Below are 72,089 nucleotides of genomic sequence, written 5' to 3' on the forward strand. Positions count from 1 at the left end.
GGATTCCCTTAAAGTTTAGGCAAGAAAGACAATATAATGTAAAGAGAGTGATTATCACCAAGAAATATTTGACATTTAAATTTGGCTAACATGGATCATAATAAATAAATAAACTAATGAGTAATTAAGAGAAGTAATAATTGAAACCAAGCACAATTATTAGTTTAATGTTAAAAGTTTAGTGTCATGCATTGCACAAAATAAACCAGGTAGCTTCAACAACAAGAAGCATCTAGATCCATAGTTTACGCCTTGATTCCCTTAAAAGTTTAGTGTAATGTGAGTTTTTCTACAAAAAATGAACAAGGTAGCTTTAGTGAGAAGCATCTAGATCCATAGTTTACTCCTTGATTCCTTAAATAATATGTTAATCACATCTCCTACATTCTCATGATTGCATCATATGCCCATGATATCATCAATGGTCGATTGAATCTCTACTCTTTTTTATAACTTACATTCACTATTTTATGACCAAAAAACCTTTGAATTTATGCCTTTAGACCTTCACATTCATGAATCAAATATCAAGGATTATGCCTCCCCTCTAGCACACATTATCCCAATCACATTAATTTCAACACAAATGTGAGAGACAAACTATATGACACATCTTTAGATTTCAAGCTATAGAAATATGGAATCACCAGTTGAATGCCATGGTTTGTTCATAAACCACTAGGGCCATAATCATGAAAATAACTAACCAAAGGAATTACCAAATGGCTACGGCCTTTTAATCTATATGCAGTTAGATGACAATACAAACACTAACTTCTCTAATTTGTGGACTCCTTCCAAGGAAACTTATTGGCTTTTGTAAGATTCCTCCCTTCGGCTTTTGAGGTGTGAAAGTGTAAAAACCTCCCCTTCTAATCTTATAATTATTCCCCTCTCTGAAATAAAAGAAAGATCCTGTTTTACCCTGTTTTGGCCTAGAGAGAGAAAATGTCTAGAGGATGGTAATTCAAAATTGAGATATTTTCGGATATAAAAATCCTCCTAGTGTCTAAAATGGTTTCCCCTAAAACAGATATTCAAAAAGAAATTTCCAATATGTAATTAGAATAAATTGAAATTAGGTAAAAAGGACCTTAGCCTAAGGGTCCAAATTTTCTAAAATTGTTGAATTAAGGTTCCTATGGACCAATTAGATTAATCCAAATGTAGGGAGGAGTTAAATTGAAGAATAAAAGGAAATCCCCCCATAAATGAGTAAATACTCACATAAGTTGAAGAGTTGACTAAGGACAAGGTTATTAGTTAAAAAGAAGGGATATTTAGAAGAAATGATGCATTTTTAATGTGGGGGAATTCCCCTCATGAAGGAGGCACCTATTTCACATGTGTGGTTGAGTTTTAAACTCACAAATAATGAGATATTTTCATCTCTCTCTCTTCTTTTTTAACTTGCATTGACATGCTTCACATATTCTATGCACACCACCATTAATCTTAAACTTTGGCAAACCTGTATTTTGGACATACATAGACTTCAGCCCCACTATATATTCATATGACCAATGTGCTTGTGCCCATATGTCAATATCTGTAAATAATAGTTGTCTCGTCATGCGCAAACATGATTACCTTCACCTCAGGCATGTTCACATCCAAAGTAGCAACCTTCCATTTCTATTACCCTTTACAACTAAGCAACACTAACTTTTGACGGCTTCTACAAAACATCCTTGAGGAATAAACACTTGAACACCTTGCTCAACCATTTGTCTAACACAAACTAGGTTCTTTGTAATATTTAAAATATAAAGTATATATGTTAAGTGCTTCATTTTTCCATCCTATGTAGACAATGGTACTTTACTAACATGCACAATGGGATGCACATTACTATTACCTATTTCTACATATCTTGGTTTTTATATTTTCTACATATATCTAAATCACTCACCAATCATGACTAGTTATGTGGTTAGAGGCACCAAAATCCACATCATCTCATGATCTTGATACATTTCCTATTGTGGAGCTGCATGGGCTCCATCATAAAACAAGTGCTTACTTTTGTCTCCAGCTTGTTTACTTGATGAGTGATATATATTTGCCTTGCTGTAACTTTTTACTTTTGGTATCATTCTTCTTTTTATAGGAGTCCTTTGCCATGTGTCCTAGTTTTCCATAGTAATAGCACTCTATGCTATTTGTACTTTGATTTCTTTACCAACTACCTGAGTTCCTCTGGCTCTCTCTACCTCTAGAGTGTCCTTTCCACATGTCTATATATTCAATTCATGTTGTTATTGCTACCCATGAGTTTCTATTTCCAAAATTACCTCCACCTCTACCTCTAGATGATTATTTGCCTATGACTCTACTTGTATCTGAGTAGAAGTCCTACTTATCTGAATTTCTAGATGATTATTTGCCTATGACTCTACTTGTATCTGAGTTGAAGTCCTACTTATCTGAATTTCTAGGGAATGAAAATTCTCCAATATTTATCTCCTCATGGATGAAAAGAGCAATAAATTCTTGAAAATCAACAGAGTTCTCTGGAAGTCCAATGGAGGTCTGAAACTGGTCATATTCCTTGCTAAGGCCATTGAAGGGAATTGACACTATATCATATTGGTCAGATTATGCAGCACTTGCTTTAGCTGCATCTTATGAGCTTGGGTCTTTGTGTTGTTGTACATCTTCATGAAGGTGTCCCAAGCCTCGTTAGGTATTTGTATATGAAAGTATGCCACACTGGCAAAAACCAATACATCTTTCTGGCTCTTTCATGCCATGCTTTATAGGCTTGCACTGGTTATGGGAGGGTGGGAATTTCTTCACCAATCTCTGGCTCCTTTTCATCAAGCATGATAAAATTCCCACTGACCTTTTCCCATAAGGAAATTAGTCCTTCTAAACTTCCATCCTTGAAAGTTATTCTTGTATAGCATTTCACTCAGAATTTGGAATAAACGATAAGTCATGATTACCTACAACAACTTACCAAATGGTGCTTTCCAAAAATCTTCTACACTTGCATTAATATAATGCCACCGTATGTGAACCACTCACATAAACATAAATCCACCAACACTTGTAAAACTTAAATTGTCTACACAAATTGTCCTATAACCAAATTTTTGTTGTAACTTTGCACCGAACTAGAAATTGGGCATACAAAGTCAAAATCGACACTTTGCACAGTTCTTTGCAGAAACCTGTTATATAATGCCACCGTATGTCAGCCAATCACATACACATACACCCGCCAACACTTGCAAAACTTCAATTTTCTACAAAAACTTGTCAAAATGGAAACTTTGCACAATTCTTTGGAGAAACCTTGTAGAGCCAAAATGGGGCCTTAAATGCATGTGAATTGTGCCAAAATGTGCAAAGCTCTCATACCATAAAGATAATGTGGGGGGGAGGGAGAGCTTGAATTCCTTGAAAGAAGCAAACACACACACACACACACACAAGAGAGAGACCAAGACACAAGAGAGAGAGATGGATGGTTGAATTCTCTTCTATCTTCTTCTCTTCTCTACAACCATTAACATAAAGAGATAAGAGTACATACTATGAGGGAAAGTACTCTCCTACTATAACATATAATGGTCGATCCATAGTGTGAACCTAAGTACATAGGGTGGCATTATAACTATGCCATAACTCTCGTACTCCAAAGTAGTTATCATGCAGCATGTCATCCATCAATTGGTGGCCATAATCTGACAACCATGCTAGTTGCATAAGTGTGGAAGCTATTACCCAGGAAGGTCATCAATGTTGTAGTACTAATTGAGCTTGATATCTCAACACTTCTCACCTTCGTCCACAATGGAATGGAATAAGAGGCTTTGGGGGGATGGGCCAAGGGGTGGAAGATCTAGACTATCTCGGGTGAGGGATTTGGGGAGTAAACTAGGGAGAAAATGTAGAAAACAAGACAGAAGAGAGGAGCCAGTGGACCACAAATGGGGCCTAAGGGCAAAGAGAAAGGAAGAGCACAAGGTATAATTTCCCAATGCCCACTATGGATGATGTAGGTGGTTTATGGATACACGAAGAAAAGTGATAGGCCGAGGACCAGGAGGCAATTATGTGCAGGGTGAAAGCTTAAAGACATTGATGGTTGGACTCTAGAGCATCAAGCTTGAAGGTGAAAGAAATAGTCTTGAAGGTGTTGGAGCGTTGACCTTGGAGCCTTGAAGGCATTGGAGTCTTGGACAACTCAATTAGAACTTGGAGGCTTCAAGCTAAGATGTAGGAATGACTCCTAAGGCCCAAGGGTCCTAGGGTGCATTCCAGAGTGGCCACAATGAAGGAGAAGAACAACTCACAGTCACTACTAGATACTACAAAGTTGAAATGCAGGTATTGCATGTATGCTTGGGCATGGGCTACCACAATTCCAAACATAATTGTCGGAGCTACATTGGGTTTCATTTCAAGTGTGAGAAGCCATTTCAAGTGTGAGAAGCCATTTCCAAATATACTTGGAGGAGCTGCATAGGGTTCCAAATATAATTGGAGAAGCTACATAGGGTTCCATTTCAAGTGACTCATCACCTAGTTTTAAATGGTCACAATAGCTCATGAGTCAGAATTGGATGTTATCATGTTTATGTTTAAACTTGGCATCATCATATGTGTTATGAATTATCATAAAGTATATGTATTATTTAAGTTTTAATTTTAAAAATTTAAAATTTGAACGATGGCATGTGCCATGAATTATTGTAAAATATATGTATTATTTAAGTTTAAACTTTTAAGTTTTTAAAATTTGGATGATGGCATGTTCCATGAATGATGAGCCAAGACTCATGAGTCATTAAAACTATATATATTACAGATTACATGAGTCTAGATACATATTACATGAGACTATACGTACTATATATTGCATGGGTCTATAGTACATACTATATACTGCATCCCACAAGGTATACATATAGTACATATTACATTGCTTAAGCTATATTGCCATGCATTTAATTAGAGGCTAAAAATGGTAACAATTATTAAATTAAAAATGAAGAAGACAATGGCTCCCACAAAGGGGAACATATACCTACAAGCACCAAAATCAAATCTAAAGCAAGTTTGAGGAAGATGTAGTCTATAATGGAGTCCAAGTCAAATTAAACATGGTTTTCATGATGTAAATGGTTGCACCTGACATCAATCAAATCTAAAATTATGAATCTCACATTCAAGGAACTTGTGTGAAAATGAAGATGTCAAAGATGAAGCCGGTTACAACGTGTACAATAAAAATATCCACTCTCTTTTTAGGAGAGGGTGAATGCGAGAATGCATACATACACCTTTAGATAATGCATGTTTAACCCACTATACAACTGCTTGTACCATGAAATCTTCCATATATGGATGTTACCACCTTCGCTTATATGAATTAACCACCCTATTAGCATATTATCTCTATCATCCCCAAGTCTCTCTTAAAAAATCAATTTAGGCCTCCATTTTTTGTTTCTATTGGTGGTTTCTTCTCTTTTAATATTATACATGTAAAGAGAAGATGGACATAACCACCTTCATTTATATGAATTAACCAACCCTATTAGCATATTATCGCTAACCTCCTCAAGAGTATGTTAATCAATCTATTGAGGCATGTGGTTTCTTCTATTTTTGCATAATATATATAAACAAATTTTAACAACAATTTGTATCGAACATCTGACAAGGCCTTTATTGGTGGTTTCTTAAGTTTTTTGTTTTTGGGAATAAATATGTGTGTGCGCGCATCCATCAGCACATACACCTGGGATGATTACAACATAATCTAATCAGTATATCTGTTACATCGTCTAAAGAGACAAAGCCAGCCAACTATGTGGAGCTCAACAATCCGCAGACATCATCCCATGTTTCATCCTCCCACGTAAGATGATCACCTAGGTCGAGGCCATCCTTCAGTTATGCTTCTGGAGTAGAGCTTTTAGGAGTGTACTCCTGCAACATCTCATCCTTTACACACATTGGGACATCAGGCCTACAGGATATTCCATTTGTAGTAGAAGCTTAATTTTTAGAATAGTATAAGATAAGACGGATGGTGTAGGAGTTTGAGTGGGGACACCAAGGACATCATTGAGCATGAATCATTCCAACCTAGTTGGCAAGCTAAGGATGGATCCATATAGGCAACATACATACTTAAGGCTAAAACAAGCACAAGTGAGCACATAATATCATAGGTAAAGAGAGCAATATATGTGGACATGTAAAAGGTGGTGAGAGAAGTGTGAAGTGGTGGTGGGCACATAATATCATACATAGGGCGTCCATAAGGTAAGGTAAGCTCTCTAACGGGGGCGTACTTCTGAGATGGGCTCCCCATTATTGGAGTTGGCGATTTGGGAAGGGTGAGAGTGCCATGCAGTCGAGCTTGATATGAGGGAGTGTTGGACAGAATAGTCGGTGCCCACGATGATTGGCTTTGTGGGCAACTCTAAGATATCCGATTGGCCACACAGCATTGCATACACTTGGGACATAGCAGGCCTTGCTTGTGCACTGGCTTGAGTGCACAGCAGCGCCACATGCACCAGCCGGATCACCTCCCCTGCACTCACCATGCCCAATTTCCCATCCACAATCTGCACCTGTTGCTGCCTTTCGTACAGTGCCCATGTCTACCAAAACATTTCAACACTCAGGAAAAACAAAGGATCAAGTACACAAATTCATGGGAAACAATCAACCAAACTTATCCTCACCCATTCCAAAAGATGTTGCTTCTCTGGTTCCAGCCTCTGCTCGATGACCTTCCTCCCACTCACTATCTCAAGAACTACCAATCCAAAACTATAGACATCTGCCTTCTCTGTTAGCCGGCCATTGATGGCATACTCTGGCGCAAGGTACCCCCTACAAATCAAGGAAAATTCTAGATAATTAGACATTAATACTTGCTATATTCATTTTTTTTCAGGTTTGAAAGCAGGGCTTACAAGGTTCCTGCCACTCTTGTGGTGAGATGGGTGACATTATCCGCAAAAAACCTTGCTAGACCAAAATCTGCAATCTTTGGGCTCAAGTCATTGTTCAAAAGAATATTGCTTGTTTTGATATCTCTATGCACAATCCGCACATGGGAGTCTTCATGAAGATAGCATAATCCCCTTGCTATGCCAACTATTATGTCGACTCGAGTACGCCAATCCAAGGTGATTCGATGATCATTTTGCCCACTATCTGCATATTTCACACCATCTCTATATATTATATAAAGGAAGAGTTTCACAAGCTACCACGTGGCAAGAATTTGGAGGCTCAAGAAGAGGAGGAAGAGGTTCGAAGACGTTGGGGTAGAATTTGAATTTGGAGGTTTGAAGAGACGTGCAAAGCACGACTCAGCCCACTAGTTATATTTAAGAAAATAGAAGCGGGTTTTCATTTTACAATAGGTTTTTATTGATAGACTTCCCTTGATGACTTTCAGAAGAAAGCATTTTGATTGCCACTTCCCTTCCAATCTTCAATGTCCCCTAAAAGAAGTAAGCTTTTAAAATTATAGTTAGTGTCATCAAGTGGTAATGTAAATATAATAAAGTTTAATTTAATCAACTAAGTAATAAAGTTTAATTTAATCAACTAAGAATAATTTATTTTTCGAAAATCACCTTATAATTTTTTGAGAATAATAGTGAGTTTGAGTTGTGGCTATACAGAGTGTGTAACACAAATGCATCAATCAAAAATCAAGCAAGATTTATTCAAAAACAAAATACACATGACATGAAACTTTGCCAACAATGAATTGAGTGGTGTGTACCTAAAGTAAAAGAATAGTTTCTCATGTCGATTTTAAACTAAGGTTGTAAAAATTTATAGAAAACATGTGACCACCTTTTGTTATCTTGGTGCTAGTGTAAGTAACCATATCCTCAATGTGTGGAGGTCATGATTTCATTTAATGACATAGGCTAGGCAACTCACCTCGCCTAGTACTTCAATACAAAAGAACACAAATTTTTCATTTATAAGAATCACAACATGAAAACCAATCATGTAAAAAAAACTAAGTGCCATTACAATTATGGTAATCATCTCTTCTTGATATTGGTGATAATGACATCATTATCTTCACCTACTACTCTCTTCCCTTCTTGCCTGTTATAGTCCATGTTGCTCAAGCTACCTCCTTTAATTAAGTCAATTTCAATGGATTAAACCCCACACACACCCATTGCAATTTCAATATACAGAAGTAATATATCCATTGAAGAGTCTCTCTCTCTCTCTGTCTCTGTCTCTCTCTCTCTTTCTCTCTCACAAATAAGGTACACACCCATATGCATTGTGGCGGAAAAGAAAGATGAATTTCAAAGCACTAGACTTGCTCATTATCAAGAACAATTACATTCTTTACTATCTCTTCCTGAATTCCTTTAAGTCTCTAGAGACATCTCTCTCTCTCTCTCTCTCTCTCTCTCTCTCTCTCTCTCTCTCTCTCTCTCTCTCTCTCTCCTATTCCCTATGTAGATTGTCTTGCTTTCTATCTCTTCCTCTTTTCTAAAAAGTCCCTCTCTCCCTTAAGAAATGATATGCCCCTTAGACTCTTATTTTCCTATTATAAAAGGCTCTACACACTTAGCCATTCTTATTGTCCACTCCTTACTCCTTGCATGGGTGTGTTGTTATGCTCTCATGATCACAGCCCCTTCCTTGCACTCCTATGCTCCCCCAACCTATAATCATCATCACACTCACAACCCTAGCCCTCCCACCCCCTGGTTGCCTTTCCCTGCACAACACCCTCCCCCTCCCCTCATCTCAAACCAAGAAATCGCTTCACAACAACATTTTTTAAACATTCCTATGCTCCCCCAACAAGAGATTCATCACACTCATAACTTAAACACCCCCCAACCCCCCACTGCCCTATTGTGCATAACACCCTCCCCTTATCCTCCTCTCAAACCAAGAAATCCCTTTACAACAATGTTTTGTAAACCTTTGCCCTCCCCTCCCTCCCTCCTTGCACATCATTTTGAAAGTTTCCTTCTACTGGAAGTGGTTAATGTTCTTTTAATCACACCTTATGGTGTGTGAGAGAGAGAGGGAGGGTGTGGCTCGAGAGAGGTGTGTTGAGAGGGAGGGAGGGTGTGGCTCGAGAGAGGTGTGTTGAGAGGGAGGGAGGGTGTGGCTTGAGAGAGGTGTGTTGAGAGGCAGGGAGGAAGGGTGTGTCTCAAGAGAGGTGTTTTAGGTTAAATGGAACTCATGCCCATCTTTAGAACTAGGTTACTTCCCACCCTCGTTTCCTTGAAAGTTAAAAACCAATTTTGGCGCTTAAAGAAACAAAAAGTAGTGTTTTGTTGATATCCTTAGAATGACCAATAATAATGAGTCCTTGGTTGATGTTTGCTCCATATATGATGCTTGCTATGTTTTAAGTGCTTGTTGTCAAATGGATTTCTTTGAAATTGGCTCCCCTATATCCCTATACAAAGTTGTCCATAGGCACCCATAAACCCATCACCATACAAAATACCACTAGCCCCAAAACCATCTATAATTACCACCTACCCAAAAACCATATGTCGCCATTTACCATTCCCCACTTTGGTTTTCTACAAACCCATGGTTTTACCCCTGCCATTAAACCTTACTTCCTTTAATTAACTATTCCATGGGCACCCCTTAGTCTAGCTAAGTTTAATTTATTTCCTTGAGGTGCTAGTAATATTCTTTGGCCAAGCACATGACCCTAGAGTATATCCTATATTTTGAGTTTCATTATGGAATTCTTTTTCTCAAATTATTTTAAGGTCAAGGTGCTTTCACACATGCACGTGTGCACATGGGCAGCATCAATGCTGGTCATTTTTTATTTTTCTAAGCAGTGTACCTTAGACAAACAAATCAACTTAAGTTGGGCATTAACTCTAATTTTTTAACTTTTTAAGTTTTCTCTAAACCTTCCAAAACATTTGAATCTATTAAGGAGTGTGCACACATGTGCTTATGCCTAGTTTGTGCAATTTTATCTTTCATGCACAATTTTACCCATTCAAACAACCTTTTTCTAATAATTTAATTTATAAAAAGGACAAGGAGGGATCTTACAAGTGATGGGCCAATGCCTAGGACCATGTCATGGTCTATGTGTCTTGAATAGCCTCAAATTCTATAGTCTACACCCATACACTACTAGGGAGAGAGAATGGGAGTGATACCCTTTGTTATTCATATATAGATCTCTGATTGGATAAAACTACTTACATTTTGTAGCTATGTATAAAACACAAGTCTTTCATTCTATGATGCTAGTTTCTGGGTTTTATTTCACAAGATGTTAGTTTCTAGTACATAATAGATGTAGTGATGAATACAAAGCTTTCAAATCACACAGAGGCCATCTCATGGGCCAACTCTTTGATAAACGTTGGGCCAAAGAGAAAATGAAACTTCATCTTTCCAATAAGAGGTCGACCACGCACACCAAGATTTAATCATGGTCTCCCCTACACAGGAGTGGAGAATTATAGAGAAGAAATTCAAAGAGGACCCACAAGGCCATGCATAACAAAGGGTAGTAGCTCAATGCAAATTGGTTACAATGGGGCCCTCACACTATGGTTCGAGTGGGAAAGCCACCTTTCATGTAAAAGTTATGACAAAGATTATCATTTTTTCCCACAAGGCCATGCATAACAAAGGGTAGTAGCTCAATGAAAATTGGTTACAATGGGGCTCTCACACTACCGTTCGAGTGGGAAAGCCACCTTTCATGAAAAAGTTATAATAAAGATTATCATTTTTTTCCATCCAACTTTTCTATGTATAGAATTATTCAAGATGACTATTTTTTTCTTCTAGAAATAATAAGCTAATCTATTATAGATATATATTTTATCATATTTTTGATGAATTAATAATTATAAAAAAATATGTTTAATTTAATTTGTGCAGGATTCAACTTATTGAAATGTACAAGTGAGCACAAGATTAATATATGTGCAAATGTGCAATAAAAGTGTTATTTTTGTTGAATTTAATTTCTATGCATAGATACATATTAAAACTTTTTTTATTTTATAAAAGTGTTATTTTCATTAGATTTAATTTCTATGCATGAAAGATGCATAATAGATTTTTTTAATTATAAAAGTGTTACTTTCATTAGATTTAATTTCTATGCATGGAAAGATGCATAATAGATTTTTTATTATAAAAGTGTTATTTTCATTGAATTTAATTTCTATGCATAGAAAGATGCATATTGAAAAAAATCTTATTATAAAAGTGTTATTTTCATTAGATTTAATTTCTATGCATGGAAAGATGCATAATAGAACTTTTTTTTATTATAAAAGTGTTATTTTCATTAGATTTTTTCTATGCATGCAAAGATGCATAATAGAAACTTTTTTATTATAAAAGTGTTATTTTCATTGAATTTAATTTCTATGTATGGAAAGATGCATAATAGAAACTGTCATTGAATTTAATTTCTATGCATGGAAAGATGCATAATAGAAATTATAAAAGTGTTATTTTCATTGATTTTAATTTCTATGCATGGAAAGATGCATAATAGAAATTTTTTTATTATAAAAGTGTTATTTTCATTAGATTTAATTTCTATGCATGGAAAGATGCATAATAGAAATTGTTTTATTATAAAAATGTTATTTTCATTGAATTTATTTTCTATGCATAGAAAGATGCATATTGGAATTTTTTTATTATAAAAGTGTTATTTTCATTAGATTTAATTTCTAAGATGCATAGTAAAAAAAAAATTAATTATAAAAGTGTTATTTTCATTAGATTTAATTTCTATGCATATGGAAAGATGCATAATAGAATATTTTTTTTATTATAAAAGTGTTATTTTCATTGAGTTATTTCACATGCTATTTCCATTTAGTAGCTTTTTTTAGTTTGATTCCGATAATGGGACTTTTTTTAAATTTCTACCAATTGCTTGGCCTAATTAAAGGTTCCTTTTCTCGAACGACTATTTCTATATTCCTTCTCAATTCCTCAATTGAATTATATTCAATATTCCTCTTTTGAATAAAAGAATTCAAGGGATTTACAGAAAACAATTCTACCCATATTTCCACTTTTGATAAATAATCATAAATTGAATTATACTAAAAATTCCTCTTCTTTCCATTTAATTTCTTGGATCTCAAATACCATGGGCATTCCTCTTTTTTGCATTTAATTATTTTCATTCCAATGTCATGGGAATTTCTCTTTTATCATCAATATTTCTCATAATAAAATATCCATTAATTTCAATATGCTAGGAATTTCCCTTTTCTAATCTAAATGATGGAATTCCAAATGTCATAGGAGTTCCTCTTTTACCATTTAAATATTTCTCATAGATAAAATAAATTTATCTAAAATTCATCTTTGAATTTAAATAAAATACCCATTAATTTCAATATACTAGGAATTTATCTTTTCCCATCTAAATGATGGAATTCCAAATGTCATAGGAATTCCTCTTTTACCATGTAAATATTTCTCATAGATAAAATAAATTTATCTAAAATTTATCTTTGAATTTAAATAAAATTCCCATTAGTTTCAATATGCTAAAAATTACACTTTCCTCATTTAAATATTTGAATTCCAATATGGTGGGAATTCCTCTTTCATCATTTAAATTTATCTATGTAAAAAGATAAATTTAACTAAAATCCTTCTTTAATTTTTAAATAAGATATACATTATTTTAGCATCCCAATTTTTCTCTTACTTCATGTAAATACATGGATTTCCATTGTCATGGGGATTACTCTTTTAACATAAAAAATAATTACTATAAATTCCTCTTTTTCCTAATTAACTGTTTATACATAAACATAAAAATTAAATTTTTCATGATTATAATGAGAATCATTCAATTATTCTAGGATGATTAATCCTAGAATATGGTAGGAAGTCCTCTTTTCATATCATGAATGAAAATTATTTATGTGTTAGGTGGCGATGGTTTTTTAGTTATAACGTAATCATGAATGGCATGCAGGTCTTCTTCCTTAGGGAAGGAGTGATATTCTATGTGCACTTGTTCAAAATCATAGACTAATGATGTCAATAATAATGTGTACTCGAGATGTGCACAAATAATATCAAAAAGTTTTGGTATGCCATAATGATGATAAGTTTTAGCGTTATGGAGGAGAAGGTGCTGATGAGTATCCAAGGCTTCTACCCACCCATGTTGAAGTATCCAATCAAGGCTTTGTTATAGTTTAGGGAGGGGATAAATAAATGAATTAATGTTAGTGGGTTTCATTAGATCTAGGAGCTCTTCACTCTCATTAGCTCTAGGAGCTCTTCACTTTCATTAAAGTTAGTTGAGTGAATGAGCAACCTACACAAATATCTAAAGTTAGTTGAGTGAATGCACAACCTACACCAAGATCTAAAGTTAAGTACAATTATGTGTAGGGCATAAATATACATAGCTTCACCCTCGCTTAGCTCAAAAGTCATCGTAAAAATAGCCATTCAGACAGTGGGGTCGGCATAGCGTGTAGTATTCAGATGTATTAGTGCCAGATCTCCTTGTGTTAGTTACTAATTGAGATTAACGTTGTATTGACATAAAGCTTGAGTGTTGGTGAAAAACAAACACATAAAGCCTAAGTGTTGGTGAAAAACAAACACGTAAAATATTTGTGTAGGGGCCCAACGGACCACTGGAAGGTCAACCAAAGGAGTTTCCCTTTCCACTAACTCACTGTGATGAGTATCTTCATCTTTTGCAATGGGTGGGTTCCTTATGCTGGTAGAGTTGCTGTTGGTGGGCAGTAGTGACTTGAGCTTTGTGGTTGGATAAGGTCTGGGCCACTTCTAGTTCTCTGTGTTGGTGGTGGGCTGCATGGAGCTTTAGATTTTGTATGACAAGAGCATCTCTTTCTTATGTAAGCACATCCACTTAAGTCTGTAGTCATGTTGTTACTATATGTGCATCCAAAATTTGTTCGTTCAAGTGTGAGATGACTTGTTGTTGTCTTTGTAGCATTGTCACCTTTTCTATCTACTATAATCCCTACATGGATTCCTTGAGGTCCTTTGCCTTGATTTTATAGTTCTTGTAGCTTCTCTTGTATATTTACTTGGCTTCCACTAGCTGTCCTTCCAAGGCTATGATTTGTGTTTTTAAGCCTATTTTGGTGGCCTTTAGTTCCTTCTCCTTCTCTTCTAGTCTTTTTTCTAGGGCATGGCAGCTATCCACCTCATTTGTGAGCGTTGCTTGTAAATCTAGCATCTGAGTGCATGCCTTTACCTAGAACTCTATGACCTCTAGCTTGTGTTGTTTGGTGAGGCTCTCCTGGAATCTACAGCTACATATTGTGGGATCTTTCATCTTGCTTTTAGGACTCTAGCTTCTCAAGGAGTGCTTGGATCTATGTGGTGAGGGCATGGTTAGCATCTGATAATTCTTTGTGGTTCAGCTTAGCCTCCCTAATGACTTGATCCATCTTTTCTATTACTTGGGCATTGAGCCATGTGAGGGTGCTAGTATATCGTGTGAGCTCGCAGTTGGTGAAAGCTTGCATATGTAAATTGCACTCCATCATTTGGGTCGAGAGGATGCTGAGATCTAAGAAATATGCCTCCACTTTGTTATCCTCACTCTCGCCCTGCTTCAAGTAATCTTTGACTTTGTTGTACTTTTTGGATGTAGGTTGTGTAGAATTCTTTTGTTTAGATCATGGATAACCACCCTCCAAGCTGTTGTGTCCATGTCTTATACTGGAGGAGGTGCGGCTTGAAGGACTTCTTCTTTTTACTCTTCTTCCTACTTTTACCTTTTTGCTGTTGTGTCCACCTCCTCGTCGTGCTGAAACTTACTTGTATACTCTCTATCTATGCATGCTTTTTAGATGATGAGATTTGGGCAGAGTCTTGGGTTTGGACGCGGGCAATCAGGTCTTCCAACTTGAACAGGTCAGCGGAATCCCAAGGAGGTATCATTTGGGGTGGTTGTTGTGGTATAGATGTGGATCTAAATGAATATAAATGGATGTGATGTAATTTGAATGGATGGATGAGATGTAAGGTGGACGAATGTGATGTGATGTGGATCTAGGTAGATGGGAATGGATGAGATGTGATGTGAATGGATATGATGTGGATCGAGGTAGATATTAATGGATGAGATGTGATGTGAATGGATGAGATGTGATGTGAATGGATGTGATGTGATGTGATTGCGATATGGGTAGATGTGAATGGATGAGATGTGATGAGGATGGATGTGACGTTATGTGATGAGGATGGATGTGACGTTATGTGATGAGGATCCGAATAGATGTAAATGGATGTGATGAGATGTGATGAGGATAGATGTGATCTAAATAGATGTAAATGGATGTGATGAGATGTGATGTGGATGGATGTGATGAGATGAGATGTAATATGACGTGATTGGATGAAGGATGATGGATGATGGAAATAGATATGACTGGATGTGGAATAAGCAAAGTGAATTGAGTTGGAACAATGTGGGAAGACAAGAGTTTGTTAGAAACTGTATTTATGGATAGATGTGATAGTAAAGAGCTGCAGATACACCCATGATATATACAGGTAGTCACGGTCCTTGGAGTTATAAGGTAAATACCATCATATCTAGGCCTCAAGCAAGTCAAGGATTCCACACAATTGCGGTACTTCCATCTGAAGACCCAATTTCTAATTTATGAATCTTCATTCTAAATATCAATTTGTATGAATTTCATCACACAATTACAATCTTTTACTGGTATTTCATAAATTTTTGACATAAATTGGGGTGCTAGCAGCGGAAGTAGCACTTCTTGCACAGGGCAAAGCCTCTCACTCGGGGCCTTACCCACCACCACAGATATCCGGACAAGAGACTAATCCCTCTGTTCTTCCAAAACCGAACCCAAAAAAACCTTCCCTCGCCCAGCAAACATAGGCGATTCCTCCAGGATATTTTATTCTAACGTAGTCAAGGTCATCATTAACCAAACTGATCTGACCAAGCCCGTAAGTCTCATGGTCAGATCAAGGAAGAGACTTGCACTTGGATCATAGAGTGCAATGCTTTTTTCCTCATCAAGAGGCACAGCCATTAATTCTTTTCCATAGAACAAGGGTTATCAGGGATTTACTTCAACTATCGTAACTTAACAGAATTGAGTCTCATTTTAGGGATCCATCAGTCCAGCCTAACCCCATCCCATGGGTTAGCCAACCGCTTGACCACTGTAGTGATAGGATCCATTTAGGAATTTGGTTATGTTTTGCCCCGGGTACCAGGGAAAAGGGTTCCCAGGCCCCCTAGCCAACGCTTCAAGCAAACTTCAATATAGTCACACCACTTACACACCCAATATGAGTGCCTATTTCACAGATTGAGCTATCTTTAAAACAATATTTTGATGAAACCATAGTATCACTGATCATAATCCTCCAAAATATCTAGCTTAATTTCCAATTTACAATCATTCCTTCATCGGTGTACCTATGGCATCATTGGCAACCAAAATGCTCACCACCTGTTCACTCAGGGGTCTTTTCAATAGTTCCTAGCTCATAGTACCCAAAAATAAAATCACATAAGAGAATCCAGATGGACTCTCCATTGAAGATCAGCAAGATCAACCAACAAATCCATATAAAGAGCCATGGACTCATCCGTTGAGGACCAGCAAGGCCAATCAATTAGATCCATGCCCGAGTTTAGAAAACAACTCTAACTACTTATTCCATTTTCTTCCCCGATGCACGCGTGGGTATCTTCGGCAACCCAGAGCTCGAGCACCATATAGTCAGCACCCTTTAGGCTCGTTTTTGCAGGTCACCTAGTACTTCACTCATAGATCGCTTTCTTGGTCCCTCATCCACCGTATCGGAAGCTCACCATTTAAATTAAATCGAGGCTGGTCAAGACCTCGACTGACCTTGCTACGCTAGACCTCCTCCGTTGACTCTCCATCAGCTATTGCAACTTTGTCACTTAGGTCTCCACGACCTCATTCACAAGATGGTCAAAATGCTTTCCCAACATTCTTGATATAAAACAGCCATTTAAAAACAGGTCCTCTCTCCTGCTTCAACTAGATCCAAAAAGTAAGCTAAACTGACCTAAAAATGGTCAAAAATTGACCAAACTGATCTGGAAAATTCTAGAATCTGTTTGCTTGGTTAGAGACTCACTTTTTCCTATAAATGAAGCCTCCCCCTTTGTAAATTGTTAATAGTGTTTTATGCACTGTTACTCTACTCCTCCTTAGAGCCAAAAATAGTGAATTTATGAAAGATGATCAATTTTAGAGTCATTGGAAGCCTTGATTTTGTTGTTTTCAAGGTTATACATTCTAATTTTGTTGGTGATTTGCATTACATTTAAGCCCAAGAGGCTTAGATTAGGTTGCACAGAGCTAACATGTGTCTTAGCATTTGTGACTATGAGTGATTATCACTCTAAAAATATAAACTTTAAGCTCTAATTGAGTGGATTAGGGTGTGGATGTTAATTTATTTGATTTTATTCATGAATTATTTTATTAGAGCATCTAAAATCAATAAAATAAATAGAGACAATAAATCACTTGCATAATTATTCATAATTAGGATTAAGAACCTTAAAACATCCCATACATGTCCAAGAACCCTTGAAAAACCATGCCAAAGCATCTTTTGGTTTAGGAGATGAATCCATAATCACACATAAAATATGTCATATGAGCTATAACCATCGTGATGTGAGCTATAATCGACATGGTGCGAGCTATAATAGGTAAGATGTGATCCTGCTGTGCTGCAAGATGTGAGCATGAGTCTAAGGGTAGCTACACCTAATATTGTATGGACCAATTAAGACTTCCTTGAAGACTTGTAAGGTCACACCTACCCATGTCCTTAAAATATTTTCTTATACCAATTTGAATTATTCTTGTCCTTCTTAATTATGAGCATTGAAGCTCAATTATTGCTCATTGATTGCTCACATATCTTGACTTAGGCATAGGGCCTAACAACGTACCACTTAGAATCTATGTCTAAGTGTGCCTATTTCATAAAATAAAAAATTTGTGAACCTATTTCATAAAAAATCCATGAGCGAAGCTAGCCATGAGACATGAGCCCAAGAAAGTCCCCATGGTGAGAGCCTAGGAGAGTCCACAAGGTGTGAGTCCACAAAATGTGAAGTCGTGGGCTATGAGTCCAGCTCACTAGACCCAAGTAAGCCATATGGGCATAGCTAGTCTCGTGAGGTGTGAGCCAACTAATCGTGATACGCGATCCCACTAGAGATGAGTCTACAAGACATGAGTTGTGAGACTTGAGTCTATCAAGTCACATTTTTACATGATGTGAGTTATCAATCATGTCGTGTCACTAGGTGTGATGTGAGTTAGCTAATTGTGACGTGAGCACACAACTTTGTGTGAGCTAAGTTGCTCCAAATTTACAAGAGGCTACCAGACATGAGCCTACTCTATGTGAGTCGAACTAGATATGGCGTAGCTAGCTAGTTGCAAAGCCATTAAGCATAGGCATAGCATAAGCAAAGCAAAGCGCTCAAGCACAACATTGCAAGTAAGCAAGGCCACACACGTACAAACAACAAGCAAGAGGAGCACAACTCAAAGCGCATGTAAAAAACAAAAAGAAAAGGCATAGAAGAAATAAAAAGGAAAACAAATGCAAGAATAGGGAGGTAGCGAAGGAGAAAAAGGAGTAGAGGAAGAAAAAGAAAAGGTGGAAGAAACAAAGAGAAAAGGAAGAGGAAAAGAAGAACAAGAAAAACATAACGAAGAAGAGGGAGGGAGAGAAAGAAGGGGAGTTAAGGAAGAAGAAGGAGTAGTGGAGAAAATAAGGAAAAAAGTAAGAGAAGAAGAAGAGAATAATAAAGAGGAAAGAAAGAAGGAGAGGTAAGGAAGAAGAAGTAGAAGTGGAGAAAAGAAGGAAAAAAGTAGGAGAAAAAGAAGAGAAAAAGAAAGAGGAAAGAGAGAAGGAAGAAAGAAGGGAAGAAAAGAGAAAAGAAAGAGGAAAGAAGAAGAGAAAATGAAAGAGAAAAGAGAAAAGAAAGAGGAAAGAAGAAGAGAAAATGAAAGAGAAAAGAGAGAAGGAAGAAAGAAGGAAAGAAAAGAGAAAACAAAGTAGTAAAAAAGAAGGAAGGAAGGAAGAGAGTGATAAAATAAAAGAGAGAACGAGACCTGAAAAAAGAGAGAACGAGACCTGAAAAAAGTAAGAGAAGAAAAGAAGGGAGAGAAGGAGGAAGTAGAAAGAAGAAATGAGAGAGGAAAAAATGGGGTAGAAGCAAGAAAAAAATGGGTGAGAAGAAGAATAAATTAGAAAGAAGAATTGAGAGAGGGAAAAATGGGGTAGAGGCAAGCAAAAAATGGGGTAGAAGCAAGAAAAAATGGGGGAGAAGAAGAAGAAAGTAGGACTAAAAAACAAAGACGAAGACGAAGAAAGTAAAAAAGAAAGAAGAAGAAGGGAGAGAAGCAACCAAAAAAAGAAAGGAAATAAAAAGAGTAACTACATTTCTCAGGTAACCTTACCCTTTCCAAGCGTTGTTCAACATACTCGGAAACGGTGCTAGAGGCACATCCACTATCAATGAACTACAAACCTATGCTTATGATCGATAGAGCTCTTCAAGTATCTCACAAAAAGGAGAATTACAAATTGGTTAGCACATCTGAATTTGAGCTACACGTTGTTGTTCAAGTCATACAAATTTTGTGCTTGTTTGTGCGAGTTAAAAAGAAACCATACATAAAGTATGGTAGGGAGTTGGCACAGTCCTTCCCAAAATTTTATAAACATAAGGGAACGTGCTATTCCCTTATTTTTCAAACAACACTCTCGGTATCAAAAGTGGACCAAAGATATACCTTCATGGTTGAAAGTTGCCATTATTTTGTTTGAATATAAAAGAGATAAAAATAGGAATACCTTTTTCAACCCTACGATATTGAAGTTGATGATGCGGCGAGTCTTGTGTGATATTATTTCATGATCATTGATAAATGTACAGCTATAACCACTATCGGTGTGCATCAGTTATCTTTGACCTCTTAACCAAAGCCATAGTCTACAAAAAAACTTTCAAATTAGTAACAAAATTAAGATGCAGGCAAAGGGCATGCTTGAGGAGATTCTTTCTCAGGATGTTGTCTCTTGGAGTGCACTAATTGCAACATATGTATAACATCGCCAAGTGTGCTACTTTGGCAAGAGTACCACACTTGGCATACATATTAAGCATAGTCCTCTAAAGTACCATTTGTCAGTCCTCTAAAATGATTATACCTTGTCCAAGAAGGGTACAAAGGATTTCTTTGACTAGAGCTAGATCTTCCCATATACAACTTCTTAGGAAGGCCTGGTGGAAGCATGGGTAGATTGATACGACAGATTACCGTACTACATTTTTGGCAAATTACATAGGGTGCAAAGGATTTCTTTGACTAGATCTGGATCTTCCCATATACAACCTCTTGGGAAGGGTTGGTGGAAGCACGGGTAGATTGATACCATATATTACCGTACTACATTTCTGATAGGAGCCTCAAACCAGCCAAGTGACTTCTAAATAGACTTGACAATCTGCCAGACAAGCAAAGAAGTTCCTTGATGTCAACGCAAGGGTGTCCCTCAATGTAATTGTGCAATGCCTCTCTGACTTGCCGCGGATTTGGGGGTTGAACCACAAAATCAATTTATCTTGTGGCACCGTCATTGTTGCCTCTAAAGCCTCTTCAGATTTTAACTTGTGAATATGATCAATGATGACAATCAACTTGTCCATATAGAAGTTTCATGATCACCCAAGATAATAAGTTAAAGGTTTCAATTCCTAAGCTAGCCTTTCTGAAGATTATGTGCCTCAGAAGAAGTTCCTCAATGTTAATGCAAGGGTGTCCCTCAGCGTAACTATGCAGTGCCTCTCTGACTTACTAAGGCTTTGGGGGTTGAACCACAAAATTAGTTTCCCTTATGGTACTATCAATGTTGCCTATAAAGCCTCTTCAAGTTGTAACTTGTGAACATGACGGTTGTCCATACAGAAGTTTCATGATCACCCAAGACAACAAGTTAAGGATTTCGAGTCCTAAGCTAGCCTTTTTGAAGATTACATGAAAGATCCCAGCCCCCTCCCTGCAACCAATTTGGGGGTGCTAGCAGTGGAAGTAGCACTTCTTGTGCAAGACAAATATCTAGACAAGAGACTAATCTCTTGGTTCTTGCAAAACCGAACCTGGAAAAACTTCCCTCACCCAGAAGACATAGGCGATTCCTCCAAGAAAAATTATTTTAACGTAGTCAAGAGCTTTAAATTACCCTTTTTCATTCCGACTGAACCTGTAAGTCACATGGCCGGGTCATGGGAGGAACTTGCACTTGGATCATAGAGACCAATGATTTTTTCCCCGTTAAGAGGCACAGCCATTGATTCTTTTCCATAGAACAAGGTTTATCCGTGATTTACTTCAACTATCATGACTTAAACAGAAATGAGGCCTCGTAGCATGCTCATCTTCTAGCATGTTGTCATCTAAACGTATTGCTTCTTTACAACATTGATCGAATGTTTTTGGATTGGATACAATGATCAAGTTGTGTAAGCTGTTATTCTTCAAACCCATCATGAACCATCTCCTCAATTGAACATCGTTTAATTTTTCCCATGACTCACAACGTGAGTCCAAGAGCTTTATTCGAAGGATAAAATCTCTAATGGATTCATTTGGTTAACGCTCAATTGAATAGAGTTCTGTTAACTGCACTCCATTGTTGATCACCTTGTCTAGAAAAGCCATGTATAAAGGTTGATTTTAAGGTTTTGAAGTTGGTCTTAATCGCCGGCATCAATGCGATAAACCATCGACTAGATTTTCCCTCTAAGCATAAGTTCAACTCATGTACCTTAGTAGTTTAGTTGGGATTTCCAAAGGCTTCACATCTCTGTTCAAACATTTGAACGAATTGAATAGGGTTTGTTGTTCCGTCATATTTGCTCATAATTTTGGAAATTTGAACGGTTGTATTTTTGTATGAATCATTGAGGCCGTTTGTGAGTGCTCTTGTTGGAAGAGACTCAGTGAGTCCTTGGGCCACCCCCCTTCCTAGACTAGTCAATATGTCCAAGGTGTGGGCATCCAAGAAAGGGTTGGTACTTATAGGATTTGTGAGAATGTTAGGCAAGGGACCAAAGCCCGATGGGATCGAAGTCATACAGAGTGTAAAACCTGATGACACGCTTGTTATAGACATGGCCAATTGCATTGGGAGGTGAATTTGCGGCATAGATCTCAATGGCTCGAAAATGTCAGCCATTGGGTTGAGTCCTTGTGTGATCCCTGGCAATCCCTCTATTGTAGCCATGTCAGAGTGCCTAAATGCTCCTTAATGTGAGCAATCATTGTTTTTTTTTTTTTGCTTTTTATACTTTCTCACATAGCCCATTACAGCCTCAAGAGACTTGGTGTACTCTTTGGTTGGATCAAACAATTGTTCGTTTTTCCTAATTAGCTTAGGCGCTATACGCACGTGAACGACCAAATATTTTTCTGGAAAAAGTGTATGCTAGGAGCTTCCTAGATGGAAGAGGAGGTCCTAAAACCTATTTTCCATCACTGTCTCAAGATGAAAAAAAATTGAGAATTTTTTCTTTGTTTCGTAGTACGTTTTTGAGGGTGTTCCAAAAGGAACTTTGAAAAACTCTGGATGAGGGAGTTGTATTTTTGGAGTACTACAACTTTGTTTTCCTCAGTCGTCCGTGATTTTGTCGTTTAGACTCTCAAAACGTAGCCTGAATATGGCTGTCGTTTTCGCACTGTTTTTTGTAATTTTTTATAGTTTGGGGTTGTTTTTTACCTCGATTTTCGAGTCAAATTTTGAGGCTACTGGTCGGAGGCCAAAATGGTCGATTTTGACTTCGGATAACCATCGAAAGTCGAAGAGCTCAATGTTAGCTTTTCGATGAGCCTTAGAGCGCCTTCATCGGATATATGGTTTAGGAGAGATACAGGCCTCCAAATAGGGGTGTTTTCCAGAGTTTTTTTTGGCTGAAGGACCCCTTTACGCCATGAACTGGACTCCACGAAATATTAAATTTGATTTTTTTTTTTGTCAAACCTTAAGCTTTCATGCCGTGAAACACCAGGAAAATGGTTCATGCCGTGAACCGGACTCCACGAAATATTAAATTCGATTTTTTTTTTGGCGGACCTTTTCATAGGCTAAGCCTTTCACGTCCCACGCTGTTCACATGCCAAGCCATTCACGTGCCAAGCCATACGGGTCAAGCCTTTCCCGTCCCAAGCCGTTCATGTGCCAAGCTGTTCACGTACCAAGCCGTTCATGTCCTCCCAAGCTGTTCACGGGTCAAGCCTTTCAACGGCCTCCACTTTCACGTCGGACCTTTTCACGGCCTGGTCTTTCACGCCCTTTTTTTTTAGTCTAGTCGAAAATACGAATTTTCCTTTTTAGGGGGGAATATTTTTTAATTTAAAAAATGAAAAGGGTATGGGCATTTTCCCAAAAAGGTATGTGAGAGTAAAAAAAGGCAACCTCTTAATGACACACCTTACACCCTTAGTAAAAAAAGGCAACCTTTTAATGACACACCTTACACCCTTCATAAAAAAAGGCAACCTTTTAATGACACACCTTACACCCTTCATAAATGACCCCCAAAATGGACAATTTTGACAACTCATGAGCATCTACTCATTGAATGCTCATTAGCCTTAATGAGTTATGTAAAAAAGTAATTAAGTTTGAGATTAATTCTTTCACTAATCTTTCTCTCTTTTACACTAATCAAAGACTCTAATCAATCATTAATCCTTAATTAATTTACACAATTGAGCACATCATTGGATAGAGCAAGGAGATGCTACTTGTGCATCAATAATCGTGTAAATTAATCTAAATTAGGAGATTAATTAGACTCTTAATTATAGTCTTCTCTTTTAAGGCAAAATTAAGTAAAGAGTGTCAAATTTCTCCAATTGATCAAAAAATTGATGTGATTAGGTGTTTTGATGCATCTAGATGCTCTCAAAACACTCAAAAACCTCAATTTAGACTACTCATATGATCAATTTAGACCCCAATTAACACATTTTCTAAATTTTTGGCCTCTTGGATAAGATTAATCACCCTTAATGACAAAAACCAGTCCATTAAGAGAAATTAGTCAAATTCAAGGGTTTTTTTATGGTTTTAAGAAATTTTTTGAAAGATTAAGCTACTCCTAATGCTTTCTAACAATCTAACCCAAACAATCTCAACAAAAAACACACAATTAAACTAGAATTAATAATCTTAGATCTATGTTTAAACTAAAAAGAGCTAACATTCACTAAAAATTGCATTCTATTGCATTGTTTGCAATGGATGGATACTAAGCCTAATACAAACTATGTGCAAGCCCTAAGAACATGAAAAACCACCAAAACAATAACAAAAACAACAAATTAATCTTAAAATTAAGCAAGAAGTATTCTTTTCAAAAACAAAAAAGAGAGCTATTCTACACCAAATCTCACACAAATCACCATCAAATCCATATCTTTTTCATGGAAAACCATTAATCAAGATAATGGGCAATGGGTTATGCGTACATTAGAGGCAAAATGATGGAAAAAGCCAAGGGATGGCTCCCCAGCAGAGCGACGCCAAAAATGTTATGGCTCATCCTAACCCTCCTTGAAACACATCCAAAAAGAGATTACCTGGTGAATTGCAACTGTCGTGTGAGGATCTTTCCAATGGCCGAGCCCGTAACCCTTGAGGTCTTCAAGCTCTACAACTCCTTGAGAAGCAATTCCATCCTGTCTCTGGCGAGCGTTGTCACACCGCCGCGTTGCACTACGAGTCCTCCTCTCACCTCACTTCACTCACATACACTCACTAGCATGAACTAGGGAGAGAGATTAGCAAGTGGATTAGCAAGATTAAGACTCAATTGCACAATGGGAGAGTATGTTGTATTATAAGATAAATTCACTTATATACATGGCCATAAGTGTTCACACTCACTTAAACTGTGGCCAGCCGGGCACTTTAGTCTCATAAGAGGTCTAATGCTATTACAATGACTACTCTCATAATATATCCATGACGTACATCACTTAGGACTTCATCCTAACTTGCTACCACATGCTCTTGAAGCGTGAATCACCATAAATACTCCGTCACACCATTACGGGTGCCTGTCCAAGTTGTAGCTTTGGACACTGTTGCTTCATATCTTGAATGTGTGACCCTTTGGTGGTGTATCTACCATGACTCCTTGATGTAAGATAATTGTGGTAGCTCTTGTTAATCCTAGAATTGGATTAACAAGTTCATTGTGTATCTGCTCTACTTGACTAGGGTTGCATCTTCTTTTAGGTTAATTTTATGCTGGTTGAAACTAGGATCAGTCCCCTTCATGTCGAAATAGTTCCAAGAAAAAACATCTTTGTAGGAATTACGCAATTCCAAGAGCCTCCCTCTAAATTCATGATTTAGTTTGCACTAATCCTAACTATCTTGATTTCCTAATCATCCCCTAGGTTCACCTCCTCGATCTCATCTTCTTGAACTCTAATATTCCTTTTACTGAGCTCGGTTTCCTCTTGTTTTAGAGCCACCATGGCCTTTTCCTATTCTATTTGTAGCTCTTCCATATTATCTTGAGTGTCCTCTTCCTCTTTACAAGTGCTTTCCTCATTCAGTATCACTTCAAGATGAGCTACTAGGACCTCTAGATCATACCTCTGCAAAATCCTCTCTATGTCTACTTCAAACAAGGATAGTAGATATGGATTCTCCTTCAAGTCCCGATCTTCTTCATCATCTTCTACCCATTCTAGGTAGTTTAGGCATTCTAGATACATTGGTCGACTTGCCGGTTTTAGCTTGTTCTTCCTGCCCACCACTGGATGCAAACTTTCTTTTTGTCTCTTCTGATTGTGATCTTGTCCGTCTCCTAGTTATGTTTTATTCTTCCACTTCTGAGAGCCACCACCTTCCTATGAGCATGGGATTTACACCTGAAATCTAGGTCATCTTAATAACAATGAACACAGCCGTGAAGCTACAACATGCCACTTCTATTGATTTTCTCATGATTATCCGGACAAGTTGGACCCTTCTCTAGTCAACCATGCGAATATAGAACGGAGCAGGCTGCAAGTTAGTAATCCCTAGCTTTTTAGCCAGGCTATCTAATATCCTATTTACCCCTGACCCTTCGTCCCAGAAGACTTTTGTCACTATGTAACCTCGGATCGTGATGGTTACTTCTAGAACAGACATATCACAGTCCTGAACCGTTTCCACATTTTTGCATTTTGGCTATCGAGTTTTTTGGTTCTTGCAAAGGCATTTGTGCCAATTTTTCATTTGGTATTATGGCCTGCAAAACAACTTCTGGGAACTAAGTTCAACATTTGATCTGGTCACAAACTCTCTGTTGTCCTGCCCTGTTGAGAGATGTAATCATGGTGTTGTGTGTATGTGGGAAATCACCCTAGAGGTGCAAGATATTGTGGTAAGATAAGAATGCCACATATGATATTGTATGTTGTGTGAGTGTTGACCAAAAGAGTAGAAAAGGGAGTGCCACATGGATGATGATGTATAAAGTGGGATAAGGCTAGAAGGCCTATATCATTGTATGGCTCATTGTGAATGCAATAGAGATCTTGTGTTGAGTGTGCAATCTCTCTCTCTCTCTCTCTCTCTCTCTCTCTCTCTCTCTCTCTCGTGATGGAGTTTTTAGTGTGGTATAGCTCACCTTAATCTTGTGTCTATCACCATGATCAATCCCATATTAGGATTGTGAACATGGTATCGAGCTTGGATGGGCTCTTGATAATGGTTAATATTTATGTATAGTTTTCTTATTTATGAGTTTATTTGATTAAGCACTATTTTCATTTTATTGTGAAAAAATATTAGCACACTCATTATCATTAGTATTGCATTTGGAGAGAGATTATGTTTTGGTGATTGGAGAGAGTCTTGAAGCTACCATGGAAGCTAAAAATAGAGATTTCAGCAAGTATGAAGGCTATGGAGTCTTCGATGTCAACAAGGAAACTTCCAAGAAAATATTTGTGAAGGTATTTTGAATTTTGCCTCATTATTTTTTTGGTTTGAGTATGAGAGATTTCTCATGTTGAGAAGGGTTGCTATATTAGGATTTGTGAATCCTATGGTTCTTTGCTTGTAGGCAAAGATAGTGGAGGAGGTTCATGCTTGTCCATTTCAATGGCAACTGGTGATGGGCTGGTTGCAATACATATTGGAGCATGTCATTTGAGGCATGGCTCATGATATGTTCATGAAGGTGAGCATGAAGTGGTGGAAGTGATATGCGACTTTCACAAGATATTCACACCTCAAATTTCTTGGGAGAAATCCATGATGAAAGCACCCTTGAGTGGTGCATGCAAGGGGGAAGCATGAAATTTTTTGAACTCAATGAGAAGCTTATTGTAGCCATATGGATGGCTATGTAAACCTCATGGAGGAGGTTCATTCATGTAAAAAGTTGAGGCAAGTTGAGGGCATCTACAATGCACAGATGCCAATATAGCAGAGGCATCAAAGGAGGAGAAGAAGTGAGTAGTGTAGGTGACTATAATACACATCTACAAAAGAAGTTGGCATAGCCATTTGATTGTTTCATAAGTTTGAAAGGTAACCTATGGAGGCTCCCATAGCAAAAACATAGCAGCATTGCCAATGCAAGGCGACAACAGTTGTTGGCGGGAATGTTAGCTGGAGAAAATGTGTGAAAAGACCTACAAAGGAGAATATCAACTCTTCAACTTACAAGGTATGCAATATGCATTGGGAGCACACAGAGAAGAAGTTTGTGACTGTCCCTAATGAGCAACAGCAGATGACAAGATGCTTTTTAAGTGAACAGAAAAAGAAAGTAGGAACAACAGCAAACAACACATCAAATCATTGACGTTGTAGAAGCAGCGAGTAGCACAATGAATGGCAAAAAAGCTCAAGAAGAGTTGGCTATGGCGGTGGTTGCAAAGAGAGCAACCACTGACTCGAAAGAGGAAGACGACCTCGTGATACGGGTCCCTTGTGTAGGTTGTCCCCAAAAAGAACGTTGATGCGCGTGCAAAGAAAGAGGTGGCCGCATTCTTTTCTTGGCGAGTACAATTTGGAGGAGAATCTATGAAACGTCAAGTTGGATGCTTTTGGAAAACCTAATGAATCAAGGGTTTGTTCACACACTCCATTTATAAAACCTTGGTCACATGCTTGAAAATTATGCCTTTTGTAATCATCTTCCAAGCCTATTCCACACACACAAGAATGTGTCACCCTAATGACAAATATCGGCTTGAAACATAAAGCCATGGAGATTTGTTTTTTGTGACAACTTGAATTTTGATGGGTGCCCTACCCTTGCCTTGGTGCATAAACTGGATATGTATTTTTGTGACAACTTGAATTTTGATGGGTGCCCTACCCTTGCCTTGGTGCATAAACTGGATATGTATTTTTTGTTGTCACACACATCTTATAAGGCTAACCATCTTCGAGCTTGTGTGCTCAAAATGAGATGTGTATTCACCCATTGGTATGAGGGTTGCTCTGCCCGAGATCACCGAGAAGCTCAAAATGGTTGTCGTGATGTGTGCATAAACGATGCACATGTGAGGTGCATGCACATGGGTTGAGTCCCACCCAAAATTCTATGTTCAAATAGGACTAAGTGGTTCCACTATGAGCGAGTTCGCTCAAAATGGATTCGGTGTCTAAGATGGTAGACACGCGCACGCATGTTTGTTAGCTAACCATTAAGGGAAGGTTGAGGTCTATAGGAGCCCTTTAAGATGCCATGTGATTAAAAGGTTATTAAGGAAAAGAGCCAATCGTGTGATGCCAAGTATATAAAAATGTTGGGTGATTAAAGGTGGCCAAAAGATTCTCTAGAAGATGCCTTTTTGTACTTTTCATTTCCAAAAAGTGGAGGGGAAAGTTTTTAAAATTTCGGACGTCCATAACTTCTACATATGAGCTCAAAATTTGTCGGAGATTATAGATCTAGAATCTACTCATCGAGCTCTTTCCAGAGATATGTCACATGATATAGTTTTGCTCGTTTGATTTCAAATTCAATTTTGGCGGGAAACTTTGAAATTCAAACTTCTAGCCGTTTGAAGAACAAGAAGGTATCTAAAGACAAAGAAACTTCTAGCCGTTTGAAGAACAAGAATGTATCTAAAGACAAAGAAACTTAACGTTTTAACAAAAAGTCATTAAAATCATAATATGACAGCTTAAAGGGCCCCTATAGACCTCAACCTTCCCCTACTAATGACTCCAATTTCACATTAAGGGGGAGTGTTGAGAGATGGGTTGCATTTGGCATGCTACACATCGATGATGATATGTAAAGTGGGATAAGGCTAGAAGGCCTATATCATTGTATGGTTCATTGGTTGTGAATACAATAGAGATCTTGTGTTGAGTGTGCAATATCTCTCTCTCTCTCTAGTCATGGAGTTTTTAGTGTGGTATAACCCACCTTAATCTTATGCTTAATCTTGTGTCTATCATAATGATCAATCCCATATTAGGATTGTTAACATGTCCACTACTCTTGCTTCTATCTCTGCTCTGGTTCGGCATTCATGCCTGTTCCGCATTCATGCCTGTCGGCATCTTGAGAAGTCCTTGTGATCTTGTCATGGTGGCAACCACTTCTAGTGGATTTTGCTTTCCTACCCCATGGTCTATTTTCACCATATTCACAGCCGCATCATTTCCTTTCGTGTTTGCCTCCCTTGTTGGCCTCATCTTCTACAATTCTTGTTGTTGGGGGTGGTGAAATATGAGGAAATAATTACGTCTTTGCCCTAGACCATTGCAATAGAAGCATGCTCCTCTTGGACCGAATATTCCACCTCCCCCAAATCTTCCACCTCCTCTTCAATATGGTCTATTGATTCGAGGTCATGTGGTGACCTGGTTAACAAATGGGGGCTTGTTGCTCTGCTGCCTTTCCACCACCCTTGTGTTCATGTTTTGTATCTTATAGTAACACACCTGTGTAGAGTGATTGTCCCTTCCACTGATGGTGCACACTTTGATGTGTGCCTCTTAACTGTCACTCCTCTTTCGTGTGCCCTTGATTGTTGTACCTCGTGCACCAAACATCTGGTTAGATCATGCATGTCCTCTGACAATCTTGGCTAGGGCGGCCCTTAGTTCTTCTTGAACTTTCTGTGCCTACTTCCTCTCTTTCTTTTTTTGGGGATTTCGCTCTTTGGCATCCAACTCTTGATTGGATTCTGACTCCGATGTATCTTCTCCGGAATTAGATTATTCTGAAGTTTCTTCTTCTTTCTTCTTCCTCTTGTCGTTCTTCTTCTTGGAGACTTTGTTTGTTTTCCTCAAGACTCCTTCAACTCTGGCAGCTCCTGCCACCACTTGTTCGAAGGTTAGGACTTCCATGTCACATGAGGCTACTGCTATCTGAAGTTTTTCCCTCAATCCTCTCATAAACCACTGGCTCGAGGCACATCAACATTGCTTTGGATTCAGTTGTGTAGTCTTTTGTTGCCCTCTTTTTTTATGTCATCCTTTGCATCTTATCTAGCATCTTCATTATGGTTTTGTCTTACCTGAGTCATTTCAAGAAAGCCTTCTTCAGTTCTCCAAATGTTTGGAATTGTTCTAGACCTTATTGGGTGTACCAGTTGTGGTGGCTTTACCACCCAATGTTGTGGACAAATACTTCGTCTTTTGCCCCAACGGAGCTCTCTTTTCTTGGAACGTGGTTTCAAAGGAAACAATGTGTGCATCTACATCCTCCTCACTCTTTCCTTTGAATTTTGGGTACTTGAGGGGGGACATCCTTTCCATAGCTGGTGCCAGTTCTTCCCCTTTCTGAGCGTCCTACCTCCTGTTTGGTAGTTCCTACTGATGGTCTTCTTCTTGATTCCTCAATGGTTCCAGAATCAGTCTCTCCTACTGCTGTGGAATCCTGTCTAGTTCATGATGATCTTCTTTCTGATTCCTTAGTTATTATGGAATCAGTCTTTCTAGCTGTTGTGGAATCCCGTTTGCTAATCTTCTTGGTTTGGCATGGTGGACGGTGGTGTAGTGGTGGTTCTTGTTCTACAGCTTCAACCTGTTATGGCAACGGTACCACATTTCCCTATTTGACCTTCTTTCGTTATCCATGCCTGCTCCATTGTGCTCTTATGACTAGTTAGCATTCCTGACACTAGCTAGTGTATGATTTCTTTCTCGGCTTCTTTTGACTAGTTTATTCTATGACTATGTAGGACTTAACCTATACTAGCCTTTACCTTTGTACTCCCCTACCTGGCGTACCAATTCCCTAGTAGGATCGCCAAAAGTATCAGTGTCCGGTCGCGAGACCCAGCACTTGAGTGGTTCCAAGCCACCTAGTCGGTGGAGGAAACATGACTAATGCAAATGTGCCCAACACGATATCACATTGCGCCACCGATCTGCCTAAGCTAAGGGAGTTAGTTGCGATAGTGCATAGGTTAACGCTTGCATCTGATGAGATTCCAAATGCGACTAATGCAACTGTGCCCCAATAGGATAAGATAATGCTAGCGCATTGTGCCACCAATCTGCCTAAGCTAAGGGAGTTAGTCTCGCGAAAGTGCAGAGGTTAGCTCTTGCATCTAATGAGATTCCTAACATGGCTCCAAGTTCTATTTCCATAGTATGCATAAAATCAAAATTGATGAGAATAACTCTTTTGAAATAAAATAAATTCTGTATGCATCTTTCTATGCATAAAATCAAAATTGATGAGAATAACTCTTTTGAAATAAAAATAATTTCTTTATGCATATTTCTATGCATAAAATCAAAATTGATGAGAATAACTCTTTTGAAATAAAAATAAATTTCTTTATGCCTCTTTCTATGCATAAAATCAAAATTGATGAGAATAACTCTTTTGAAATAAAAAATGCATAAAATCAAAATTGATGAGAATAACTCTTTTGAAATAAAAATAAATTCTTTATGCATCTTTCTTTGCATAAAATCAAAATTGACGAGAAGAACTCTTTTGAAATAAAAATAAATTTCTTTATGCATCTTTCTATGCAAAAAATCAAAATTGATGGGAATAACTCTTTTGCAATAAAAATAAATTTCTTTATGCCTCTTTCTATGCATGAAATCAAAATTGATGAGAATAACTCTTTGGAAATAAAAATAATTTCTTTATGCATCTTTCTATGCATAAAATCAAAATTGATGAGAATAACTCTTTTGAATTAAAAATAAATTCTTTATGCATCTATTTATGCATAAAATCAAAATCTAATAAAAATCGCTCTTTTATAATAAAAAAATAACCAGTATGCATCGTTCTATGCATAGAATTTAATTTTAATAGAAATAACACTTTTATAATAAAATTATTTCTACTATGCATTTTTCTATGCATAGAATGAAAATAACACTTTTAGAATACACAGACGATGGGGATTACTCTTTTTGAATAATAAAAGATAAAACCTATTTCATAAAATTTAAGAAATATTTTGCCATAAACTCCTTTGTATGGCTGACCAATTTTTAAAATTTTCTATCCTAAAATTGCTTAAAATTTATCCCCAATTGGTCTAAAGCATTCCAAACTAATCAAATTCTACTTTTAAAAGAGAAACAATATGAAAAGTTTAATTCCAGCAATTAGATTACTTAACTAGGATAAAGAAGGGCTGAATTTAAGAAGAAGAGAGGGGAAAAGCCTTTCCAACAAGGCATAGCATCTGTTTATCATTTTAAAGATAACAAAAAATTAGAAAACCATAAAGAATAAAGAAAAAGTAAGATTTCTAACTTACATGAATTTCTGGGAGCTTTCCTTTGGCTTGATGGTTTGAGGGATCTACTCTTGTTTGCAAACAAGAGTGACCACCAATTCTTTAGAAGAGGGAATGGTCAAAAAACTAATGAATTATTAACAAATTCACAGTTTTTGGCTCTGGGAGGAGTAGAGTAACAATGCAAAAAACACTATTAAGCTTCAACGAAGGGGGAGGCTTCTATTTATAGAAAAACGTGAGCCTCTAACTAAGCAAACTGATTTTAGAATTTTCCAGATCAGTTTGGTCAACTTTTGACCATTTTTAGGTTAGTTTAGTTTACTTTTTGGATCTAGTTGAAGCAAGAGAGAGGAGAGATGAAAATATCTCATTATTTGAGAGTTTAAAACTCACCCACATGTGAAATGGGCACCTCCTTCATGAGGGGAATTCCCCCACACAGAGGTGTCATAAATGCATCATTTCGCTAAATATCTCTTCTTTTTTAACTAATACCCTTGTTCTTAGTCAACTCTTCATCTGACGTGAGTATTTACTCATTTTTTGGGGGATTTTCTTTATTTCTTCATTTATCTCCTCCTCCATACATTTGGATGAATCTGATTAGCCCTAAGAACCTTAATTTAAATTTTTTCAAAAATCTGGACTCCTAGGATAAGGCCTTTTGAACAGATTATAATTGATTTCCAATGCACCTTCTGAAAATCTTTTTGACGTTCTGTTTTAGGGGAATTTATTTTAATAAGAAGAGATACTTTCTCATCCAAAAATATCTAAAAATTTAATAACCTCTCTCTAGAACATTTTCTCTCTCTAGGCCAAAAGAGGGTAAAACACGATCTTTCTTTTATTTTAGAGAGGGGAATAATTATAAGATCAGAAGGGGAGGTTCTTACACCTGCACACCTCAAAAGACGGAGGGAGGAATCTTACATATCTAGGTGATGGCCTCTGTACACCACCACCAGGCACACAAGGAAGAAAAGAAAAGGGATTAGAACAGGGGAATGCTGAAATCCTAGCTCCAAGGGCTCCAACTAGACTTGCACCTATCCCCAAATTTCTAAACTGACTTAATGGGACACTTCTAACACCCACCTAGCCTCCCTATCTGGCTCAATTTTCTCCTGTTGCTATTCTCTCAGATCAGCCCAAGCCTCCAGAAGTTCTGATCACTCACCCAAAAGCCCCTCCTGACCACAGCTGACCAAATCCATGCAGAAAAGCCTGATTCTACCTCCGAAAGCCTACATTAGTCCCGAGGTAGAAATCTATCCTCCAAGCCTCCAGAATCTCCTCTACCATAAAAAAAATTTAAAATCTTATCTCAGGAGCTCTCTGAATCAGTCAACTGCCCTCTACTGACACTTCTCTTACTACCTTCTGTTGCTCTATCTGAGCTCTCTGAATCAGTCAACTGCCCTCTACTAACACTTCTCTTACTCCCTTCTATTGCTCTATCTGAGAGGTAGACCCGACTATCTGAAATAGAGTAAACCGACTCAAAAGACTCGGCCATAAAATATGTGCAGATTTATGACAACATTTCACATCGCTCCAAATCCAACCTTAGCAAGACTAGTGAGGGTAAAGAGGGCTTCAGATTTAAGAGGGCTCCAAATCCGGTCTTAGCAAGACTAGTGAGGGTAAAGAGGGCTTCAGATTTAAGAGGGCTCCAAATCCGGTCTTAGCAAGACAAGTGAGGGTAAAGAGGGCTCCAGATTTAAGAGGAAATTCTTTCGGGGCGATAGGGGGCAAGGGGGCTAGAGTGATCAATAGAGAGGGTCGAGTGGGTGTTGGGAGAAGAAACCATTCTTTTTTTTAAGAGAAAATCCAATCTAAATCCACTAAGAAGGAGAAATACAATAAAGCTAGAACAGAAAATCTATGCTTTAATTGTTTTGCGGCTAGACATAGCAACGCAGGATGTCCAAAGCTGGGAGTTGGAGGTAGTTCTAGCAATGCTAAGAAAGATGGTAAATCCTCTCAACAGTAATTACATACTACCTAGCAGGTTACCTCTTAGTTCCACAGAGTTTAGAGAAGTAAGTCGAACACACAGATGGTACCCACACTTGTTGTGTTACCCAGGTAATGTGGCTTCCATCAGTGGTGCGACCACATGATTTGGTCCTGTTATATATCAAGATAGGTGACTGGTTATGATAGACGATGGAGCCACTCATGATTTCCTTAAGTATGTGCTAATTAAGAAGTTACGGTTGCCAAAGACCGAGTCTGACCACCATAAGTATATAGTGTCATTAACTAATGGTCATGATAAAACTATTTGAAACACAGTGGTCTTGGGTGTACCTGTAGCTATGCAGGTCTATGAGGCCAGTTTGGATTTCCAGGTCATGCACTGGCTAGAGAAGATATTTATCTAGGTAGGGAGTGATTGTATAACCTTGGCCCTTCCCTGAGTCCTAGCTTCCAAGATAATAGCCTAGAGTTTATGCATGAGGGGAGAGTGGTGAGGCTATAGGGTGAGATAGAGGTTGTAGCTGCACCCATAATTGTGTCCCTAGAATTGTGCCATGCCATTGACATCAACATGTGATATAGCAGGTATATATTTGTACTCTCTTGCATCAATTTATTTTTTTAGATGAAATAAATGTGATTGATAAAGTTTTTGTAGCTAAAACTAATTTAAATTATGATAACTTAAATGGCCTTGGTCGAGACCACTGTTTTCCAAAACTTGTTTTGGCTTCTTTTGAACAAAACCTAAATACCAAGGCTAAAACCGAGACAATAAAACAAAGTACGTAGCTGCTTTGAGTAATTTACTATGAGAGTTTATTATGAGAGTTTAGGGATGTGTTTCTCGAGATGATCTCCCAGATGGTGTTCTGCCATCTAGGGGGACTTGATCATGGCATTGATGTAGTACTAGGATCAAAACCTATAATAAGCAAACCTACTTACAGGTTAAGCCACTTCGAGGTAAAGAAAGTGGAATGGTAGTTAGCCGAGTATATGAAGAAAGGGTTTATACACCTGAGTTCTTCCCCATGGGTATCACCCATGTTGAGATATGGAGCTCAGCTAGTTCTACGGTGGACATTGATGACCCGCCTGGGTGATAGCTTCCACATCTACACCACTGGCATGGTTGGTGCTCAAGATTATGGGTGATATGCGGCCAATGGGATGACAGGCTGTGTGACAGCCATTTTGGATTATTAGCGACTGGCATAGTTATAGTGCCTGCTCATTTAGTCGGGTTCATATTATGGACCGATCCTTCTATGTTGTAGTAGTTGTAGTACTAACCCATATAGTGCCTGCTCATTTAGTCGGGTTCATATTATGGACCGATCCTTGTATGTTGTAGTAGTTGAGTACTAACCCATATAGTGTGTACTCTTATCTTTATATTATGTTGGTTGAGTAAAGAAGAAGAATTTAGAAGAAAATTCAGCTATCCATCTCTCTCTTGTGTCGTCTTTCTCTCTCTTGTGTGTGTGTGTGTTTGCTTGTTGTTGCTACGGTTTGAAGCTTCCCCTCTCTCTTTTGTCATCTTGCTCTCTCTTGTGTCATCTTGCTCTCTGTTGTGTGTGTGTGTTTGCTTGTTGTTGCTAGGGTTTGAAGCTTCCCCTCTCCCCCGCATTCTCTTTATGGTATTAGATCCTAGTTTGTGAGAGAGCTAAGGAAGAGGCAAGAACAAGCAAGGAAGGAAGCGGTACTACACGGGTAAGAGCACCATCGTCTCTTTCCCCTTCTTGGTTTAGGTACAACATCGTCTCTTTCCCCTTCTTGGTTTAGGTACAACATCACCTCAGTAGCTCTGGGATCTATACATCTCCGATTGAGGAGCTGTCTTCGCAGGGAGAGGAGCTACAGAGTAGGTATACTATCCTATTGGACTATATTTTCTCGTTAGATTCGCATTTTTTAGGTGCATTACAGGACCCGTTTAATCCTCGAGGGTATTTCTGGCAGTTTTTTGGAAGTTCTAGTAGAGAACTGTTTCAGCTTGAAATCTAGTTATTGCAATGCAGCAGTGCATTTTGGAAGTGCAAACAAGGTTAGCACATGTACTGTTTGATACTAGGTGTATGTACATGTACTCTAGTCACATTTGGTGACACATAGGCTGTGCTAAAGTACTACTCTACTGCAGCAATTATAGGAGATACTGCTTGATTACAAGTTGCATACAGAAATTGTTTATTTTTTGCAGGTTATTTGATTGCTGCAGGAAAAAATGTCTAACAAAATTAATTAGATTGTTAGTGAGAAGCTAAATAAGAATAACTTCCATGCCTGGAAGTTCAAAATGATCAATTTCCTAATGGGTAAAGGATGCTTGGATTATGTAGAAGGAGAGAATGAGGAGGCTTCGGAGTTATCTGTGGAGAATGCCACTCCTGTAGATATAAAGGCATTTAAGGATTGGATTTAGGGTGCAAGAAAAGTCATGTATTGGCTATCCATCTCTCTCTTATGTCGTCTTACTCTCTCTCTTGTGTGTGTGTGTTTGCTTGTTGTTGCTAGGGTTTGAAGCTTCCCCTCTCCCCCACATTCTCTTTATGGTATCAGATCCTAGTTTCTGTGATAGCTAAGGAAGAGGCAAGAACAAGCAAGGAAGTAAGCGGTACTACACGGGTAAGAGCACCATCGTCTCTTTCCCCTTCTTGGTTTAGGTACAACATCATCTCTTTCCCCTTCTTGGTTTAGGTACAACATCGCCTGAGTAGCTCTTGGAGCTACACATCTCCGATTGAGGAGCTGTCTTCGCAGGGACAGGAGCTACAGAGCAGGTATACTATCCTATTGGACTATATTTTCTCATTAGATTCGCATTTTTCAGGTGCGTTATAGGCCCCGTTTCATCCTGCAGGGTATTTTCGACAGTTTTCTGGAAGTTCTAGTAGAGAACTGTTTCTGCTTAAAATCTAGTTATTGCAATGCAGCAGTGCATTTTGGAAGTGCAGACAAGGTTAGCACATGTACTGTTTGATACTAGGTGTATGTACATATACTCTAGTCACATTTGGTGACACACAGGCTATGCTAAAGTACCGCTCTACTGCAGCAATTATAGGAGATACTGCTTGATTACAAGTTGCATATAGAAGTTGTTTGTTTGCAGGTTATTTGATTATTGCTGCTGCTTTCTGCAGGAAAAAATGTCTGACAGAATTAATCAGATTGTTAGTGAGAAGCTAAATAAGAATAACTTCCATGCTTGGAAGTTCAAAATGATCAATTTCCTAATGGGTAAAGGATTCTTGGATTATGTAGAAGGAGACAATGAGGAGGGGGAGTTATCTGTAGAGAATGCCACTCTTGCATATAGAAAGGCATTCAAGGATTGGAATTAGGGTGCAAGAAAAGTCATGTATTGGCTTTCAATTAGTGTCTCACAGACACTATGATAGGACACATACAGGATGCAAACACTCCAGTAGTTGCATGGGCAGAATCTAGTTCAGATGTTACAGTCTAATACAAAGGCAAGGAAGTTGCAGTTAAAGCAAGAGTTACATATTGTGGAGAAGAAAGCATGTCCATCAATGAATATGCCTTAAAGGTCAAGGGCATTGTTGAATCCCTTGGGTCTATCAATGTATAAGTGGAGGATGATGATTTGGTGAATGTCTGTCTGAATGGGCTTGGAAAAGAGTACGTCATTCAAGACATCCATTGCAGTTAGGGAGAATAATCCCAACTTTCGGGATTTGATATCTATGCCTAAAGAATGTACCTGAATTGAAGCTACACAAGATAGAAGCAGCTCTACTAGAGCAAGAGAGCAGAGGCAAAGAGAAGAAATGGCTCAACTCAACAGCAGAGAAGAAAAAGCATTCTTCACCCAAGGAGGATTCTGAGGACGAGGAAGAGGCAGATTAGGAGGAAGGATCTTCACTTGCAACAACTGTGGAAAGCCAGGTCACATGGCAAGAGATTGCTACAGTAAACCCAGTGGGGAGAAGGAACGACATCAGCAAACTTCATGGAGGCTCCAAAGGAAGTGGAGTCGAATCATCTTTTCTGAGAGAGAGAGAGAGAGAGACCCCACAACCCAATGTAACCTGCCCCCACAAAGTAAAACCACCTCTGAGCCACTGATGATGTAGGCCACGTGGTAGATGTATGTGTGAGAACTTTAGTCAAGGTCGCAGGCAACTATAGTAGCCTAGGACACATAGAGAGAGAGAGTGTCAAGGACTATGAGTTTAGGGACTTGAGGCACTGGTCGCAGGAGGCTATCAAGTAAGAGAGAAACTTGGTATAGGGTCCAAGTGTGCTAAGATAACTTGAGGGGAGGTGTGCTAGACACTAGTCGCGCAGACTATCAAGTAAGAGGGAAACTTGGTATAGGGTCCAAGTGTGCTAAGATAACTTGAGGGGAGGTGTGCTAGACACTAGTCGCGCAGACTATCAAGTAAGAGGGAAACTTGGTATAGGGTCTAGGTGTTCTAGGAGTATTCACATGAGGAAAGGTGTTGAAATATATAAGTGAATAGGATGTGTGCAGGAATAAGCCCTTGGTTAGAGGCTGTAAAAGAGGATGTGTAAATGTGAAAGAACCTATGAAAAGGTGAGAAGAATCTACTGGGAGAGAATAAAGGGTAGCATGAGAAGATCTAGGAAGTGTGGAGATATTCTGGGAGATATTCTAGGAAAAGTGAAGAGGTGGAGAGAATCAAGCAAAAGAGGTGGAGATATTCTGGGAGAGGTGGAGTGAATCAAGGAGAAATCAGTGGGATTTGATGCTTGGATGTAAACTCTATAAATTGAGGCATTGGCCTAATGAGAATTTGCTAGTTTTTGATTATCCATGCCTACATTAAGCTATTTACTAATTTTACGTCTTAATTACTCACTAATTACGTCTTAATTACTCACTAATTATATCTTAATTATTTGCTAATCACTTTGTTAATGATATTGATTCTAGTATTTGATCCACCATAGCTCATCACATTGCTCTAATTTCAACAAAGGCTTTATGTGAGGATTCTTCTTCACAAAGCAAGAACACATCAGAACAGGCCTTCTACTCTAATTTAGGTGGTAGAGGCAAAGGTAGAGGCCATGGTCGAGGTGGTGGCCGACAAGGAAATCAAAATTCTAGATAACAACAGTCCAATGATTCATAGCAGCAATCATACACAGGTGGAAGAGGCCAGTCTAGAGGCAGGGGGAGCCAAAGAGGCCGAGGTGGTTAGCAAAGAAATCAAAATGCAAATAGCATAGAGTGCTATTACTATGGCAAACCGGGACACATGGCAAAGGACTGTTATAAAAAATAGAATGACATTAAAAGTGGGAAGTTGCAGCAAGGCAATTATGTATCATCAAGCAAACATGGAGGTGATGAGAGAAGTGAACAGCTGTTTGTGATGCAGCACATGCTTAGTTCCATAAACAGGGGATATTGGCATATGGAACAAGTGCATTGGTCATGTGAATGTACATCAACTAAAGTCTATTGCAGGCCCAAAGTATGGTTGCAAGTTTGCCAAAGTTTAAGGTTCACGGTATGCATAAGGTATGTGAAGCATGCCAACTTGGTAAGAAGGCCAAACATGCTTTCCCACATGAAAATCATGTCAATGCAAGGCCATTGGATGCCATACATTCAAATGTATGGAGACCGACCAAGACTGCAACAATTGCAGGTTGCAGGTACTATGTTACATTCATTGATATGACCACACTAGGAAAGTGTGGGTTTATTTCATGAAGGAGAAAAGTGAGGTGTTTGCTCACTTTCAGAGATTTAAAGCCTTGGTCGAGAAGGAAAAAGGCATGCAAATAAAATGACTAAGATCAGATGGTGGGGGAGAATATTTCTCCAATGAGTTTAGTGATTTCCTGAGAAAGCAAGGAATTAAGAGGCAATTTACATGCAGGTACACTCCGCAATAGAATGGTGTTGCAGAAAGGAAAAATAGGCACATTGCAAAAGTGGCACGTGCTTTGATGGCTGAAAAAAATATGCCACATTACTTTTGGAAAGAAACAGTAGAGCAACTGCTATGAATATTATGAACATGACACCCACTGTAGCTATTCATGGTATGACTCCTGAGAACAGAAGTTTATAGGCATAAGACCGGATGTGTCTCACTTGAAAGTGTTTGGGTGTATGTCATATGTACATGTTCCTACTGATGAAGTGAGAACAAAGTTGGATCCAAAGGTAGAGAAATACATCTTCATTGGTTATGCTATGGAGCAAAAAGGTTATAGATGCTTTAACCCTACCACTCGTGAGATGCGAGTAAGCAAAGATGTTGTGTTTGACGATAAGATGAGTAGCTAGTATGCACCAGTAGTGAAGGAAATAGGAGATGCCGATGTAAGAAGTGATGATGTTGCACCACATGTAGAGCAGCAATCACAAGTGCTGAGTCGACCTGGGAGTCATCGGGTAGTGGATCCAATGTTAGCCCATGGTCAGGCAAGTTGAGGAATGATGCAGGTACACATGTATCACGAAAAGGAAAGGAAAAGGTAGATCAACCTTTTGTGCCTGATATATCAGCATGTCACTCATATGTGGATGGTGACTCTAGTGGCTCTGAGCAGAGCCTTGACGAGGATCTTGGCATTCCATCTGTGGTTACTCCTAGTGTTAGGAGAACCAAGGTTGTTTTGAGGACACTTGGCAGTGATCTAGGTGTGCGCATGTCTATGAGGGTTAGATACCCTGTTTTGACAGGTTGAGATATGATGGATATATAGCCCATCGTTATGCTTACATGGTAAAAGAAATACAAGAGGCTGAGCCCACTTGCTTTGAGAAGGATTGGAAATAAGAAATGGAAAAATGCCATGGATGAGGAGATGGCAGCATTGGATGCAAATGCAACATGGGAGTTAGTTCCTTTGCCTAAGGAAAAGAAGGCAATTGGATGTAAGTGGGTGTATAAAGTCAAGCACAATGCTAATGGTTCAGTGACCACCAAGGCAAGATTGGTTGCCAAGGGCTATGCATAGACTTATAGCATAGACTTATAGCACAGACTATGAGGAGACATTCAACCCGATTGCAAAGAATGGCAATTGTGAGAGCTATCATTGCTATGGCTGCGAAGGGTTGGTCTTTACATCAAATGGATGCAAAGAATGGCAATCGTGAGAGCTGCTATGGCTGAAGGGTTGGTCTTTACATCAAATGGATGTAAAGAATGCTTTCTTGCATGTTGATTTGCAAGAAGAAGTGTACATGATGTAGCCACAAGGTTATGAGAGTGATGCACATCCAGATTTTGTGTACAGGCTACGCAAAGCCTTGTATGGCTTGAAGTAGGCACCTAGAGCATGGTCAAACAAGATCAGGGAGTATCTTGTTACCATTGGATTTCAGATATCCAAAGAATATTTTTCACTATATGTGAAAAAGACAGATAGAGGGATCATGCTAATAGTTATCTAGGTGGATGACTTGATTATCACTGGTGATAGTGATACAGACATACATGATGTCAGGATGCTTTTGAAGTAGAAGTTTGAGAGGAAGGATTTGGGTGAGCTGCGATATTTCTTTGGCATAGAGGTGGTGAGATCACCTCATGGAATCTTGCTATTGCAGAGGCAATATGGCTTGGACATGTTATCCAAGTATGGTATGACAGTCGTAAGCCTATTTCAGTGCCATTGGAGCAGCAGAACATAAAGCTTTCCACAGATACAAGTGAGCTTTTGGAGGACCCCACTACATACAAGCGCATAGTGGGTAGTTTGATCTACATGACCATTACATGGCTAGACTTGAGCTATGCTGTTGGATTTGTGAGTCAGTTTATGTAGGCCTCTAGGAAGCCACACTTGGATGTGGCTAGACGGATCCTTAGGTACATAAATTCCACAGTTGATTATGGACTTTTCTATGAGGCTAGTACAGAGATACAGTTGCATGGGTACATAGATGCTGATTGGGCTGGTAGTATTGGAGACAAGAGATCTACCAGTGGTTTTATGTTCTCAATTGGGAGTGCTGTTGTGAGTTGGAGCAGTAAGAAGCACCCAATAGTTGCCTTGTTGAGTACAGAGGCAGAGTACAGGGGTGCTGCTATGGTTCTTTGTGAGGTAGCTTGGTTTCAGAAGCTACTTGGTGACATGGGAGAGCCCGTGGATAGGGAAGTTGTCATATATTGTGACAACATGAGCAGTATATAGTTGGCCAGTAACCCAATATATCATGCTTTAATGAAGCACATTGAGGTGTATTATCACTGTCAGGGAGAAGGTTCTAGTAGGAGATGTAGATATGGTATATGTCAACACATGTGGTTGACATCTTCACGAAGGTATTGGGCACAGAGAAGCTCCACAGGTTTAGGAGTTTACTTGGAGTGCAATGTGTGGAAATGAGCTTGAGGAGGAGTGTTGAGATATCAAGCTCAACTAGTGCTGTGTGTGGAAATGAGCTTGAGGAGGAGTGTTGAGATATCAAGCTCAACTAGTGCTACGGCGGACATTCACATGACCCGCCTGGGTGATAGCTTTTGCATCTACACCACTAGCATGGTTGGTGAGATTATGGGTGATATGTGGCCAGTGGGATGACAGGCTGTGTGACAGCCATTTTGGATTACTAGAGAATGGCATAGTTATATTGCCAGCTCATTTATTCGAGTTCACATTATGGACCGACCCTTGTATGTTGTAGTAGTTGAGTACTAACCCATATAGTGTGTACTCTTATCCTTATGTTATGTTGGTTGAGTAGAGAAGAAGAAGATAGAAGGAAATTCAGCTATCCATCTCTCTCTTCTGTCTTGCTCTCTCTTGTGTGTGTGTGTTTTCTTGCTCTCTCTTGTGTGTGTGTGTTTTCTTGCTAGGGTTTGAAGCTCTCCCTCTCCTCCAAATTCTCTTTAATCCATGGTGAAGAAAGGGTTTATATGAAGAAAGGGTTTATATACCTGAGTTCTTTACCATGGGTATCACCCATTCTTTTGCTAAAAATTGAAAATGGCTCTATGCAAATGTTCTTAGACTTCCGAGCTCTTAATCAAATTATGATTAAGAATAAATACCCAATGCCATAAATTGATGAGTTGTTTGACCAACTTAATGGTGTGCAATACTTTTCTAAAATTGATCTTAGATCGGGGTGTCACCAAGTTAAGGGAATACGATATTCCCAAGATTGCATTTAGGACTCATTTTGTACACTATGAGTTCCTAGTCGTGCCATTTATTCCCAAGACTGTATTTGAGGACTCGTCTTGGGAATAAGATATTCCCGAGATTACATTTAAGACTCGTTTTAGACATTATGAGTTCCTAGTCATGTCGTTTGGCTTTATGAATGCTCCAATGACATTTATGACATTGATGGACAATGTTTTACATCCCGGTATTCAAGAAAATTCATAGTATTTTTCCTTGATGACATAATTATATATAGTAATTCGAAAGAACACTTATAGTATTTGTGCTCAATGTTCAAATTCCTTAAGGAAAATAAGCTATTTGGGAAGGAATCTAAGTGTAAATTTTTGGCTAAGGAGATCCACTATATAGGCCATATTGTCTCTCTGTATGGCACATGAGGATGGATCCTAACAAGGTGGATGTCATTTGTCAGATGTCCTGAACCTAGAAATCTCAAGAAATTGTAGATTTTTCTAGGTATATCGGGGTTCTACCGCCGATAGTATATAAAGGACTACGCGAAGATCACAATCCCCTTTACCAATTAGTTAAGAACAAAGGATAAAACTATTTGTTGGGGAGATCCTCAATGAAGAAGTTTGAGAAGCTCAAGGTGGCCATTGTGATGGCACCAATATTAAGCATTGTGGACCCCAATGAGCCATTTGTTACAAATTAGTGGTACATATTACAAACTTAAGCTTTAACAGATCCACACCTTGAGAGTTCCTTTTTCCAAATAACACATTTTTGCGACACGATAAAGAAAGTAGACTCATGTATTCTAACTAAATCGCTAGCTCCACTCTTCCCAAATTTTTTCTATATTTCCCTCTTGTGTTTGGCTCTCAATATACCAAAAGATTTGACAACATTTTGCATTCTCTCAATAAATTTAGACTAAACATCCTTCTTACATCTTACCCCGCCGCAAAGCTAGCTCCACTCTTCCCAAACGTTTTTCTATATTTTCCTCTTCTATTTGGCTCTCAATAATATACTAAAAGATTTGATAACAATTTGCATTCTCTCAACAAATTTAGACTAAACATCCTCCTTACATCTTACCTCAAGAGTAAGTAAATTAATAATTTTATTGGTATCTTGCTTAACTAGAATGCACAAGTAGTGATGATGCATTTGCATTCTCCCAATAAATTTAGACTAAACATCCTCCTTACATCTTACCTCAAGAGTAAGTAAGTCAATAGTTTTATTGGTATCTTCCTTACCTCAAGAGTAAGTAAGTCAATAGTTTTATTGGTATCTTCCTTACCTAGAATGCACGGGTATTGAGGATGCATTTTTGTGACATGTTAAGAAAGGCATCTGTGCCTATGGACTCTCGTGTACATTTAAAATGTATAATACTAAAAGGAGATGTAGAAATTTAAAAATCAAGTTACTATACTTATTAAGAAATGACTTAACTAGCCTAGTCAATGTAATCACTTGTATTACATTTAAAAATTGCACAAGTCTTTGTTAATCAATCTTCAGGCACTAACAGGTTAATGATTCATTCTTTGTGTTATTGTGTAGAAATAAGACAACTTTATGGAGAAAAATAAGAGAAAGTGATACTTGTCAAGCATGGCATTAGAAGTGTACCTGCTAGAATTTGTAGCTAATTGTTAAGAACAAGGTGGATTCTCTCATCAATAAATATAAAAGTTGTCTCCCACACAATCCTTGCACAACATGTTAACCAATGTTATTCCTTGATTAAGTTAGTTGCTTTTAATGAAACAATGCTTTCTCAATGCATATATGTGAGTGAGATTTTTAAAAAAAGAAAAAGAAAAAGACCATACACATGGTATGGTAGAGGTGGCACAATTCTCTCCAAAGTTTACAATTCTCTACCATACACATGGTATGGTAGAGGTGGCACAATTCTCTCCAAAGTTTATAATCATAGGGAAATATGCCCTTCCCTCATTTAGAGAAATACTTTCAATGTTGAAAGAGGAGAGAGTGAATCAATTTTACAAAGCTGCATAAGATGAAGCATTAAACTTACGCTGTCATTAGCTTAAACTAGTTGTTTATAATGCCACTTATTATCCTGATATCATTTATCAACTGTAAATTATCAACTGTAAAAAGCACATTAAACTGGTTTTTTATGATTTCTTTTACTATCCCCATATCATTTATCAGCTGGCAAAAAGCACATCAAGATCCATCTTAATAATAGTATATGAAGGAAATGAAGCTATAAAGCTTTTAACCATACAACCAACTATAAACCATTACTCAATGTGTGCATCAACTTAGTTTTCAAAAAGGACCTTGATCTCTACTTTTAAACAAAGAGCATGCATATATAAAAGTGGATACCGGGTGCTTATCAATCTAGTAAAAATTGATAAATTTTTGGCTTTTTTATAAAAGATCTTATAGGGTGGCGGTACCATATATGCCAATAATCTTATGGATCAATGTTAGATAATTAATGGGTTGTATATCAGTAGAGTAGTATACCTTCAACAATAATTTATGGATCCTTGCTTATATCCATCTTTTCTTATTGTAGTCATTTAAGAAAATTTCATTGGTATGGATGGTTTATTGTTTTTTCATCTTTTTCATCACATTTAGAGCAAGAATTTTAATGCAATTATGATCTCAAACATGTTGTGGAGATCATCAAAAACTTTGCAGCACCATAGAGAGCTCTGGGTTTGAGGCTCAAATAACCACTTATTGTCGCACTGGTTGAATCCATCCAAAACAGCACCCAATAACTGGCTCAATCCATAATGGTATCAACAGAATTGGTGTTACGATAGCCAAAACAAGTAGTGACTCTTTGTGAGTCTGCGATCAACCCATAAAATGGCCATAATTTCATCCATGCTTGTAAAACTAAGTAGAATTAACAAGTGAAACTGACTAGTTACTAGCACACATGATAAGTCACAAATAAGGATGCATAAAAGATTTATTTTCATTTCAAAAGTGTTATTCTCATTAAAATTGAATTTATGCATAGAAGAATGCATAAAAGATTTATTTTCATCTCAAAAGTGTTATTCTCATTAAAATTGAATTTATGCATAGAAGGATGCATAAAAGATTTATTTTCATCTCAAAAGTGTTATTCTCATTAAAATTGAATTTATGTATAGAAGGATGCATAAAGATTTATTATCATTTTAAAAGTGTTATTCTCATTAAAATTGAATTTATGCATAGAAAGATGCTTAAAGGATTTAATTTTATTTTAAAAGTGTTATTTTCCTTAAATTTGTTCTATGGAAAAGAATCAACAGATGTGCCTCTCAATGAGGAAAAAAGCGTTGTTCTCTATGATCCAAGTGTAATCTTTTCCCTGATTTGACTATGGGACTTACAGTTTGGTCAGATCAGTTCAGTTAGTTAAGGCTTTTGACTATGTTAGAGAAAAATTATCTTGGAGGAATCACCCGTGCTTTCCAAGCAAGGGAAGTTTTTCCGAGTTCATTTTAGGAATCCATGGGTGAGGCCCCGAGTGTGGGATCCTGCCCCGCGCAAGAAGTGCTACTTCCGCTACTAGCACCCCTAATTTCGTTGCGCTGTGGGGACAGGGATCTTACAGCTAGTATCAGAGCGAATTAGCTAATGTGGATCAACCGAGAAGCCCAAAATGTTGAAGAAGCAGTAAAAGGTTGTAATTGTGTGATAAAATTCATAGAAATTGATATTCACACTAGAATTCATAAATTAGTAACTAGGTATTCAGATGGAAGTACCGCAATTGCATGGAATCCTTGACGTGCTTGAGCCCTAGACATGATGGTATTTACCTTATAGTTCCAAGGACCGTGACTACCCGTATATACCGAGTGTATAACTGCAGCTCTTTACTGACAGTATATATACAAGTAAATCTAAGACTTGAAATTATAAGCATAAATGCTATCCAGATGATGAATTTGAATGTGGTTGATATGATTTTTAAATTCTGGTTGAGAACTGATGAGTTGATTTGGATTCTGATTGAAAAATGATGATTCCTGAATTTTGGTTGAAATCTAATAAGCTGAGCAAAACCACAATGAGGATGAATGGGACGAGTCCCTGTGATGATGTTCGTAATTGGAATGACGTTAATGACCACCAAATCACTACGAGATTAGTGGATTGTGCTGACAGATTGCTACTGTTAACACTTGACCCAGTGGATCAAGTTAAGGGATGTCAAATTAAAAATCTGTATAATTGAAAATTCTCATGGAGGACTGTGTTCAGATAGAAAGTTCGGTCTAATGGACCATTATTGTGATAAAGATTTGAATCTTATGATCTGAGTGAATTGTTATCTATTGATGAGTTCTATATAAGGGATCTTTATCCCAAGATTCTGTTGGGTTCACTAGACTATAAGGAGCCCCAGAATCACTTGGGTCTTAAGGAGAAGAGTTCTCCTCTAATTTTGTGAGATGAGGACATCTCGCGTTTTTTAAATGGGGTAGGATGTAAGATTCCTCCCTCCAGTGTTTGAGGTGTGGAGGTGTAAGAACCTCCCCTTCTGATCTTATAAATATTCCCTACTTTGAAATAAAACAAGGATCCTGTTTTGGCCTAGAGAGAGATAATGTCTAGAGGGAGGTAATTCAAAATTGAGATATTTTTGGATATAAAAATCATCCTAGTGTCTAAAATGGTTTCCCTTGAAGCAGAAATTCAAAAAGAACTTTCCAATGTGCAATTGGAATTAATAAAAAATTGGTATAAAGGACCTTAGCCTAAGGGTCCAGATTTTCAGAAATTTTTGAATTATGCTCCAATTAAGGTTTCTATGGACCAATAAGATTAATCCAAATGTAGGGAGGAGATAAATTGAAGAATAAAAGAAAATCCCCCAAAAATGAGTAAATACTCACATAAGATGAAGAGTTGACTAAGGACAAGGTTATTAGTTAAAAAAGAAGAGATATTTAGAGGAAATGATGCATTTTTGACACCTCAGTGTGGGGATTTTTCCTCAGTGTGGGGATTTTTCCTCATAAAGGAGACACCTATTTCACATGTGTGCAGGAGTTTTAAACTCATAAATAATGAGATATTTCATCTCTCCTCTCTCCTGTTTCAACTAGATCCAAAAAGTAAGCTAAACTGACCCAAAAATGGTCAAAATTTGACCAAACTGATTTGGAAAATTCTAGAATCAGTTTGCTTGGTTAGAGGCTCATTTTTTCCTATAAATAGAAACCTCCCTCTTTGTAAAAGGTTTATAGTGTTTATGCACTGTTACTCTACTCCTCCCCAGAGTCAAATACATTGAATTCACTTGATAATTCAATTGTTTTTGACTAAATCCTCTCCAAAGGAATTGGTGGCCACTCTTGATCCAAACAAGAGTAGAACCCTCAATCCTTCAAGCCAAAGGAAAGCTTACAAAACTCCATGTAAGATAAAAATTCTACTTTTTAAATTCTAATCTATGGTTTTTTGATTTCTTTGCTTTCTTTTGGTGATTGAAGTGAATCTTGATGTTATGCCTTGATGAAAAGGCTACCCCCTTCTCTTAAGAATTCAACCTTTCTTTATCCTAAAATGAGTAACAAATAAGTTAATTCAACTTTTCTTATTGTTTACTCTTTAGAAAGTAAAAATTAAGTAGATTAGAGTACTTTAATTCAAATTGGGATTAATTTTAAATTGATGTTAGAATGTAAAAATTGAGAAATAGTCAGCCATACAAAAGGAGGTTATGGCAAAATTTTCTTAAATTTTGTAGAACTAAAGTTTATCATTAAGTTATTCTAAAAGAGTAATCCCCTTCGTTTGTGCATTCTAAAAGATTTATTTTTATTTCAAAAGTGTTATTCTCATTAAAATTGAATTTATGCATAGAAGGATGCATAAAAGATTTATTTTCGTTTCAAAAGTGTTATTCTCATTAAAATTGAATTTATGCATAGAACGATGCATAAAAGATTTATTTTTAATGCAAAAGTGTTATTCTCATTCAAATTGAATTTATGCATAGAAGAATGCATAAAAGATTTATTTTCATCTCAAAAGTGTTATTCTCATTAAAATTGAATTTATGCATAGAAGGATGCATAAAAGATTTATTTTCATCTCAAAAGTATTATACTCGTTAAAATTGAATTTATGCATAGAAGGATGCATAAAAGATTTCTTTTCATCTCAAAAGTGTTATTCTCGTTAAAATTGAATTTATGCATAGAAGGATGAATAAAAGATTTATTTTCATCTCAAAAGTGTTATTCGCGTTAAAATTGAATTTATGCATAGAAGGATACATAAAAGATTTATTTTCATCTCAAAAGTGTTATTCTCATTGAAATTGAATTTATGCATAGGAAGATGCATAAACGATTTAATTTTATTTAAAAAGTGTTATTTTCCTTAAATTTGAATTATGCATAAATAGATATATAAAGAATCTTTATATCAAAAATTAGAATTCTCTTAAATTCTATGTTTAAATTCTATGAATAGAAGTGATAAGAATGTGAGGTGAATAGATGTGATGAGATAAGATGTGAATCAGATAGATGATTGGATGGATGGGTGTGATGATGTGAATAGAGGTGATGAGATGTGAGGTGAATAGAGGTGATGAGATGTGAGGTGAATCAGATAGATGATGATTGGACCGATGGATGTGATGTGAATAGAAGAGATGATGATTGGACGGATGGATGTGATGTGAATAGAACAGATGATGATTGGACGGATGGATGTGATGTGAATAGAAGAGATGAGAATATAAGGTGAATAGATGTGATGAGATAAGATGTGAATCGGATAGATGATGATTGGATGGATGGATGTGATGTGAATAGAAGTGATGAGATGTGAGGTGAATAGATGTGATGAGATAAAATGTGAATCAGATAGATGATGATTGGATGGATGGATGTATGTGATGTGAATAGAAGAGTTGAGAAATTGAGGTGAATAGATGTGATGAGATAATATGTGAATCAGATAGATGATGGTTGAATGGATGGATGTGATGTGAATAGAAGTGATGAGAATATGAGGTGAATAGATGTGACGAGATAAGATGTGAGTCAGATAGATGATGATTGGATGGATGGATGGATGTGAATGTAGATAGAAGTGATGAGAATATGATGTGAATAGATGTGACGAGATAAGATGTGAGTCAGATAGATGATGATTCGATGGATGGATGTGATGTAAATAGAAGTGATGAGAATATGAGGTGAATAGATGTGAATCAGATAGATGACAAACAGACGGATGGATGTGATGTGACAAACAGATGGATGGATGGATGTGATGTAAATAGAAGTGATGAGAATATGAGGTGAATAGATGTGAATCAGATAGATGACAAACAGATGGATGTGATGTGAATCAGACCAGCTTAAATTTTGGCAAGGGCATTTGAAGATTTTGAAGACTCACCAAAATAGACAAAAAGCAGCTCCCTCATGCACTTTGAGGTCCCTATCCCCACTGCGCCGCAATGAATTCAGGGGTGCTAGCAGTGGAAGTAGCACTTCTTGCACGGGGCAAGGTCCCACACTTGGGGCCTCGCCCATGGATATCCAGACAAGAGACTAATCCATCGGTTCTTCCAAAACCGAACCCGGAAAGCACGGGCGATTCCTCCAAGATAACTTTTGCTTAGGGTGTCCCGGGTACCAGGGAAAAGAGTTCCCAGGCCCCCTAGCCGGATATTTATGCAAACTTAAAACTAGTCACACCACTTACACACCCAATATGAAATTGCCTTTTTCACAGATTCAACAGTCTTTAAATAATCATTTAATGAAACCATAGTGTCACTGATCATAATCCTCTAATTATCCAGTTGAATCCTTATTTTCAAACATTCCTTCATCGGTGTACCTAGCTCATACCGGCAAGTATTCACTTTAACAAAAATTGAGTCTCCGTTGAAGATCAGCAAGATCAACCAACAGATCCATATAAAAGAGCCATGGACTCATCTGTTGAGGACCAGCAAGGTCAATCAACCAGATCCATGCCCGAATTCAGAAAACAACTCTTACTCCTTGTTCCAATATCTTCCTCGACGTATGTGTGGGTATCTTCGGTGACCTAGAGCCCGAGCACCTTACGGTCAGCACCCTCTAGGATCCTTCGCAGGTCACCTAACGCTTCACTCATAGGCTGCTTCCTTGGTCCCTCATCCACTGTACCAGAAGCTCACCATTTAAATCAAACCGAGGCTGGTCAAAATCGGTTTGATTTAAATGGTGAGCCAGCCTCCGTTTGATTTAAATGGTGAGCTTCTGGTACAGTGGATGAAGGACCAAGGAAGCAGCCTATGAGTGAAGTGCTAGGTGACCTACGAAGGATCCTAGAGGATGCTGACCATACGTGCTCGGGCTCTGGGTCACCGACGATACCCACATGTACGTCGGGGAAGATATTGGAGCAAGGAGTAAGAGTTGTTTTCTGAATTCAGGCATGGATCTGGTTGATAAACCTTCTCAACGGATGAGTCCATGGCTCTTTTATATGGATCTGTTGGTTGATCGTGATGATCTTCAATGGAGACTTAATTTTTGTTAAAGTGAATACTTGCCGGTATGAGCTAGGAACTATCGAAAAGGCCCCTAAGTGGACAGGGGGTGAGCGTCGTGGTTGCCAATGATGCCATAGGTACACTGATGAAGGAATGTTTGGAAATTCCAAATAAAAGTAAATCTTTTATGCATCTTTCTATGCATAAATTCAATTTTAATGAGAATAACTCTTTTGAAATAAAAAAAAATTCTTTATGCATCTTTCTATGCATAAAATCAAAATTGATGAGAATAACTCTTTTGAAATAAAAATAAATTTCTTTATGCATCTTTCTATGCATAAAATCAAAATTTGATGAAAGTAACGCTTTTATAAAAAAATTTCTTTTATGCATCTATTTATGCATAAATTCAATTTTAATGAAAGTAACACTTTTATAATAAAAAAATTCTTTTATGCATCTATTTATGCATAAAAATTAATTTTGATGAAAGTAACACTTTTATAATCAAAATATTCCCAATATGCATCTTTCTATGCATAGAAATTAATTCTAATGAAAATAACACTTTTATTATAAAAATATTTCTAATATGCATTTTTCTATGCATAGAATAAAAAATAACACTTTTAAAATACACAAGCGGTGGGGATTACTCTTTTTGAATAATAAAAGATAAAACTTATTTCACCAAATTTAATAAAATTTTGCCATAACCTCCTTTGTATGGCTGACCATTTTTCAAATTTTTTCATTCTCAAGCTACTTAGAAATTATCCCAAATGGTTTAAAGCATTCTAAACTAATCAAATTTCACTTTTTAAAGAGAAACAATATGAAAAGTTTAATTCTAACAATTTGATTACACATCTAGGATAAAGAAAGTCTGAATTCAGGAACGAAGAGAGGGGGAAAGCCTTTCCAATAGGGCATAGCATCATTTTTTCTTTTAAAGAAAACAAAAATTAAAAAACCATTAAATGGAATAAAGAGAAAGTAGGATTTCTAACTTACATGAATTTTTGTGAGCTTTCCTTTGGCTTGATGGTTTTAGGGATCTACTCTTGTTTGCAACAAGAGTGGCCACCAATTCTTTTGAAGAGGAAATGGTCAAAAACTAATGAATTATCAATAAATTCACTGTTTTTGGTTGTAGGGAGGAGTAGAGTAGCAATGCAAAAAACACTATCAACAATTTACAAAGGGGGAGGCTTCATTTATAGGAAAAATTGAGCCTCTAACCAAGCAAATTGATTATAGAATTTTCCAGATCAGTTTGGTCAATTTTTGACCATTTTTAGGTCAGTTTAGCTTACTTTTTGGATCTAGTTGTAGCAAGAGAGAGGAGAGATGAAAATATCTCATTATTTGTAAGTTTAAAACTCAACCACACATGTGAAATAGGTGCCTCTTTCATGAGGGGAATTCCCTCACACTGAGGTGTCAAAAATGCATCATTTCTTCTAAATATCTCTTCTTTTTTAACTAATAACCTTGTCCTTAGTCAACTCTTCAGTCAACTCTTCATCGTATGTGAGTATTTACTCATTTTTGGGGAGATTTTCTTTTATTCTTCAATTTATCTCCTCCCTACATTTGGATTAATCTAATTGGTTCGTAGGAACCTTAGTTCAAAAATTTTAGAAAATCTAGACCCTTAGGCTAAGACCCTTAGGCTAAGGTCCTTTTTACCTGATTTCAATTTATTCCAATTGCACATTGGAAATTTCTTTTTGAATATCTGTTTCAGGGGAAACCATTTGAGACACTAGGAGGATTTTTATATCCAAAAATATCTCAATTTTGAATTCTCTCTCTCTAGACATTTTCTCTCTCTAGGCTAAAACAAGATCTTTCTTTTATTTCAGAGAGGGGGATAATTATAAGATCAGAAGGGGAGGTTTTTACACCTACACATCCATTCTTTCACATATATCCACATCCATTCTTTCACATACACATCCACATCCATTCTTTCACATACATCCACATCCATTCTTCACATACACATTCACATCCATTCTTCACATACACATTCACATCCATTCTTCACATACATGTTCATATCCATTCTTCTCATACACATTCACATCCCAAATCATTCATTTACATCCCGATTCCCATCACATTACATCTCATCCATTCATTCACATCTATCTGATTCACATGACATCTATCTGATTCACATCTATCTGATTCACATGACATCTCATCACATTTATTCACATCACATCTCATCACGTTGTCGAAAATTTCGGACACGGAATCACCTGCCTCTATAGCTATCCACTCCAACAGCCTTGGAAACACAAACACCAATGGGGGCACCACCAGCCACCGGCTGGAACACTTCTCTCAAAATTCACCACACCACCCACACCAAAAAGAACAGCCAAAACAGGGGCACCATAGACCAAGATAAACACCGAGCAATTAAATTCCCAATCAACACTTCATACAAGCTTGACACAGAAGCCTCACTCACACAACTTACAAACAGTCAGGCCTGGATTTACTGCCAAGGGAATTCCACCACGGCCTCACAACCTCAGGAATTAAACCTTGTGTCTGACGACCAAGCCTTTGCAACCACAAACACATCAACACTTTGACCTACCAAGGATACACCACATCCTCAATCGGCATATGATCCACTGCCTCTGCCCACAGTCAGCTTTTTCAATCGCCACGAACCTCTTGCCTGGGTGCTGTGCCAACCACACCAGAAAGAACCCGGCCACTCTCTCTCTTCAGAGGGCACCCCACCAGCAACCCTCAACTCTCTCTGCAGCCCATCACTTCTGTGTGTGTCGCCAGCACAGCAGCTACTCCAACACCTCTCTCTCTCTCTCTCTCTCTCTCTCTCTCTGTGTGCTGATCCTTGCCAACCTCACAACAAGCACTTCCTCTGCCACCACAGGCAACTTCTCTGCAATGCTACCGGCCCCACCAGCCAAGCAGCAACACCTCTGTCCTTCTCTTCCAGGCGGCCCCCTCTCACACAGTGGTCACCGCCAGCCAAAAAACACTGTGTCGGCATCTCCCAGCCACCACCAGTCTCACCTCACACGTTCCTTTTGTGGTGAACCTGCCCTCTCACATGTTGGCATCACCAGCCACCACCAGTCTCACCTCACACGTTCCTTTTGTGGTGAACCTGCCCTCTCACATGTTGGCATCACCTGCCACCACCGTAGCTACGGCCAAAACCATCAAACCAAAGAACCCTGCGCATCCAGCAGCCGCTTCCTCTCTTGTGCTGCCAACCCGACCACCTGTGCTTACTGCCCCATCTCACCCAGTGCCTGCTGGCCCTCCTGCATCCGGCGACAGTCCTCAGGCGCGCGTCGCCCACCTCACTAGCCTTAGCCATAGCACCTTCCTCTCTCTGGTCGCTAACCACCAGCGGCCTCACCTCACTGACGTCCCCTGGCTACAGGGCTTCACCAAAGCGGCTCCCCTCTACAAGTCGGCACACACTCCAGTCACAATCAACCACGTTATCCAGCTCCTGACTTCAGCACCCGCCAGCCTCTACAGCCGTAGCAAAGCTGCTCCCTCTCCTGAGGCGGTCACCACACAGCGTCTCTTGCTTCAGCTCCTCTAGCAGACCCCTTGCGCCTGCAGCTGCGTTACCACTTCAAAGGCGGCCTCCCCTCTGTGTGTGCCTGCGGCGGCTGCGCCAACCTTGCCAGCGCTTCAAAACCCTGGGCCTTCTCCTCTCACCTGCAGCAGTGGCTGCGCTACCTGCTCTTCGCCCGAGAAGCCCCCAGCTCTTCACAAGGCGGCCACCAAGCACCTTTTTCTCCTCGCCAGCTTCTCGCGTATTCTTTCACGTGCTGGCCGTTGTGCTGGCAAATAAGCAAGCCTCCATGTGGTCATTGCTTTGTTGGCCACGTTGATTATTATTATTTTTTTTTTCCTAAGGCCTAGAAGATAGCCACAATCACTCTCCTTTTCATCCAATGCAATGCGACATTGGCCCCTTCAACTTTTAATTGCCCATCATGCTTCCACACGCCTTCAAATACAATCTTCTAGTACCCATTCTATTTTTGGACGCGTACACAAACAAGCGGCCGAACAGCCTGATATCATCCCCAGCAAACAATACTCCGAACAAACCTGTACAAGCCTATAGCCAAACCATCCACCTTGTACATCTGCCAACGCATTCCAAAGCAAAACTCTCCACATGCCATGCATTCCATATGTACACAAGCCCAAAACACCTTTCAGAAAAATGCCTGACAACGTCTATTCACATCACATCCCATCCATCCATTCATTCACATCTATCTGATTCACATGTCATCACATAAAGGTAAAGAGAAAGTGGTTGAGCCCCTTGGTATGCCTAATATTTCTATAGGGCATTCTCTTGTTGATGGAGAGTCTAGTGGCTCGGAGATGAGCTGTAAGACCCCTCTGCCCCTTCCAGTATTCTGGCATAAGACAGTCCTTTAAGAAAACAGGGTTTCTATGCAGTTTGATTTTCTTTTGAATACAAGAGTATTTCTTGAATCAGTATCCCCAAAACTTCTTCATCGCAATTCTGAATTTCATACCAGAATTCCTCGAATTCTATAACCTTGATCCACATATCAATTCGAAGGGTCTCAAACTTAGTTTCATATTTGGTGCAAATTTTGAGTGTATTTTTCTAAACTGGTCACAGCTTCTTTCCTCGAAACTGAGGAAAGAGTTTGGTCTTGGTCATAGTTTGATTCAAGGTTCGAATCGGATAAGATTTTTCCTGACCAATCTTTCTCAAAAAGGTTTGATAATTCAATTACTATTTTACTGAATTCTTTTCTCTTTGAATATTTACTTAACTGATTTCTAAATTAGATATGAATTCCAATGAGGATTAAATTAATCATTTATATGAATATTTTGATCTCGATAGATTTCCATGAATTTTCTTTTTACAATCCGTGTTTGTGAATATAAAACGAGAGAAATTTCTCTCTTAGAGTATTTGATTATTCATTTATCAAATACTCATAGAATTTAAACATAGAATTTAAGAGAATTCCAATTTTGATATAATAATTCTTTATGCATCTATTTATGCATAAAAATCAACTTCAATGGGAATAACACTTTTATAAAAAAATTCCTTTTATGCATCTATTTATGCATAAAATAAATTTTAATAAGAATAACACTTTAAAAATAAAAAGAATTTCTTTACGCATCTATTTATGCATAAAAATCAAATTTTATAAGAACAACTCTTTTATAATAAAAAAATTCCTTTATGCATTTTTCTATGCATAAAAATCAATTTTAATAAGAATAACAATTTTATAAATAAACAAATTCCTTTATGCATCTTTCTATGCATAGAATCAAATTTAATAAGAATAACACTTTTATAAATTAAAAACATTCCTTCATGCATCTTTCTTTGCATAGAATCAAATTTAATAAGAATAACACTTTTATCATTAAAAAAATCCTTTATGTATCTTTCTATGCATAAAAATCTAATTTAATAAGAATAACACTTTTGTAATAAAAAAATTTCCTTTATGCATCTTTCTATGCATAGAATCAAATTTGTTAAGAATAACACTTTTATAATTAAAAAAATTCCTTTATGCATCTTTCTATGCATAAAAATCAAATTGAATAAGAATAACACTTTTGTAATAAAAAAATTCCTTTATGCATCTTTCTATGCATAGAATCAAATTTAATAAGAACAACACTTTTATAATAATAAAAATTTATTTTTGCATCTTTCTATGTATGAAAATCAAATTTAATAAGAATAACACTTTTATAATTAAAAGAATTCCTTAATGCATCTTTCTATGCATCGAATCAAATTCAATAATTAATATCATTGATATACATGCATATTCATAGGTGAATATGTACATGGAGTAATTAGAAAATTTCTTTTGGATGCAAAAATGGTGGGAATTACTCTTTTGGAATAACATAAAAACAAACTTTCTTTTTCACAAAATTTTAGAAAATTTTGCCATAATCTCCTTTGTATGGTTGACCATTTCTCATTTTTATCTTTCTTTATTTTACTTAATTAACCTAATTTAGAATTATAGAACTCTAATCTACACAATTTTCTAAATTCAAGAGAGTAAACAATAAGAAGAGTTTAATTAATCTCTTAGTTAATCTTTCTAAGATTAAGAAAGGTTGGAATGTAAAGAAGAGAAGGGGGTTGCCTTTTCATCAAAGGCATAACATTTTTAATTCAATCATTTGCAAAACATAAAAATCAAGAAAACCATAGATTTTTCATTAAAATTTATAAACAAAGTAAAAAAATTAGCTTACTTGGAGCTTGTAAGCTCTCCTTTGGCTTGAGGGATTGAGGGTTCTACTATTGTTTGAAGCAATAGTGGCCACCAATTCACTTTGGAGAGGATTAGGCCGAAAATAATTGAATTATTAAAAAATTCAATGATGACTCAGGACAGGAGAGCAGAGTAACAGTGCATAAACACCATTAAGCTTTTACAAAGGAGGAGGCTTCTATTTATAGGAAAAAGTGAGCCTCTAACCAAGCAAACTGATTCTAGAGTTTTCCAAATCAGTTTGGTCAAATTTTGACCATTTTTGGGTCAGTTCTCAGCTTACTTTTTGGATCTAGTTTTGAAATAGGAGAGATGAAAATATCTCATTTTATTGATTAAAAATTGGGGATAATGATGAGAAAAAGGTGCCTACTTCATGAGGGAAAATCCCCACACTGAGGTGTCAAAATTTAGTTTTTTAATTCTTTTCTTTGGTCCTTAGTCCACTCTTCATCTTATGTGAGCATTTACTCATTTTGGGGGGGGGGGGGTTTCTTTTACTCTTCAATTTATGTCCTCCCTACATTTGGATTAATCTTATTGGTCCATAGGAACCTTAATTGGACCATAATCTAAAATTTTTCTGGACCCTTAGGTTAAGGTCCTTTATACCTATTTTCAATTAATTCCAATTGCACATTGGAAAGTTCTTTTTGAATTTTTGTTTCAGGGGAAACTAGGAGGATTTCTATATCTAAAAATATTTCAATTTTGAATTACCTCCCTCTAGATAATTTTCTCTCTCTAAGCCAAAACAGGGTAAAACAGGATCTTTTTTATTATTTCAAAGAGGGTAATAATTATAAGATCAGAAGGGGAGGTTCTTACACATGTACACCTCAAAAGCTGGAGATAGGAATCTTACATCCTACCCCACTTAAAAAATGCGAGACGTCAAACTAGAGGACAACTCTTTCCCTTAAGATCCAATTGATTATGGTTCTCCTTATAGTCTGGTCAATCCAATAGAATCCTGGAATAAAGATCCCTTATATAGAACTCATCATTAGATAACAATTCATTCAGATCATACCATTCATATCCCTTATAAAGATCCCTTATATAGAACTCATCATTAGATAACAATTCATTCAGATTATACCGTTCATATCCTTAACACAATAATGGTCCATTAGACCGACATTTCCATCTGAACATTCCTCCATGAGAATTTCAATTATACAGGTTTTTAATTTGTCATCCCTTAACTTGATCCACTGGGTCAAGTGTTAAAAGTAGCAAGCTGTCAGCACAATCCACTAATCTCATAGTGATTTGCTGAAGTCATTATCGTCATTCCAGTTACGAACTTCATCACAGGGACTCGTCCCATTCATCCTCATTGTGGTTATGCTCAGCTTATCGCTTTTCAACCAAAATTCAAGAATCATCATTTTTCAATCAAAATCCTTATCAACTCATCAGTTCTCAACTCATCAATTCTCAACCAAAATTTTAAAATCATATCAACCACATTTGAATTCATCATTTGGATAGCATTTTTGCTTATAATTTAACAAGGTCTTAGATTTACTGATATATACTGCCAGTGTAAAGAGAGCTATAGTTATACCCTCGTGTCTAGGCCTCAAGCAAGTCAGGGATTCAATTGCAGTACTTCCACTTGAGGACCCAATTGTAGTACTTCCATTTGAGGAGCCAATTACCTATTTCTGAATCTTCATTATATGAATATCAATTTGTATGAATTTCATCACACAATTACAACCTTTTACTGCTACTTCATAAATTTTTGATATTTCTGGTTTCTCGGTTGATCCACTTTAGCCAATTTGCTTTGATACCAGCAGCTGAAAGATCCCTGTCCCCACCGTGCAGTAACGAAATCTGGGGTGCTAGCAACGGAAGTAGCACTTCTTGCGCAGGGCAGGGTCCCTCACTTGGGGCCTCGCCCACGTATATCTGAACAAGAGACTAATCCCTTGGTTCTCAAACCCGAAAAAACTTTCCTCGCTCGAAAAGCACGGGCGATTCTTCCAGGATATTTTTACTCTAATGTACTCTAATATTTTGTACTCTGATCTGACCAAACCCAAAAGTCCCATAGTTAGATCAAGGAAAAGACTTGCACTTGGATCATAGAGACCCAACGCTTTTTTCCTCATTGAGAGGCACAGTTTCCATAGAACAATTTTTATCCGGGATTTATATCATCTATCGTACCATAATAGAATTGAGTCTCATTTTAGGGATCCATTAGTCCAGCCTAACCCCATCCAGTCTTGTGGACTAGCCAACCGTCCAACCACTGTAGTGATGGGATCCATTTAAGAATTTGGTTAGGTTTTGTCTCGGGTACCAGGGAAAAGAGTTCCTAGGCCCCCCAGCCAGATATTCATGCAAACTTAAAACTAGTCACACCATTTACACACCCAATATAAAATTATCTTTTTTTCACAGATTCAGCTATCTTTAAAATAATATTTTAATGAAACTATAGTATCACTGATCATAATCCTCCAAAATATCCAGTTGAGTCCTAATTTCCAATTCTTCCTTCATCGGTGTACACACCTATGGCATCATTGGCAACCAGAACGCTCACCACCTGTCTTGATAGTTCCTAGCTCATAGTACCCAGCAATATATTCACTTATAAAAATCAAAATGGAATCTCCGTTGAAGATCCGCAAGATCAACCAACAGATCCATATAAAAGAGCCATGGACTCATCCGTTGAAGACCAACAAGGTCAATTAACCAGATCCATGCCTGAATTTCAGAAAACAACTCTTACTCCTTGATCCAATATCTTCCGCGATGCACGTGTGGGTATCTTCGATGATCTAGATCTCGAGTACCGTATGGTCAGCACCCTCTAGGATCCTTCCCAGGTCACCTAGCACTTCACTCATAGGCCGCTTCTTTAGTCCCTCATCCACCGTATCGGAAGCTCACCATTTAAATCGAACCGAGGTTGGTCAAGACCTCAACCTTGCTATGCGAGACATCCTCTATTGACTCTCCATCAACTATTGCAACTTTATTAGATAAGTCTCCAGGACCTCATTCACAAGACGGTCAAAATTCTTCCCCAGCATTCTTGACATAAAACAATCATTTAAAAACAAGTCATAAATAGAGTTTCTATAACGAACTCTCGTCTTTCCACATTGTTCCACATCAATCCACATTATTTAATCCACATCCATTTCATATGTATTCCCATTCTCATCCAGTCACATCATTTTCATCTCATCACATCTTTCCTCATTTATCCTTATCAGATCTCATCCACTCGCATCTACCCATATCCACATCTCATCCATTCGCATCTACCCATATCCATATCTCATCCATTCATATCTACCCCGATCCACATCACATCACATCACATCCATTTCACCTCACATCTCATTCATTCATATCCATCATATCACATTCATTCATATCCATCACATTCATTCTCATCTATCCCGATTCACATCTCATATCATTCATTCACCTTCTGATTCACATGACATCACATCTCATTCACTCACATCTATCCATTTCACATCACATCACCTCCATCCATTCACATCCATCATATCACATTCATTCATATCCATCCCATTCATTCTCATCACCATCCCATCACATACATTCTATCCACATAACATCACATCACATCTATCCACATCATATCTCATTCATACACATCTCACCTCACCTCATCTCATCCACATTCATCCAATCGTTCATATGTACGACTACCCACATCTATCCATACATTCATATCTATCACTTCACATACATTCTATCCACATAACATCACATCAAATCTATCCACATCATATCCATACATTCATATCTATAACTTCACATACATTCTATCCACATAACATCACATCACATCTATCCACATCATATCTCATCATTCATACACATCTCATCTCATTCATCCACATTCATCTAATCGTTCATATGTACGACTACCCACATCTATCCATACATTCATATCTATCACTTCACATCCACATATATTCATGTCACATCACATCACATTCTTTTACATACACATCCACATCCATTCTTTCACATACATCCACATCCATTCTTTCACATACACATCCACATCCATTCTTCCACATACATCCACATCCATTCTTTCACATACACATACACATACACATCCATTCTTTCACATACACATACACATCCATTCTTTCACATACATCCACATGCATTCTTTCACATACACATTCACATCCATTCTTCACATACACACCCACATCCATTCTTCACATACACACCCACATCCATTCTTCTCATACACATTCACATCCATTCTTCTCATACACATTCACATCCATTCACATCCCATATCATTCATTTACATCCCGATTCACATCACATTACATCTCATCCATTCATTCACATCTATCTGGTTCACATGACATCTCATCACATCTATTCACATCACATCTCATCACCTCTATTCACATCACATCCCATCCATCCATTCATTTTCATCTATTTGATTTACATGTCATCACATAAAGGTAAAGAGAAAGTGGTTGAGCCCCTTGGTATGCCTGATATTTCTATAGCGCATTCTCTTGTTGATGGAGAGTCTAGTGGCTCGGAGATGAGCTCTAAGACCCCTCTTCCCCCTCGAGTATTCTGGTGTAAGACAGTCCTTTAAGAAAAGAGGGTTTCTATGCAAGTTTTCAGTTTGATTTTCTTTTGAATACAAGAGTATTTCTTGAATTAGTATCCCCAAAACTTCTTGATCGAAATTTTGAATTTCATACCAGAATTCCTCGAATTCTATAACCTTGATCCACAGATCAATTCGAAGGGTCTTAAACTTAGTTTCAGATTTGGCAGGAATTTTTGAGTGTATTTTTCTAAACTGGTCACATCTTTTTTCCTCAAATTCTATAACCTTGATCCACAGATCAATTCGAAGGGTCTTAAACTTAGTTTCAGATTTGGCAGGAATTTTTGAGTGTATTTCTCTAAACTGGTCACACTTTTTTTCCTCAAAACTGACGAAAGAGTTTGGTCTTGGTCATAGCATGATTCAAGGTTCGAGTCGGATAAGATTTTTCGTGAACTATCTTTCTCGAAAAGGTTTGATAATTCAATTACTATTTTATTGAATTCCTTTCTTTGAATATTCACTTAACTGATTTCTAAATTAGTTACGCATTCCAATGAGGAATAAATTAATCATTTATCTGAATATTTCAATCTCGATAGATTTCTTGAATTTTCTTTTTACAATCCGTGTGAATATAAAATGGTAGAAATTTCTCTCTTAGAGTATTTAATTATTCATTTATAAAATACTCATAGAATTTAAACATAGAATTTAAGAGAATTCTAATTTTGATATAAAAATTCTTTATGCATAAAAATCAACTTCAATGGGAATAACACTTTTATTAAAAAAATTCCTTTTATGTATCTATTTATGTATAAAATCAATTTTAATAGGAATAACACTTTTAAAATAAAAAGAATTTCTTCATGCATCTATTTATGCAGAAAAATTAATTTTTATAAGAATAACGCTTTTATGATAAAAAAATTCCTTTATGCATCTTTCTATGCATAAAAATCAATTTTTATAAGAATAACACTTTTATAATTTAAAAAATTCCTTTATGCATCTTTCTATGCATAGAATCAAATTCAATAAGAATAACACTTTTAATAATAAAAAATTTCTTTATGCATCTTTCTATGCATAAAAATGAAATTTAATAAGAATAATACTTTTGTAATATTTTTTTTCCTTTTTGCATCTTTCTATGCATAGAGTCAAATTTAATAAGAATAACACTTTTATAATTAAAAAAATCCTTTATGCATCTTTCTATGCATAAAAATCAAATTTATTAAGAATAACACTTTTGTAATAAAACAAATTCCTTTATGCATCTTTCTATGCATAGAATCAAATTTAATAAGAATAACACTTTTATAATTAAAAAAATCCCTTTATGCATCTTTCTATGCATAGAATCAAATTTAATAATTAATATCAATGATATCCATGCATATTCATGGGTCAATATGTACATGAAGTAATGAGAATATTTCTTTTAGTTGCAAAAATGGTGGGAATTACTCTTTTGGAATAACATAAAAATAAACTTTCTTTTTCACAAAATTTTGGAAAATTTTGCCATAACTTCCTTTGTATGGGTGACCATTTCTCTTTTTTTATCTTTCTTTGTTTTACTTAATTAACCCAATTTAGAATTATAGAACTCTAATCTACAAAATTTTCTAAATTCAAGAGAGTAAACAATAAGAAGAGTTTAATTAATTTCTTAGTTGGTTGGAATGTAAAGAAGAGAAGGGGGTGGCCTTTTCATCAAAGGCATAGCATTTGAATTTAATTCAATCATTTGCAAAACATAAAAATCAAGAAAACCATAGATTTTTCATTAAAATTTATAAACAAAGTAAGAAAATTAGCTTACTTGGAGCTTGTATATATATATATGTGTGTGTGTATGTATGTATATTCTCTCTCTTACACACACATAATATAATATTAAAATATATATAGGTGTGTGTATGTGGAGGGTTGTGGGCAATTTGCTTTCTAATGTATTGTGTGTGTGTATATATATATATATAAGAAACTCATTCAATGAGAAAATGACTTGATGGGGTGACAATTAATTGTGAGCCCCAAGGCATCTAGGCGTGTGGGAAATAAACCCCTAAAGGTTGTCTTGTCTTCTCCTTTCTCCTTTTCAAGAATTCTCCCTCTCATTTCTTTGCATGGCAACGAGGAAAACTCATGGATAATATGTTATAGATGATGAGCCTTTTATTGATGTGGCTAGAGAGAGTCTACACGGCTGTGAGGTGCTGGCCATAGGCCATGATATGGGGAGATGTAGGCCCAAGCAAAGGGGGCGAGAAGTGGCGAGCGATGAGGTGGCAAGTAGTTATGAACGGTAGGAGGCAACAACTAGCCATGAGAGGCAGGAGGTGAGGCTGAGAGGTGGTGATGAAGATGCGGCATGGCCTTACAATGGTTCAGTGATGGTGCCTGTGAGAGTGATGGTGGTGAAGAACAGCGTGAGGCCACCAGGTGGCACGTAAAACAAGCATGGTCTTGCAGTGGCCATGGAGTGCAGTTTGTTCGTGAGGTGGAAGGTATGTGGGAGGTGAAGAAGGTTTTCTGTTTAGCCTCTCAAGTGAGGAAATGTTAATGTTTTTTTTCTAGGGCTATATGTTTCATTTCTGCTAAATACTTTAAAATTCTAATTAGCTAATGTGTCAAAATTATGTGGCTTTCAAATTCTTGCTGATGTGTATTAGTTTTCTGATTTTTACTATATTCTAAGTGTTGAGTTGGCATTGTTTCCTTAAGAGTTGTGTTTTTTAATATTCCTAGTGATGATGTGTCAAAATCATATTGAATCATCACTAGGCAAAATATAGACTCTCATTTTTGCCCCTTAAAGATTTCCACATCTCCTCTCTCTAGAAAAATGGGATCATGGTGAAATTTTTGCAAATCAAATCAAAAGTTGACAGAGATTGCGCATTTGGAATCTACTCATCAAGACATTTCCAATGATTTATAGCATGATGGGAAATTTTGATTATTCAAAAGGTCCCCAAATTGTTGATAACATGGCAGGTTACTAACACGGGTGAACAAGTAGGGTATACTAAGGTGCTTGAGAGAACCATGTTGAAGGAACTCGACAAAATGGCCCCATAACTTCGGGAGAAGGGATGCTCTCCTATCAAAGGATTGGGAAAGTGGCACGTACCAGGGGTAGCGACTATTTATTAAAAACACAGGACTCCGCTAAGTGGTAACACGATGTATAGAGTCCAGATGACACCTGCCCGACGCTGGAAGGTAAAAAGGAGAAGTGGTATAAGCTTTAAATGGAATCCCCGATAAATGGCAACAGTAACTCCAACTATCCTAAGGTAGCGAAATTCCCCAACAAAGGGGTGTTTTGACAGAGATGTTCGACAACACAATCGGGCAATATGTTGGGACATCCATCCCAGTTTCAGTATCCAACACTATGTTGGTCGGGGCATTGTACATTTCCACAACTAGGCGGACACAACTTATTCTAACACTAGGGGACCACAACGATAAGAAGCATCTCAGGGAACAAAGGGAGGAGACTAGAGCATGTCATGAAAGGAGCACACTGAGTGGTGGTCGATGCTTTGGGTGAAACTAATTCCCAGGGTGTGGGGCAGTGTGTACGGGGCTTGGGTATATATTCACTACGACATGCTGATCTGTGATTCCTAGCGATTCCAACTTTCAATGTTTGATTTGGTTTGCAAAAATTTAACCATGAGCCCATTTTTCTAGAGAGAGGAGGTGTGAAAATCCTTAAGGGACAAAAATGAGAGTCCATATTTTGCCTAATGCATATTATTCCTTCAAAATACTGGTTGCTAATTGAATAGCTGAGATCTGCACTCCAATGACCTTGGACCATGACAAGCTGGAGGCTATATGGTGAAAGGTACTATGAAGATAACCATGATATAGTCGGGTTGTGGGAGGTCGTGAGGAAGTTAATGACCCCCTCGTGAGGTTGCCTCTGTAAGCTAACATCTATATGTGAGCCTGTCGTGTCATAGGCTACTCATCTGTCTATGGATAAGGTAATGTGAATCAAGGCAAGGCCGTGTAGATAAGGTGCATATGGTGGACGACAATTTGATTCAGCGAGCCACCAAGCATTCAAAGTGACCACATGCACCCCTCACATGGTGACATTTGCCCCCCAACCGCTAAATCTTAGAACCCTTAATGCACCCCACATGTAGTTGTTGATTGGTATTAATCAAGATCATAATGATGTTTTTAATAGAGATTAACAACAATTTGAAGGATTATGAGCTCTCACCTTGAAAGACCTCATTTTTTGGTTAATTGAACTACACAAGTTCTCTTGCTTATGGCTAGTCCCTAACTAAAGAATAGAGTGTTAGTTGGGAAATCAAAAGAAGAAGATGGAGGATCACTCTCAGTTTTAGTGGTGTGTTAGTACTGTAAGATTCCTCCCTCCAGCTTTTGAGGTGTAAATGTTTAAGAACTTCCCCTTCTATTCTTGTAATTGTTCCCCTCTTTGAAATAGAAGAAAGATCTTGTTTTACCCTATTTTGGCCTAGAGAGAGAAAATATCTAGAGAGAGATAATCCAAAATTGAGATTTCTTTGGATATAAAAATCCTTCTAGTTTCTAAAATGGATTCTCCTGAAATAGAAGTTCAAAAGGAACTTTTCAATGTGCATTAGGAATTAATTGAAAATGGTATAAGGGACCTTAGCCTAAGGGTCTACATTTTTAGAAATTTTCGGATTATGGTCCAATTAAGGTTCCAATGGGACAATTGGATTAATCCAAGTGTTGGGATGAGATAATTCCAATAGAATAAAAGAAAATACCCAAAAATGAGTAAATGCTCACATAAGATGAAGAGTTGACTGAGTACAAGGTTTATTAGTTAAAAATTATGAGATATTACCAAAAAAATGAGATATTTTGGAATAATGATGCATTTTTGACACCTTGGTAAGGAAAGGGGGACTCTTGAGGTATGCGCCTCTTTCATATATGTGGAAGGGTTTTATTTCAAAAAACTTGTTATATTTTTATCTCTCCTCTCTCCTAGATCAAACCAAATAAAAAAGGGAGCCAATGGTAAATGCTTTTAGATTATTTATGAGTAGTTGAAAACTACTCTAATTCATTCTAAATGAGAAATGGATTATCCTAACAATTTGGGAAAAGAGGAATGTTGAAATTCGCTTAATCTAGTGGGATAATCATAGTTATGTTTAATTTTATGGTTAAAATTATGATTTAAATTCATAGTTTGATTTTAAGCATAAAAGAGGAACTACTATCATATTTTCATTACAAGCTTTTATTCTCTTAGAAAAAATTAAAAATAAAAAATTAAGAATTATTAGTATAATAGCAGCGAAGCTATGGCAAAATTTTTAGAAAATAATACATATCTTATTTCTTTGCATAATTCTAAAAAAGGACTTCCTACCATATTCTAGGATTAGACATCCTATGCAAAAAGAATGATTTTCATCATATGCATAATAATTGATTATGAGAAAAGAGTAATTTTTTGGTTAATTTATTTTTGTACAAAAAGAGGAATTCCCATGATATTTGAGATCCAAGTAATTAAATGGTAAAAGAGGAATTTTTGGTAAATTTACTTTTATGCAAAAAGAGGAATTCCCATGATATTTGAGATCCAAGTAATTAAATGGTAAAAGAGGAATTTTTGGTAAATTTATCTTTATGCAAAAAGAGGAATTCCCATGATATTTGAGATCCAAGTTATTAAATGGTAAAAGAGGAATTTTTGGCATAATTCAAATTATGAGTATTTATCAAAAAAAGAATTTTGAGTATTTTAATTTTTATCGAGAAATATGGGTAGAATTGATTTTTGTAAATCCCATGAATCTTTTATTCAAAAAGAAGAATATTGAATATATTTTACTTGAGAAATTTGAGAAAGAATATGAAAATATCCATTGAGAAGACTTGGATAACTCTTATTCAGAAAAAAGAGAATCTGGAATCCTTGGGAGGATCGAGGATTCAATGAGTAAACAGAAGTTTAGAATTAATTCTCATTAATGAAGCTTAAGGAATGAAATACAATACTTAAATGCTCTTTCTGAGTTTTACTATTCAATTCTGATAAGGTTTATTTTCCCTTTTTAAACCTTCAGCAACACTCTGATACGTAGATTCAATGGCATTGAGAAAAAGTACCTTTAACTAGGCCAAGCAATTGACAGAAACTTAGAAAAGTCATATTAGTATCGAAAGTAGAAACCGGTACTAAAAGCGGATGTGATAAGATGTGATGTGGAGCTGAATGAATGTGATAGGATGTAAATGGATGCGATGTGATTCGATGAGATGTGAATGTGATAAGAGGAGATGTGAATGTGATAAGAGGAGATGTGAATGTGATAAGATGTGAATACTATGTGATAAGATGTGAATGTGATGTGAGGAGATGTGAGTGGATGTGATGAGATGTGATGTGATGTAAATAGATGTTGATGTGAAAGTGATAAGATGTGAATGATATGTGAATGGGTGTGATGTGATATAGATGGAAGAGAACGAGTGAATGAGATGTAATGATATGTGAAAGTGAATGAGATGTAATAATATGTGAATGGGTGTGATGTGATATAGATGGAAGAGAACGAGTTGTGAAGTGATAGTTGTGCATGTGAATGAAGGGATGAATGTGATGATATCTTAATGGATGTGGTGAGATGTGAATGGATGTGATGTGATGTGGATCTGGTTAGATATAAATGGATGAGATATGATGTGGGTAGATGAGATGTGATGTGATGTGGACCTGGGTAGATGAGCATGGATGTGAAGTGATATAAATAGATGTGAACGTGATGTGATGCTATGTGCATATGATATGGATCTGAATAAATATAGATAGATGTGATGTGATATGAATGGATGAGATGTGATGTGATGAGATGTGGATCTGAATGAATATAAATGGATGTGATGTAATGTGAATGGATGGATGAGATGTAAGGTGGATAAATGTGATGTGATGTGGATCTAGGTAGATATGAATGGATGAGATGTGATGTGATGTGATGTGATGTGGATCGGGGTAGATGTGAATGGATGAGATGTGATGTGAATGGATGTGATGTGATGTGATGTGGTTATGGGTAGATGTGAATGGATGAGATGTGACTTGATGTGATGAGGATCTGAATAGATGTAAATGGATGTGATGTGGACGGATGTGATAAGGAAAAATGTGATGTGATGAGATGTAATATGACGTTGGATGAGAATGGATGAAGGATGATGGAAATAGATATGTCTGGATGTGGAATAAGCAAGGTGAATTGATTTGGAACAATGTGGGAAGATAAGAGCAAAAGAATTGGTGGCCAGTCTTGTTGCAAACAAGAGTAGATCCCTCAAACCATCAAGCCAAAGGAAAGCTCACAAAAATTCATGTAAGCTAGAAATCCTACTTTTTCTTTATTCCATTTAATGGTTTTCTAATTTTTGTTTTCTTTAAAAGGAAAAATGATGCTATGCCTTGTTGGAAAGGCTTTCCCCCTCTCTTCATTCTTGAATTCAGACTTTCTTTATTCTAGATGTGTAATCAAATAGTTAGAATTAAACTTTTCATATTGTTTCTCTTTAAAAAGTGAAATTTGATTAGTTTAGAATGCTTAAAACCATTTGGGATAATTTCTAAGTAACTTGAGAATGAAAAAATTTGAAAAATGGTCAGCCATACAAAGGAGGTTATGACAAAATTTTCTTAAATTTTGTGAAATAAGTTTTATCTTTTATTATAAAAAAAGAGTAATCCCCACCGCTTGTGTATTTTAAAAGTGTTATTTTTTATTCTATGCATAGAAAAATGCATATTAGAAATATTTTTATAATAAAAGTGTTATTTTCATTAGAATTAATTTCTATGCATAGAACGATGCATATTGGGAATATTTTGATTATAAAAGTGTTACTTTCATCAAAATTAATTTTTATGCATAAATAGATGCATAAAAGAATTTTTTTATTATAAAAGTGTTACTTTCATATAAAAAAAATTTATGCATAAATAGATGCATAAAAGACTTTTTTTTATTATAAAAGTGTTACTTTCATGAAAATTGATTTTTATGCATAAATAGATGAATAAAAGAATTTTTTTTATTATAAAAGTGTTACTTTCATTAAAATTGAATTTATGCATAAATAGATGCATAAAAGAATTTTTTTTTATAAAAGTGTTACTTTCATCAAATTTTGATTTTATGCATAGAAAGATGCATAAAGAAATTTATTTTTATTTCAAAAGAGTTATTCTCATCAATCTTGATTTTATGCATCGAAAGATGCATAAAGAAATTTATTTTTATTTCAAAAGAGTTATTCTCATCAATTTTGATTTTATGCATAGAAAGATGCATAAAGAAATTTATTTTTATTTCAAAAGAGTTATTCTCATTAAAATTGAATTTATGCATAGAAAGATGCATAAAAGATTTACTTTTATTTGGAAAGTGTTATTCTCCTTAAAATTGAATTTATGCATACATAGATGCATAAATGGATTTTTATAAAAGTGTTATTTCCCACTCAAGTTGTTCTTATGCATAAATAGATGCGTAAAGAATCTTTACATAAAAAATAAGAATTCTTTTACATTCTATAAATAGATGTGATAAGATGTGATATGAATCAGATAGATGAGAATGAATAGAGGATGGATGTGATGAGAATAGAAGTGATGAGAATGAAAGGTA

The 72,089-nt window shown here is 37.0% G+C and overlaps 1 protein-coding gene across 1 annotated transcript; it reads right to left on the bottom strand.

Moving 5' to 3' along the window:
* Positions 1 to 6,299: 6,299 nt before the first annotated feature.
* Positions 6,300 to 55,480, bottom strand: LOC147623379 (cold-responsive protein kinase 1-like). Its single transcript, XM_086821765.1, has 4 exons — positions 55,391 to 55,480; positions 6,948 to 7,243; positions 6,714 to 6,864; positions 6,300 to 6,629 (listed from the first exon to the last, which is right to left on the bottom strand). The coding sequence occupies exons 1-4, from the start codon at positions 55,478 to 55,480 to the stop codon at positions 6,300 to 6,302; spliced, it is 867 nt and encodes a 288-aa protein (XP_086677891.1).
* Between the last annotated feature and the right edge of the window lie 16,609 nt (positions 55,481 to 72,089).

Source organism: Cibotium barometz, chromosome 27 (genome assembly GCF_041138505.1).
Source record: "Cibotium barometz isolate CiBa-2024 chromosome 27, ASM4113850v1, whole genome shotgun sequence".
Lineage (NCBI taxonomy): Eukaryota > Viridiplantae > Streptophyta > Polypodiopsida > Cyatheales > Cibotiaceae > Cibotium > Cibotium barometz.

What these genes read in the sequence shown, in the direction of transcription:
- LOC147623379 (XM_086821765.1), bottom strand. Translation starts at nt 55,480, where the DNA reads ATGCCGACACAGTGTTTTTTGGCTGGCGGTGACCACTGTGTGAGAGGG. An exon ending in GAGGTGTTGCTGCTTGGCTG is followed by an intron (nt 7,244 to 55,390) that starts GTGGGGCCGGTA and finishes GCCACGTGGTAG; the next exon opens with CTTGTGAAACTCTTCCTTTA. An exon ending in AGCAACATCTTTTGGAATGG is followed by an intron (nt 6,630 to 6,713) that starts GTGAGGATAAGT and finishes ATGTTTTGGTAG; the next exon opens with ACATGGGCACTGTACGAAAG.